The sequence below is a fragment of the Callorhinus ursinus genome, unplaced genomic scaffold, assembly GCF_003265705.2.
Source record: "Callorhinus ursinus isolate GAN/ISIS: 27379988/994484 unplaced genomic scaffold, GSC_fseal_2.0 scaffold7, whole genome shotgun sequence".
Classification (NCBI taxonomy): Eukaryota; Metazoa; Chordata; class Mammalia; order Carnivora; family Otariidae; genus Callorhinus; species Callorhinus ursinus.
In genome coordinates, this window is record NW_027397069.1 from 56705758 (window position 1) to 56777416 (window position 71659).

The 71659-nt window shown below is 48.9% G+C and overlaps 2 protein-coding genes across 2 annotated transcripts in view; both read right to left on the reverse strand.

The window, feature by feature from the left end:
• Positions 1–3022: 3022 nt before the first annotated feature.
• DHRS12 (dehydrogenase/reductase 12) lies at positions 3023–38072 on the reverse strand. Its single transcript, XM_025874510.2, is given in 12 exon segments — positions 3023–3109; positions 4621–4725; positions 5917–5978; positions 18990–18998; positions 21987–22059; positions 23456–23532; positions 23535–23547; positions 28200–28282; positions 29947–29971; positions 29974–30082; positions 34445–34538; positions 38012–38072. Coding segments are annotated over 12 exon segments (798 nt in total).
• A 9241-nt stretch (positions 38073–47313) lies between these two features.
• TMEM272 (transmembrane protein 272) overlaps positions 47314–71659 on the reverse strand; it is a 26612-nt gene continuing 2266 nt past the window's right edge. Inside the window, exons 2-4 of the mRNA XM_025874525.2 lie at positions 66590–66670; positions 54030–54112; positions 47314–47652 (exon numbers count right to left, since the gene is read on the reverse strand). Coding sequence (XP_025730310.2) covers positions 47314–47652; positions 54030–54112; positions 66590–66647 — 480 coding nt within the window. The 5' untranslated portion in view covers positions 66648–66670. The remainder of the gene's footprint in view (positions 47653–54029; positions 54113–66589; positions 66671–71659) is intronic.

Genomic DNA, 71659 nt, shown 5'->3' on the forward strand with positions numbered 1-71659 from the left:
ACCCTGAGTTTCATGGAGGGAAGGGTCCACCTTGAGAGGCTCCCAGCCTGAGTTAGAAAAAGAGGGTTCACAGACAGACAGGAAGTCCCCTTGAAAGAATCTGTACGGAGGTGTGCAGGGTGGCAGGAGTGAGGCCAGGCACAGCACACTGTCCCTCTCCCCAACCCCACTGCGTCCCAGAGCACACCCTGTCCTTGAACCTGGTGTGGAACCCCCTACTGACAGCCTCACAGCCGTGAGAAGGAAGAACAGAGACATGGACAGAATTCTCAAGTGAAGAGATTGTGTGCTTGGCTTTTTTCTAATACCAATACCACTAATAAATAATACAAAGGAATGTGATCATACACTCCTCTCTCTTTCTCCTTCAAAACAGCATCCAGGGCGCCTGGGTGGCTCAGTCGGTTGGGCGACTGCCTTCGGCTCAGGTCATGATCCCGGAGTCCCGGGATCGAGTCCCGCATCGGGCTCCCTGCTCGGCGGGGAGTCTGCTTCTCCCTCTGACCCTCTTCCCTTTCGTGCTCTCTCTCTCTCATTCTCTCTCTCAAAAAAAAAAAAAAAATCTTAAAAAAAAAAAAAAAAAAGCAAAACATCTAGCCAAGCTGCTCGGGTTCCAGAGATTCTTCTAACAAAGCCCCTGAGGTGTCGCCCCTCGGCCTGGGTGGAAAGTCCTGCTCCCCCGAGCCTGGGACTGTGTTGGGTCCTGTGTCCTCCAGGCTCTGGGACATGGACACCCGTGCCAGCCCATCCCCCGAGAGCAAGATCCTCTGCGGAGTCCCTCGCCCCTCTGCATGCCAAGACACAGGGTCTCCTTCCAAAACTGGGAGGACCACACTGGAGGCCAAAGGGGATTAAACACTCAGATTCCTGCCTCCTGAGTTAGCTCTCTCACTCAAATGAATCTGGCCTCTCTGAGGATCCTGGCTGATGATTTCTTGGATTGCTGAAGTGTTTTCTTCTTTTCAGGGAGGAATATAGTAAGAAGGGGAAGAGCTTTACTTCCCTCTGCCAAGTCACTCTGCCTCATCCTCCCACCCCATCCTGGCCCCAGGCTACACAGAGGTTCCTCACCTAGTGTCACCCCGCCCCCGCCAGGCCCCAGGGCTGGCTGCAGGCTACACCCCCCTTTGCCCACAGACCTCGGGGAACACAGTGTCCCCGCAGTGAGCACACTGGGAAACAAAATCTCGTTCTCTTGTGAAGCCAACAAAAGAAAAAAAAAAAAAAAACAGAGTAAACATTTGAGAACTGTAATGAGATCAGAGGATTTTAGAGATAGAAAGGATCATACAATCTGGGGGCCTTATTTTTTAAATTAAAACTAAACTTCTTTTTACAGAAGCAAAACTTACTTGTTTATTATGGAAGACTGAGGAAATACTGATGAGCAAAAAGAAGGCATTTGAAGCCTTCTGTTGTCCCACTCGTGGAGGACAAGATCCGTGTGCTCAGGCCCCTGCCCAACCCCCGTCAGGCCTCCCAAGTCCACAGATGGACGGGCTGCCCACACCCGAGGGGCTCTGTTGGTGCTCTGTGACCTGTGGGCGACAGATGGCAAACTGCAGCTCCAGGTGGTGGGCTTGCGAGCACAGATTTTATAAGCACACAGGTTGACGTTGGAGTTGTCAGGATGACATACCTGGGAGGAATAATGGGGCTGAGGGCTCTCCATGGCCTGATGGCGCTCACGGGCAGGCAGAGCCACGCATGTCTCCCTTAGGAAAGCTTCTCTCTTAGAACTGAGAAGCCAGTCTCCCAGCACGCCTGGCCTGAGTCTCTCCTGGTATGTGTGCTTCCCTGAGAACATCCCCTTTGCATTTAGAACAGGATATGCAAAGCTTCCTCAGATCTGTGCATCAGAGGGCGAATCTGTGCCAAGTCTCCAAGCCAGGTCTCCGTGGGATGCTCCACAGCACCAACACACGCCTTTTTCTAGGGGGGCGTGGGTGTAGCAAAAATCAGATCATAAGGCGCGCACAGTTTTGGAACCGGATCTCTTCATTTAATGATATAGTGCAGACAATTTTCCTCTCCCACAGACATTTATCTACGGCAGAGTTTTCAGGTTTGAACAGATTTCTTGTACAGGTGTTCCATAATTTATTACCTCCCTCTCCTCTCACTAGTGCTGCGATGAGCAGCCTCGTTTTCCAGATCTTTAATTATTTCTTAGGATGAACTCCAAGGATATCTATCCAAATGTTAGGCTTCTAACAAACTGGCTTTCAGAAAGGGGATGGCGATGTTGGCGACTGTGCTCCCGGAATCCTGTGGCGGCCCGCAGGGATGGCAGCCTCTGTGCTTGGTTCCCCGCCTGTAAACAGGGCGACTGCAGGGCCCCCCTCATGGGGGTGGTGAGGACACATGCAGTGTATCCAGGGGGCACCTCCGGTGTCCGGGGGGCGGGGGGGGGGGGTGTCTGCTGTGACCGCAGCTGGGTTTAGTTGCCTTGTTTGGGGAGGAGGTCTCTCCCCTTCGAAAGCTCCTTGTAGAGTTGGGGAGGGCAGATCCCCAAGAGAGCCGTGCTCCCCTTCCCTGCCCTTCCAACAGGCTCCCGGATAATTCTGGTTGTCTCCTTAGGGATGATTATTTACCTTTGCACGCTCATTATTTTGAGAAACCTGGGTGGGGGTGAGGTGGCCTGAGCCTGTCCCCAGGTCCCCAGCGGTCTCCTGTTGACTTCCCTGGGCCCCTGTTCATGCCTCTTGGGCCCGGAATGCCCGTATTTACCAGCCCCCTCGGCCACCAGGCCGCTGTAGTCGGGAGGGATCCCGGAGGAGGGGGCACCCTAGCGGCACCCCCACCCCAGCACCGCCCCCCTCCGCCACGCACAAGGCAAGCTGGAGACAAAAGCTCTGCTTCTGAAGCTGAGGCTTCTCCCTTTCTCGTCCCAACGTGCCCCTCTTAAATGGAAATGAAGCGATTCCCCAGTCCTCATTACACTGGTTTTAGGTCATTCCTGGGGAGATTCAATCCTGTGGCTGCTCAGATATTTTTAGATGAACCGAAAGCCGCATGGAAATTAAAGACTGCGACCTCCCTGGCGTGATGAGCCCGGGATGGCTGGGTGCCCTCGGGCCCACTGCTCCGGCAGCGGCCCCTGCTGCCTCTGCACAAGGGCGCGGGATGAGCAACTGGAGAGGGGAAGACCCCCCTAGGTGCGAGGCAAGGGAGCTGGCTGGAGGCACACAGAGCAAGGCCCCACCCGGGCCCATGTGGGACGGCAGTGTGCACAGATTTCGTCCTTGACCTCCCCGTCCTCCTGATCCGGTCTTTATGGGCGTCTCAGTGGAACCCAGTGCTACACCCTGGCCCCTCCTCAGGAGGTGGAAGGAGCACAAGGGAACACTGGTGACAATGCACGAGAGCACGCTGCACACTGCCTGGGGACTTCCCGAGCCCCTACCTGTGAAATTAGCGCCCAGACCTGCCCCTTTCCCAAGCGGGTCGGGCCCGTCTGTCCTTTGCTGTACGCACTCTGGGTGAGGGCAGGGTCTGTCCCGCTGGCTGTCGTAGCTCAGGCCCCCAGCGCAGGCTAGCACTGAGCACGTGTCCAGTAATACCTGAACTAACTCCTGCCTTGGCGTGTGGGACCCATAATGGAGATGCTTGGAACACCCTCCCCCCCTGCACCCCACGTGAGCCTCCACTGCATCACGGCTGTTGCCCAACCCCGGGTCTGCTTGCTCATGCTTTGCAAAGAACTCCATCCGGGCCTCTTTGATGAGTGAGTGGTTTATTCCCATGCCCCCTGGGAAAACTGTAAAGAAGTGTGGCTCTTTGGAACGTCAGGATTTTGAGTCATGGGAAATAATCTGCCAGGATTGGTCTGCAGAGTCAGTGAGCAAAAGTGGGGCACACTCAGGGCGCACAGAGGGCAGAGGGGGAGGTGGGAGTGCCGGGTAAGGCGGCCCTCTGAGACAGTCGACACCAACAACAGGGAAGCTGATGGGTGCTGGCAGCCTCGCACACAATGAGGGAGCCCCACCCGGTGAGTTTAAGGGCAAGAACGTCAATGCGGAAGTTCTAGATCGGGCTTTTAGAAATAAGTGTCACACCTGACATACAGCAGTATGACCATACTTAAGATCAGGTAAGAGATCTGGACCCTTGCCTTTCATTCCTCCAGGATGGACTGTGCACGCCCTTCACAGTGAGCCCAGGGAACCCGGCGTGGCTCCTGTGGCATCTGTCGCTGGTGAGTCCAGGGCTGCCCCCAGGGGAGAGGAGTGACCTCCCGCCATCCTTATTCCCTCTGGGCCGTTCAGGGCAAGGGCACCTCTGCTGGGCTCCCTCCTGTTCAGGGGTGGGGAGGGGCGCACCAGCCCTCACCAATTTCTTTGTGGGCAAGCCTGGGAAACACCAAGAAGAGAGGTGGCAGCTTTCGTGGCTTCTCCCAAGAGCATAAGGAAGACCCCCTCCCGTTCTCCGCCCCGGTCTGAGCACAGCCATGACTGGCTCCTCCAGAGGGGGGCTCCCTCTGGGCCAGGGAACTTTCCAGGTGCTGCTGGCAACTGCTAAGATCCAAATTAATGTGTATCCCAGAATCAGCCTTGTTTTGGAAAAGAGCCCATGTGGTACATTAATAAAATGCAGTCTTGACAAAACCACGTCACTCACCTTGTTTTATGCATAGGCCCTCGTTCCATTAAGTGCTGTCCTTTCTGATTGTAGATCACGGGTGTTCGATTTCTGAACCAACATTCCTCCCGAGGAGACTGGTATCTGAAATAAATATAATAGACATTCACAAACAAAAACTTACAAAACCCTCCCAACCCTCTTCTCTGTCAAGCAGTGTATTAATTTTCTTGTTGGTGATGGAAGAAATGACCACAAACTTAGTGGCTTAAAGCAACGCAGATGTGTTTCCTAGATTCTGGAAGTCAGAGGTCTGAAATCAAGGTGTCAGCAGAGTTGTGTTCCTTCTGGAAGTTTGAGGGGAGAATCTGCGCCTTGCCTTCTCGAGCTTCCAGAGGCCACCTGCTCTCCTTGACTTGTGGCCGCACCACCCGGACAACTTCTTCCAGCCGCGCGTCTCCTCCTTTTCGTCTGGCTCTCCAGCCTTCCTCTTATAATGGCCCTTGTGATGATACTGGACCCAACCTGGATAGTCCAGGATACTCTCCCTGTCTCAGTATCACTTCTGCAAGGTCCCTTTCTGCCAAGGAAAGGTGACATAGTCATTGGTTCCAGGAACGAGGACATGGACATCAGGGGTGGGGGGTAGTGGTCATTCTGCCCACTAAGGCAGAGAAAAGGCAGCATCCGCAAACTGCCTTCCTCCTGGTTTCTCTGATTTGGGTCATTTTAACCCATTAGGAGAGAACCGGCTCCATTAGCCCGGCCCCTCCCATCTGAGCAGCATGTTCTCCGGGAAATGCACCTGTCCACCCCTGACCTGAATGCCTTCCGCAGCTGCCCTGCTCTCCAGAAGCCTCCCTTTCCTGATGCTCTGCCGACTCTCAGATGACATCAGGGCAAAGCCTTCGGTGAGGGCTGGGGTCTCTAACACGGCTCGTGGATGCTTCTTCCTCCCTTTCCACAGGGAATTTGTAGGCCATGTGTGGGCACCCACCCAGATGAGGATTCGGGGATCCCAATCCACATGTCAGGAACTCCTGCTGAAGTATGTGTGTCCTGAGGAAGAAGCACCAGGCTGATCCCCATCGTGACCTCCCAGCCATCATCAGCTCCTCTCTAGACCCACCCAGATGCTGTCCAGTCTGGCCCCTGACTGCCTGATTTCAGGTGACCAGAGAGAAGGCCCATGGGTCCACCGGACAGAATTTGGCTTTTCCCATGGACGTGGACAACATGCCCTCCTTAGGACAGCTGGGGCAGCAAATGTGGGACCACCGACTTGCCATCAGGAACAAAATCAAACCTACAAAACCTCCCAAGAGGTCAACTCGCTGCTCTGGGGTCTAGTTCTTCCTGCAACGCAGGGATCAAGGCAGTCGTAAGAATATACACACCTCAGGAGGCAGCATGCTCCGGGAGGGCGGCAGGCAGCGAACTGTGCTGTGGGGCCCTGCCGCCCAGTGGCCCCGAGGAGGGGTGGGCAAGTGGCCCCCTACGCTGCCGTCCCCCACCCACCACCCACCACCCCAGAGGGTTTTCAAATCCAAACACTGTAACTAGCCCTGTGATGCTTCCTTCTCTGGTCCCATGACACTTTCCTCTCCCAGGACTGGAGCCTCCTGTCCCGAGATGAAGAAGAAGGGGAGATGCCAGCTGCAGCACAGTCTAGGAGCCCACAGTGTGGGGAAGTTGGTACATGCGTGTATGTTTGTTATGTCTGGTCTAAGCATAGAAAAGGACGAGCAGGAAATAAGAAATTTAGCAAAACTGCTTACGTCCCAAGGGTGGGATGAAGTGAAACATTGGCTTCCTTTGCTATCCATTTCTGCACTCTTTGAATTAGAATATTTTACAATAAGCCTATAATTCTAGGATTATTTCTGTTATCATAAAACATACATTTTTAACAAAATGAGAAAAAAATACTATTGAAGTGTATGTGACCTGGAGAGATAGTCACAATATACAGAATAAGAAGTTGCAACACGGCAGGCACAACAGAATTTCATTTTTTGCGAGGAAAGGTGTCGAAACAGGAAATATCTCCAAGGATGATATTTTGGTGTGCTAAAATGTTTAAAATGCTTATCTGTGAATGGTGGAACTCTTATTTGTATGTCCTCATGCCTTTCTGTATTTTTTTATATTTTTTTGTTTTTTATTATTTTTTGAAGATGTATTTAGTTATTTTGAGAGAGCGCGCATGCATGCGCATGTGTGGGGTGAGGGGCAGAGGGAGAGACTCTTTCAATCTTCCAGGCTGAGCGAGGAGCCTGAAATGGGGCTCAATCCCAGACCCATGAGATCATGACCTGAGTGAAAACCAAGAGTCGGACACTTAATCAACCGAGCCACCCAGGCACCCCATCTATCTGTATATTTTTTTAATGTGAGGTGGGAAATACGCAAGGGTTCCAAGTGCCAGCACCCTGGGCTCTTTTCTGGGCTGCTGCTGGAAGTTTCTGCTTGGCCAGCTCCACCCACCGCTGCCAGTGCCTGGCTCAGCACCCGACCCCACCGGAGAAGCCCGGCACCACGGACAGGGCCCTGGAGGGTGCTCGGAGCCTGGATCTGGGCACCTACCAGCGGTGTGACGGAGGGCGAGTCACCGTAGCAACTTCAGCCTTGGTTTCTTTACTTGTAAAAGGGAGATCAGAGCTGGCCAGCCCCCCTCCCAGGATCAGAGGGGTTTGTGGCACGAGAAAAACGCGTGCGTGGACCGGGAAGCTCTCGGTGCATGTCTGTTGTAGTTATTTCATTTCTGTATTGTTATTTGTAATTCCGAGTTTTGACTTTCATCCCAGACTGCATTCTTAGGTGTCCACGTCCCAACTTATTTTTGGAGGGGCCTGCCTTGTTAGTATATGTGGATTTTGAAGTCTCATGAACACTTGGTCTCCAACAGCTGTTCCCCTCCATCCAGTGGCCTTGAACACTTTCTTTGTATTCACTGCCCGTGGCGCTCTCTGTGATTTAATTTGCGAGAAGAAAGGACTTCTGCCAAAAGCTATCGGTCCCGTCAGCCTGCCACGACGGATTGTCATAAATGACTCCTGAGTAAAGGAAATGAAGGCTAGAAGGAGGGTCCACACAGCAGGCCTGCAGCCCCCTCCTCCGGGAGGCCCAGCTGTCCATGCCCAGCGAGGCTGAGGACTGGGCTCACTCACGGGGCCTGTCTGGGCACACCTCCTCTCTCCTGGCCTTGGATGGAGGAGAGCCAGGGTGAGCCCCTCTGCACCTACCCACCCTACCCAGGAGATGGTTGTGTGTTTTGTTTCCTGTTTCATCCCCTAGGAGAACACACCTGATTTAAATGTTAACAGTCACCTGCAGGAGGATTGGCTGCACCATTCATCCCGCCAAATTCTCTCTTCTAGGGCACAGCCAAGTGGTAGGTGCTTTTTAAAGACTCCTGGAGAAAACAGCACAGTTTTTAGCAACAGGCCCTTCAAGCGCTTTTCTATCTTTTTAAAATCTCCTTCATCCCAAAGCCACAAAACAGGCCTTTCCGTGCCCTTCTCCCATGCCCACCCACCTCCCAAAGGAGCAGATCTGAGATATCATTTCCTTCTGTGTGCCTTCTGCCTACCAGATCACCAGCTTCATCATTATAAAGAACCTGTGTAGCTCTTCACACGCAGCACACATTTCTCCTCCCTGAGAAGGAGGAGAAGCATCTTTTTTTCTGACCACTAGTGATTTATAATCCTCGTGACTCCCAGCCGGGTTTCTGAGGCCCTGCTCACGTACCTTCAGAGTCTTTTCAGGCCAGCAAAGAGAAACAGAACAATAATCTGCTGGAAGAATAACATAAAAATATGTAAGCAATGTATGTATGTATGTGCGTGCGCACGTGTGTGTGTGTGTGTGTGTGTGTGTGTGTGTAAAATTTTTTATTAAAAGAATTGGAATCAAGAGAATCCCAAAGAGGTTTGGTGACTTATCCAAGTTCCCAGCAAGTGCATACAAAGTGGAAAACAAATGGCAAATCTCCCTTTTCTTGACTCATTAAACCACATTGAGTCCCAGGCGACACTGACGCCAAGAGAGTGGGAATGTATCCCGTTGTTTGCAAGTCATTATTCCCTGAGGATGAACTTGGCACCAGGAGCTCTTTGCCCCACTCATATAGAGCCTATTACAGGCCTGTTATTAACAAAAATCAATGCCATTCTCCTCCCCCAAAGCCCTTCAACATCCGGGGTTCCTGACTGAACTAAGCAAAAAACTCCTTGGCCTGATGTCGTAGACTTCTTTTGGAGAGGTACCCCGACCCCTCCCCTCAGGGGTGGGCCCCACATCCTGTCTAAAACAAAAAACACATAACGAAGTTGTTACCCTGAGCCAGGCACTGTGTTTGTCCCATGTGGCCTCAAGCTCCCCCCTCCCCCAAGAGTGTGGAAACGGAACCCTTGCACTGAGGGCAGGTTGACTCAAGGGCGCCATATTTGACCCATGCGTGGAAAAGCAGAGGAGGAGAGAGTGAACAGTTGTGATGCGCCTGTGGACCACCAGCCCAGAGGAGATGTTTACCCCGCCTCCTCACAGCAGTCCTGTCCTATCCCTGACCCGCCCAAAGCCCAGCTGTGCCTCTGCCACAGAGTTCTGTGAGGGCCGTGCCCTTGTAGCCCACTAACAAATTATTTTTGCCCATTTGGCTTGAGTGGGTTCCTGTTACTTATAACCTAACAGTCCCAAAGATACTCAGCTTAGCTAGAAAGTCGGCCAGTTATTCTGTGCTAATCAGCCACCAGTCAAAATAACAACATCCAGGGGGCACCTGGGTGGCTCAGTCGCTTAAGCCTCCGACTCTAGATTTTGGCTCAGGTCATGATCTCAGGGTGGTGAGATCCAGCCCCACGTTAGGCTCTGTGCTCAGCATGGAGTCTGCTCAGGATTCTTTCCCCTCTCTCTGCCCCCCGCTCTCTCACCGCAACCCCCTGGCTCACATGTTCTCTCTCTCTCTCTCAAATAAATAAATAAATCTTAAAAAAAAAAAATAACAACATCCAGGTGGTACTGGCAGGGCACTGTTGGAAATGGCTAACAGATGCTTTGGTCACTCATATTTGAGTGTGAACCAGTTTGGTAACTTCCTTTCCTCCAAGACTGACCAGATAGGATCAGGGACATTTGGGGGATTCAGAGTTTTGATGAAGATGAAGATGAAGATGAAGAAGAAGAAGAAGAAGAAATTTTAGAGAACGGGGTCCCAGAGGAGGGCAGTCCTAGGTATAGGGAAGGCACCTTCAGCTACTGGAAAATGTGCCCAAGGTTAGTCCTGCTCCCAGTAATAGGGAAAATAATTCATTATCATTATGACTCATTAGTATTTTTAATTTACACAATGTCTTCCTTCCAAGGAACTCATTATGTTGATGGAGGTTCATTATAAGAAAGAGATTTGGGAGTGGAATTTATGTTGGACACAGTCTTCTAAATATGGCAACAAGGACCTTTATTACATGGGTACATGCCTTGAAGCAAATCTCTCCTCTATAAGCTAATTAGGAAGGGAGGTAAAACTGTGTCATGTCCGGGTGACTGAAGGAGAGATGTGGCGCTCTCTTACAGCATTACGAAAACCACATTTCTAGCCAAATATTAAATTCATTACACTTGAAACTAACATAATGTTCTATGTCAATTATACCTCAACAAAAAAATCTGTGGTGCTCCGAAAATCATAAAATATCTTGAGTTTAGTGTATTTGAGTAGCATTAAAGTTAATTATTGCTTGATGAGAAAAAATATATTGTAAGTTTTACATTTTAGCGTAGGACAAATGAGGGGTATTTCTATTCAGATACCTTCAAAGCCAGCTTGAAAGAACTCTCACTCTGGCTCTGGGAAGTTACTGGTGTAGATCTTAAAGGAGCAGACACCTGCACTGGGGAATCCCATTTGGTACTTCTCCATGTGTGCAGTAACCGAACATCCCATAGGGATCATGGGAGACTCACACACTGACCTTACAAGGTATATAGGGACCGTTTCCAAGATCATATCACCTGGGGAGGCCAGCAACACAGCTTCCCACAGAAAATGATGCATTAGGAAGCAACTGAGTCATCAGCTTCTTATGGGGTATTCTTGGTTTGGGGTCAGACAGCAGTGAGGGGGAGTCAGATTTTTCCCTTTGCCCCAAACTCAACTCATCCTCCCTATCCAGTTCCATTCATTCAGCAAGTGTTTATCAAGGGCCTGCCAAATGCCAGCCCCAGTGCTAAGGATGAGGGGTACTGTGAGGCCCCCTGCCCCCATGCGTTCTCCCGGCATGGATAGGCATTAAGCAGGTTACATAATTAACCCACACTCACTGTTCAGGTAAGTACTGTGATGGAAAAGTGTGTGCACACTGTTATGAGCACATGGGGGTGGAATGGGGGCCCACATTAGCAATGAGGTGGCATCTAAGATTTAGAGGAGAGGCAGAGAAGAAGTGGAAAGGGTGGGGGGGGGTTGGGACAGGGAGGAGGGTGTTCCGGGTGTGGAGCACAACCTGGGCAAAGAGGCTTAACTGAGGGTGGCTGAAGCTGTGAGCAAGGCGGAGAGTGGGGCTGGGTGAGGCTGGAAGGCCAATGTCAATGACACCGAGATTTCATGACACCAAGGGCTGATTTCAAGCAGAAGGAAGCAAATTTGCATTTTTAAGGATCACTCTGTCGGCTTTATGGAGGAAGCCACGGGGGCAGGGCGGGGCAGGAGAGGGCACCGAGAGCCCTAGTTTACACATTGTGTGGCAGGGCCCGGGGTGCTTGGGCAGTGCTAGTGTGGACATAAAGAGAAGCAGACAGGCTGAAGGCATGTGACGGAGGCCGCTTCAGATCAACTACGTTCAGGAAGTGAGGAAAGGGAGGCGCCAAGGATGAGTGGGTGGGTGCACAGCCATGCCATCTACTGAGGTGGGCTCAACTAGAGGAGGAGCAGATCGGTGAGGAAGATCGAGAGCCGAATTTTGGACAGGCTAAGGAGGAGGCATTTGAGATACGAACTTGGAGCTCAGAAGAGAGACCTGGGCTACATGGAGACCTCTGGGAAGCCAGAGCCAATGATGGCAGGCATGTGGGGCTGCAGGCAGGGGTGAGATCCTCACGCAGAGCAGGGGGATAAAGGAGGAGGCCAGGACTGGGCTGGGTGGGACTGCAGTCTTTCCAGATCATGCCAGCTCTGGAGCTTGAGGAAGACGGAGCAGGGACAGGAGGAGCCATGACTCAGGAGTGGAAGCACAGGGCCTATGCAGACCATGCTCCCCGGGAGTCCGGACAGCCATGTCAAGAGCTGCTGGGGGTCAGGAGGGCTGAGAATGGAGGCAACACAAGGGTCGCAGGGGACCTCAGCAAGAATCGCCAATGGTTGGGGAGAAAAACAGGATGGAGTGGTTGCAGAGTGAGCAGGAAGTAAGGAAGGGAAGATAGAAACCGGCTGGGAAGGAGAGGAGGAAGACAGAGCAGGGTGTGGAGCAGAGACTCATCCCAGCTCGCCCAGGACTCCCCTAGTGTTGGCACTAAAAGTCCTCTATTCTGGAATCCACTTAGTCCTGGGGAAATCCAGACTGCTAGTCACCGTAAGGTGGAGTGTAGCAAAGTTATTGCTCTTGTTGTTTTTAGACAAGGAAATGGACATTTATGAATGCTAATGGGAAGGATCCACCTGATGGGGCAGGGGCGAGCCCTGGTCAGTTGCCCTGACTCGATGTCACTCACACAAGTGTTAAAATGCTGTTGCTTCCTCATCCTCCCCAGGCCATCCAAAGTCCAACCCTCATGGTGCACCAGCAAGACCAGTGTTTCTGGAGCAAGATGACTGAATTTGCTCCCTGCTGTCACATATGAGGGAGGCTCTTGCCTGCCACTCTTGGGACACAATGAGAGCACCTGCTTTACAGCAGGGAGAACCTAAGTGTGGGCACTGGGGCCTCCGCTCATTAAAAGCATGAAGGTGCTTAATTGGGATTTTGTTTTTAAAATTCCCCCAAATGAGGGCCAGGTAGAACTGCTATAAGTAACACTTCTTTAAAAACACCTGCTGAATCCCAGCCAGGTAATCAGATGAGGCCCTGGGCCCACAGGCCAGGAGGAGTTCCAGGCACAACACTGACTTTCCAGACTGGGGCAGGGAGACCAGAGGAGCGGTCCCAGCAGAGGCCAGAGAGAGCCCAGCCCTGCCCTCAGTGCCACAGCAGCCCAGACCCCACCCCTGGGGCAGGTGGGGAGGCCCAGGAACAACGTGGCCAGGAGCTCAACTCTGGGAGGGTTTTGTGCCTCATCCAAAGCAGCCTCACTGGCTGGCAGGAAACCAAAAGCCAATGGGCAAATGATCTCTAACTTTTGGATTCATTCATTCTTTCTCCTTAAAAGGGCCAGACTGAACTCCCCAGAGCCTCACCCATGGCTCCAGAATCCTTCTGAATGTGGGTGGTGGAGGTGGGGGTGATCCTATTTGTGATTTCAAGAGCTTCAGACCCCACTTGTCTCCCGTGTTGTGTAAAATCTGCCTCCTCACCCTAACCTACCAATCCTGTGGGGTAAAATGTCTTAAGGATGAGACAAGTAATGAGCTGGGGCTTGGCCTAGAAGATATTAAAATGTACTGTGAATAATTAGAATAGTGTGGTCTTGACATAATAATTAATAGTCAGATCAGTGGAACAGACTAGAGCTCATAAAGAGAAGCAACTTAATGAGAATTTGGTATACAATAAAGATAACATCACAACTCAAAAGAAAGGAAAGCATATGCAATAAATAAGCAGTGCTGTGTGACACTGTTTATTAAGAATACAAGGGAGAGGGGCACCTGGGTGGCTCAGTCAGTTAAGCATCTGACTCTTGATTTTGGCTCAGGTCATGATCTCAGAGTTCTGGGATCAAGACCCGTGTCAGGCTCCCTGCTCAGTGGGGAGTCTGCTTGAGATTCTCTTTCTCTCTCTCTCCCTCTGCCCCTCCCCCCATGCTCACACACACACACACACACACACACACACACACACACTTTCTCTTCCTCCCTCTCTCTCTCTCTCTCTCAAATAAATAAATCTTTAAAAAAAAGAATATAAGGAAGAGAGCATGAAAGAGAAAGAAATAAAAAGAAAGTCTCCTTACCTGCCCTATTCAAAAGTGACTTCCAGATGCATTCAAAAGCTAAGAAAATGTTATAAGAAAATGGGGGGGGAATGTAATTATTTCAAATAACAAGGGATTTTTTTTATCATAAAAGTGAATAAATCAGTCTTAATGATAAATATACAGCCTGACTACATAAAAAATGTAAACTTCTGTGTGGCAAACTGAAACATCAAAAACAAAGCTAAAAAGGAATTTGCCAAACTGGGGTGGGGTGAGGACTTGCAGTAAATGTGCCAAAGAAGGTTTATAAGGCAAGTTTAAGAGATAACGATCTCAATAGAAAAATGGGCAAGGGACATGAACAGGCAATTAGCAAAAGAAATACAAATGGCCAATAAACTACCACCAACACCACCAACTTCAATATCACTAGCAACCAAAGAAATGCAAAGGAAAATAGGATGTCATATCTCATCCATCAGTTTTGCAAAGATCATTCACTTGAGAACAATAGGAAGTAAAAAAAATAAGCACTTCCAGTGCTGGAGGGAATATAAATTGCTACAGTTTTTCTGGAGAGCAATTTGGTTAATATATATCACAGTCTTAAAAATGCTCACACACTAGGTCTCTGTAATTTCACAACTAGGGACCCATCCTAAGGCAATAACCAAAGATGTAAACAAAATATATGTACAAAAGCATTTATCACAGAGTGATTTTCAATAGTGAGAAGTTGGAAACAAGCTAAATATCCCACAACAGTGGGTTAATTAAATAAATTATGGAACATTCATCCAATAGAATCACTCTAAATAGAAGTAACATTTTAAAGGATATTACATGATGTGAGAAAACATTTAAAATATAATGTTAAGTGGGAAAACATAGGACTCAGAATGATACATACAGTGTGGTTCCAGATGGAAGTAGGGGACATGCATAGAAAAAGGCTTAAAGGAAATAGACCAAAAATCTATTAACAACAAAGATGTTATCAGTGGTTATTTCTTAATGATGGAATTACAGGAGTTTTTTTTATTACTCTCATATATTTTTATTTCCCCACTTTTTAAGTGAATACTCATCAGAAAAAAAAAGGTGATCTTGAATAAATGCCTCCTCCCATACCTCACCCCCACATACAAGTCCTAAGATGGCACCTGCTAAGATGAGAACAGACCCCTTGGTTTCCTTAGCTGTGAGCTGGGACCCAGAAAGTAGTGTTGGCCTAAGGGAATGAGAGAAAAGAGACAGATGTTTAGCGGGAAGGGAGAGAGGAGAAATAAGGGAGGGAACCGAGAATGGTCCAGAATGTGGAATGATGCTGAGACCATACTGGCCTTGCTGGGGCCAAGATAATACTCTAGCATCCATTCATTTGATTTTCTGAAGAGATCAGGAGAGTCTGGGCGCCTTGGAGTCCAGACTCCAAAATGGTAAAAGGAAACCTCAGGGAGACCTCTGATGTAGCTGGGTGGTGGCCCTCTCCTTCTCCATCCTCCTCTCTCCTTCCTTTTCAGTGGCTTCTTAGGGGAAAGGCAGTACAGAGAAAATTCTAGGATAATGATGAGCGCAGAGGAACAATAGGAACCCCAGTGGGCACTGGGGCTGGCTGGTCATCTTTTGGGACTACTGTCCCCCTCCCGATTTTGCCCAGAACCATATGGGCTCTCAGGAAACATAAAATTTGGGGTTAAGAGGCTCTCCTGGACTGAAAGGTTGCTGTTTAATCCTTCACCAGCCATTGTGCACCCCACGGTCCTTGGAGCAGGTGGGCCAGGAAGTGACCCCTCCACCTCTGCACAGCACAGCATGAAAGGTGCCTCTGCATTTATTCCTCACCAACTGATACTTCTGAACACCTGCTACTCTCAGGCATGTGCGGGGTTATCTGCACTGAAAGCTGAAGAAGATACAGTCCTCCCCTTCTAGGAGCTCACTGATTACTAAGAAAAGGCACCAAAAAACAACCGTAATAATCTGCTTCTCACTAAGAAATGGACTTACTACATGCCAGACATTGTGCTGAAAGTTACAATGCTTTTCTTTCATATATAAAAATACACACACACACACACACACACACACACACACACACAGTTGACCCTTGAACAACACAGGGTCAGGGGCACCAACCCCCCATGCAGTCAAAAATCTGTGTATAGGGACATCTGGGTGGCTCAGGCGGTTAAGTGTCTGACTCTTGATTGTGGCTCAGGTCATGACCTCGGGGTCGTGAGATCAAGCCCCTCATTGGGCTCTGTGCTCAGTACAGAGTTTGCTTGGGATTCTCTCTCTCTCTCCCTCTCCCTGCCTCTCTAAAATAAATAAGTAAATTCTTCAAAAAAAAAAATCTGTGTATAATTTTGACCCCCCCAAAACTTAACTACTAATAGCCTACTATTGTCTGGAAGACTTAACTAATAATATAAACAATCGAATAACACGTATTTAAATATATATTATCTACTATATTCTAATAATTAAGTAAGTTAGAAAAAAGAACACATTATTAAGAAGATCATAAGGAAGAGAAAGTGCATTTATAGTACTGTAGTTATTGAAAAACATCCACGTATAAGTAGACCAGTGCAGTTTGAACCTATGTTGTTCTAGGGTCAACTGTATGTTTATACTTTTTTACACACAGTAAAACTCTGCATCTCTCTGTGTGTGTACAGTTGAGTTTTTGTAAATGCACAGGGTTGGGTAAATGCATTAGACTATGGCATGATTCAGAACGGTTCCTTCATCCCAAATATTTCCTCACGGTCACCCATTCCCTTCATAGTCATCCCTCCTTCCACCCCAAGCACCCTGCAATCACTGACGTGTTTGTTCTCAGTCCCTATAAATTCGCCTTTCCCAGAATGTCATGTAAATGGAATCATACCAGTATGTATCCTTTCGGGTCTGGCTTGACTTTTGTCAGTTCATTCAAGATTCATCCACATTGTTGCCTACATCAATATTTTGTTCCTTTTTATTGCCGAATAGCATTCCATGGTATGGAAGGACCACAGTTTATCTCTTCACCAGCTGAAGGACATCTGGGTTGTTTCTAGTTTGGGGTGACTATGAATAAAAATAAAGCAGCTTAAGCATTCACGTGCCTGTTTTTGTGTGAATGTGAGTGATTTCCTTTGGGTAAATAACTTACAATCCTTTCTTTAATCCTCACCCCTAGCCTATAAAAGTATCATTATCCACATTTCACAGAATAGGAACGGGAGGTGTGGAGAGTCTTAAAGGGGTGGAGCACCTGGATTACTGTTCAGCCAACACAGATTGAGCGCCTCCTAGTGGCCAGGCAGCATGGGCCCTCGAGGATCCCTGCTCTGCAAGAAACCAACCTGTCAACCGGTAATTCCTAACGTGAGGCAACAAGCTCACGGAGGGTAGGGTACTCTGGGCGCTGAGAGGAGGGGCACCTGACTAAGCTCCGCGCTGGGGGTGTGCCCAGTTGAGTCATGGAGGAGAAGTGGAAGTTAACCAAGTGGAGGATATTCCAGGCAGAGGAGCAGCAGGGACAAAAGCATGGAGACGTCACTGTTAGTGGCACATTCCAAAAATAACGGGCTGACTGGTAAAGGATCCGCGTAGGAAAAAAAGTAGGAAATTTGGACAGGTAGGTGAGGTACGACAACAAAGGACTTCAATTCCAAGTTAAGCGGTTTGGATGTTAAAACAATACTAGCTGACATTTCTACAGTACTTAACTATTTCCCAAATTCTGTGCCTCTCTGGGAAGCTTGACGGCTTGTGAGCTGGAAGGAAGTCTTTGAAGCAAAATGGCGCATGGTAAAGCTCAGGGTAAAGATTATTGACAAGAATGCCTGGTACCAAACACACACAGTGTCTGAGGAAACATACCCTGGAAGTACTGTTCTTTGCTTTCCTCTGAGGCTTTGCACCCTAGATCCCTTCATGGATGAAAAGAGAATTTACTGAAATCGTTTATGTGTCTAATTCTCCCATTAGACCAGGAGTCCCTTCCATTTCTGAGTCTTCATCACTGACCACAGTGTCTGGCATATAGTAGGGGATCTCTGCACATTTACTGAACAAATGAAGTGTTTTGTTCATTAAATATTTCGGTTAATAAATTGTTACCACATCAAGCTCAGATCACCTATTTCCAAAGAATTAGAATGTAATAAAACAGAGCTTGTGGAAGATCATTGTCAACATTATTCACCCTCTCTTCCCCACCTCTGTGGGAGGAGTATGCTCCCTGACTTCTGGTTTGGGGCTCTATGAAGTGACTTGCATTGGCCAATTGGATGTTAGCAGATGTGAAGCCCGCAGGGGCTTGAAATGTACTTGCACACTTGGACCTCTGCCATCCCCATGGGAACATACCCTGGTCAGCCTAATGGTTCAAGGAAGATGTGAGACATTTGGAACATACTCTGGCTCCAACCTGCTGCTTTGAGACACCCTGCTAAACCCAGCCGAGATTAGCCCAGCAGACCCGCAGAAGAGTCAGCAAAAAACACATGCTTGTTATCGCATATCTCTGAGTATTAGAGTTGTTTGTTATGTAGCAATAACTGACAGATACGGCCCTGCACTAAAAAAAATGCACCAACTATAATTTAGTTGTCCTTCATTCAGTAAAGTGAGTCACAGACTCTGGTTTCCGAGCACTTCTGACTCTCAGTTTCCTTGTCTGGAAAATCTGTAAAGCTGTTATGAGGACTGAATGAGGGCCTCCCCCCAAAATACTTCGTGCAACCCCTAGTACATTGAAAGTACTCAGTGTGTGCTATTTATGATGATGATGATGATGATGATGTTTCTGACCCTTGAGTCCCTGCCTTAAATAGCACTTTTCCCTGGGTGTGGGGAGATGCCAGTGAGCAGAGAGCTCCAAATCTCCAAATCCCAGAACGTCAAGCAACAGGACACTTACTGTACACTGATGTGCGTCCTTCCAGAATGACCTACACTGAACTCCCCGACCCTCTGCCAAAGAGCTAAGGCACCACTGCCTGCTTATTACAGTCAACTAGTTGATGACGCAGCTGTCCTGGAGGAGGTAGACTCAGTGTCCTGGTCGTGTGTCCTGGGGTGGGAGTGAGGCTAAGACGTGGTGGGTTTAATCTGCTAATGCTCGGGCTGTGGCAGGCTGCCAACAGAGCATTTAGCGCGGCCTCCCCTCCCCTCCCATCTGTCTTCCCTCCGGACGGACGCTTAATGCCACTGCATGCTAACAGGCAAAGCGTCTATGGTTTGAGAACACCCAAAACACAGGGGTGAACACAGCAACCAAACAGAATCTGTCTCACGAGATCACTTCGCCTCCATAGGGCATCTACTCACAAATCTACCCAGAGCAGCTTATTTTGTTCCACTGAAGGGTAAACTAGGAAGATCTCTCCGTACCCCACCTAGCCCCACAACAGGTTAAGGGGAATTATTTCCGAACTTTGTCTAATTCATATACTATGATGTCTCCACAAGGGGCCACGTGCAGGTGCGGGCTCTGATCCTATCTTGCATTTAACCAATCCTCCGGCTTCCAAATCCTTAGGATCTGGTTATAGATTCTGCAAATCCTGGTGTTCTCCTGTCCTCAGAGTGTCGGGAACCCACCAGTGTTTGGCTGCAGATTGGAAATGTTTCTAGAGGCCCAACTGAATCTTGGAAAATAGAAAACAACCCATCCCACATTACATAATTGGGCCGGGAAAACATGTTTCATATTAAAAAGGCAGCCAGCAATTTCCTAGGACTCAGAGGTCTGGGTTGTTCCTTTGGCTCTGGACCTGCTTAAGAATGACAATATTTTAACCTCTCCACGTTCAGCTGCCCCCTCTGTCATGATCCTGCTGTTTTGTGTATTGTACTCTGTCTTCCACTCTGGAGAGGATGAATAAATATCAGAGCATGAGAATTATTATGCTTCTCAGAGATGTTGGGAAGATCAATACAATGTTTCTCACACAAATAGGAAATGAAATTGAAGAGATATCAAGGTCCTTAGAAGCAGACCGGAGCCATACAAAAGTACAACGGCACCAGCTGTGTAATCAAAAAGGCAGTCCCCTTAGAGTGTGACACCTGACACAGACTCCATAAGGCAGAGTCCCAGCCGGCCCTCCAAATGGTGCCCCAGCCCTGCCCCCAGCACTCCTTAGCACCCTGTATTTCACTATAACACGGCAGGGTGGGAAGGCCGCTGGTGGCAGAACTGTATCCTGGTAATGCACTCCAGAGGCGGACGGACTTGGGTTCAAATCCTGGCTCCTCCACTTGATCTTGGGCAAGTGATTCAATGTCTCTCAGCCCCAGTATCTTCATCTGTGATGGAGAGGTAAGAAAACCTCCACCCCAGGATGGTCACCAAGGTTAAATGACACATGACGTGTGCACAACACTCCTGATGCCCAGCACGCAGTCAGTGCCCAGCGGAGCTCTGTTGGATGGAGGGTGGGTGGAGGGTGGGTGAGCAATTACAACTATATTGTAATTCTTAAAATGATTTTTGAGTACGGGGCCCCATATGTTTGCTTAGCATTGGGCCCCACAAACCATGAAGCTGGTCCTGCTGAGAACCCACGTGGAAGCCAGCTGTGTGGCTCTAGGAGGCTTTGCCATCCTATAAAGTTATAAGGCAACTTGACCCCCTATTTGGGTTTGGCACTTGGGGCAAAGATACTACGTTTGGAACAAAATCAAAGATGAAAATATTTTGTACTAACCCTGCACTATTTCATAGCAAGCTTCTAGGTATTTGTTAAAAGAGAAAAAAAAAGAAAAGAAGAGCAACCTAACCACTGAGGAGAAAGGTCCTTCCCCACTCCCACTGTTTCCTTCCTCATGGAGAGAGTGTGATGAGTACGATTCTGCCCTCCCTCAGCCCCTTCTTCCCTCAGCCCAGGAGAGGTGGAGCCATTATCAATAATTAATTTAGTCTATTTGGGAGCTGGGGAGCCTGGGTGGCTCAGTCGGGTAAGCGTCTGCCTTCAGCTCAGGTCATGATCCCAGGGTCCTGGGATCGAGTCCCGCATCGGGCTCCCTGCTCAGTGTGGAGTCTGCTTCTCCCTCTCCTCCCTGCTCGTGTTCTCTCTCACTATCTCTGTCTCTCTCTCTCAAATAAATAAATGAAATCTTTCAAAAAAAAAAAAAAGCATATTTGGGAGCAATAAACTGGGCATGCTCAGCTCTGCTCCCCGCTCTTCTCTCCTGGGAGGAGGAGGTGGTGTCTGTCCTGGGCCGGCCAGCTATAACAAGGTGAGTGAGTCTGTCTAGCTCTTGGCTGCGATATTAGGAAACCCATTTGGCTCTCACACTGCACCACACCCTTCAACTAGCCTCATCGGTAACAACAGCGATACGCTGGTTTTCAGCTATTACTCCACTGTCTCACTCCTCAGTTTGTTCAGTTCTTGGGTGGGGAGAAGGTTGCTATTAATGGATGCCCTCAGTGACCCCCAACAACCACACAAACCTCACCCAGCCATCTTGTGATTTAGGACAAGATGTAATTAAAATGCCTCATTAAAAGCTTAACTTACAGTGAGGAAATGGTATAGATACTGGAGAGAAGCTCATATTCATGGCATCTCCAAGCTGAAAGGCACCAAGAGAATTTACTCCAGACTCCTTGGTTCAAGAAGGAGAAAATTCAAAGACGTTAAAAGCCTGGTACATTGGTTCTGTAAATGTTAATGGACGTCAGAATCATCTGGAGGGCTTGTTAAAACAGATTTCTTGGGCCCATCCCAGAGGTTTGGTTTCAGTAGATCTGGAGGTGGGACCCTACCAACCTCCCCAGTAATTCTGATGCTGCTAGTCCAGGAGCCCTACTTTGAGAACCACTGGGCTGGCATAAAATGAGTGAACCTGTTATTACAGAACGGGCACCAGAATCCAGGTGTCCTACGTTCTAACTGAACGCCCTTTTCAACCCATCTTCTTGTCTCATGGTCATACCTTCCTCAGCCCTGGCTGGAAGCTCCCTTAGCTGCTGGTTTTATATTTGCACACTCCACCTGGGATGAACCAGCGCTCCTCACCAAAATAACATCTATAATGAGCCTTGAGCTTCCTGGGAAAAAAATGCTTTAACAATGCTAAGTATTTCTGGCACTAACACATATTATAAAAAAAAAAAAATCATGAAAAGAGTGGGTTTTTTTTTTTTTTAAAGAGTGTCTTATGAAGAAAATTTAATGCAGTGAAGGATGCAAATACAATCATGCTAAGGACCAAGAACCCAAAAAGTTGACTGATGTGTTTCTGATGCTTCTATGGTATCATCTAGGTCTCTCTTTATTTTGCTAAATACAAGCAAGAAAACTGCTCTTACTCTCCCAGGGTACAGGTAGCAAAGTGTTTTTCAAGTCCATCTCCAGTGAGCTCTGTCTTATTGACCACATACACTGCATTATCGATCTAGAGACCACAGTTCCATTTCAAAAGAAAGGCAACCAGGGCCAAAAGACCCATTTCCAAACTCCACACCTCCATGGCCACCACCAGTCCCATATCCAAGTGACGACAATAATTGTGCTCAACTGTCCCTTCACGTCAGACCCCTTCCAGGAAAATGCCACTTGTGCAGAAAGCTCTGCACAGAACTGTGCAGAGATCTCTGATGACAAGGGGTTGTCTGGGCAACCAAATCCTCAGTAATGTGCTCTGGGATTGCACCTAGACCAGAGCTGTCCAATAGAAATATGTAATTTTTCTCAAAAGTAGCTGCATTAAAAAGATAAAAAGAAGCAGGTAATCCCTCTCCCCCTGCTTGTGTTCTCGCTCGCTCGCTCGCTCTCTCTGGCTTGCTCACTCTCTCTCAAATAAGTAAAATCTTTAAAAAGGGGAGGGGGGGCGCCTGGGTGGCTCAGTCATTAAGTGTCTAGCTTAGGCTCAGGGCATGGTCCCGGGGTCCTGGGATGGAGCCCCACATCGGACTCCCTGCTCCGCAGGAAGCCTGCTTCTCCCTCTCCCGCTCCCCCTGCTTCTGCTCCCTCTCTCGCTATGTCTCTCTCTGTCAAATAAATAAATAAAATCTTAAGAAAAAAAGAAGCAGGTAAATGTTAATAATATATTTTATTGAACTCAGTATATTCAAAATAGTATCATTTCAACATGCAATCATTATAAAAATCTTAATGAGATGGTTTGCTTTTTTTTTTTTTTCAGACCAAGTCTTTGAAATTGACTCATTTTTACCCTTACAGCACACTTCAGTTAGGACTAGCTACACTTCCAATGCTCCATAGTCATACTGGACAGTGCAAGACCAGACCTCGGCCCAAATGGGCATTCTGGAGCACATCAGAAACTGTTCAGATAGAAAAGTAGCTCAGCTCAATGCAGAGCATCTGGGAGGGGCAGACACGTACCATCCTACCTGAGTCCTCCCGGCTCTCTGTGGAGTTCCACACTGTGTTACTAAAAGGTTTGCTTGTCTGCAGCAGGCATTCTTTTGGACCAAACTTTTTATTTTTATTTTTCCCAGAACCCCTAACTTTAATACACACATGCCCGAATCTACAGACCTTAGGGATACAGATACACACATCATCATTTTATGAAAAATGGAATGTCCTCATCTTCTTCCCATAGTATCTACCCAGTGGGTGGTCCCCTCCCGTTCCCCACAACGTGCTGGGTCTCCCCTTGAGGCCAGTGAGTAAACCTGATTGCATGAGCAGGCCTCACCAGAGAAGACTCTCACTAAGATGTCGTCATAAAGACCCACAGATCTACATATCAGTCCATATCTACATAGATGAAAAATGTACACACATGAGATTTATCCTCTACTTAGGTTTATAAAACTTACCAGAACATTGAGTTGATTTTCTTGTTTGAAATTTTCAATAAATTTCCAGATTTTCTTGGGATCAGACAAATCCACATGTGCAGAAAGATGTTCTAAACCAGAAAAAAAAAGTTGTAAAGCTTTTTTAAAAGATATAAACTAGCATTTTTTAATTTAAAAAATACATGTGTGTGTTTTTAAAATAAAATAGTTTGGAGGATGATACAAAATGGAAAGTAGCAGTCTCACTCCTCAGCAGTAAACCACTGCTAACAGTTTCTTGTTAATCATCCGGAAATATTTTAAGCACATACAATAGTTATATACATATATTTAAAGCATAATATATATTATGTATATTAAGCATGATATACATATTATAAATATGTGCCCCCTTTCCATACAAATAGGATCAGACTATACATTGCTCTGCATCCTTGTTTCTCACTTAATATATTTTAGAGGTTTTTTAAAACTATCTATAAGCCTGCCTTCTTTCTTTTATAGTTACCTAACATACTTCAGCATGGCTGTGTAGAGCTTCCTCCTGCCGATCATTTAGGGTTTTTGTCAATATTTTGCTCTTAAGACTAGATCTAGGGTACATCGTAATTACTAGATGACAACTTCCTTTGTGACTCAGTCCTTGCTTATGATGTTTACCAATTTCCACCTTGTGTTATAGTCACTGCTGGATGCAGCTCCCTCCCGTAGTATATTGAGGATTTCTTGATGGAGGAGTCATGTTGAATGCCCCCCTCTTGCCTCTGGGTGGTACACACAGCCATACATGGAGAAAATTAATGTATATTGGCTGTTCAGCCCCTTCTCTGTCCCTGGCACTGGAATCAGGCTTATAGTCTAAGTATGCCGTGGGGCAAGGACATGCCCTCTGGGCCACAGCGGGCATCTATGACCTACCCCTAACCCAAGGCAGAGACTCCTGCTGCCGCAGAGACCTGAGAACTGATCCTACAGGTCAGGTTCTGAGCAACAGCCACAATTCCTTTGATGAACCACAATTCCTTTCCTCAGCTTCCCCATTAGCAGAGTTACAGAACCCAAGATTGTAGTCAGAATTTCTTTCTACTGATTTAAAACATATTGTTTTCTCACTCTGAAACAAAGGCTCAGAAAATGAGAAAACCGAAACAATCCTACATTTTCCTGCCTCAGAAGGTTTATCATCATCTTAAATACCATATTCAGCTCCAGTCTGGTGCAGCTGAATATTCCTCTACTTTCAAAGGATAGGAAAAGCATGATGTGTACAGGACTACGCTCTTTAAGAAAAGGCTGTGAAGGCCTTGGCTCAGCCAGAGCAGACATGGGCTGCCTGCTGACTCCTTCCCGGGTGGGGGGGTGAGCACCCCCACCCCGATGACTGCAAACTGAGCCTGTAGACACCCAGTCCTTTCTTCTGGGTTCTTCCCCATAACCACCCTAAAATTCTCTCCTACCCAATAGTGCCCAGTAACACTCACACAAAATCCAGGTTCAAAAAAACAACAAAATTCAAGTGAACGAAAATCAATTCCACTTTGAACTTGAGTCTCCTGGAGGCACCTGGGGTGTCTCAGCATCGGACGGAGGTAGCAGCATGGAAGAGAGAATCACTGTACTAGATAAATCAACCACGGAGCCCGCTGAAATGAAGTATTGTGAAAAGATGAAGGAAATCATCTGTCCCCCTCTGGGAGAAAACAGGAGGCCAGGAAGCACCCAGAAGGAAAGGCCAGGAGTCTGTTGTAACCAGGGGAAGGAGCTAGGAACAGACACATGTGCATCAGAACCCCCAATCCACTGACATAACACATGTCAAGGCTGACCCTCGGAGCCAACGAGCACCGCCATACTAACTCTTTGAAATTGAACAAAACTCAGCTGGATCCTTTCTGCAGATGAGCCACCATCTAGCTGCTCTGTGGCCCAGGAGTCATGAGGGGACATCACAGGAACCCCTCTACCTGTGTCAGAGCATGAGTCTGATGAGCAAATGGAAAACAGTGCATGAATGCATCCTTAGTAGAAATCGCTACATAGGAATGAGGTGCTAGTTAATATTAATTTTGAGTAGTCAGTGATTCGCACAGGACCTTGCACCTTCCCTGGTGCCCACACTCACCTGACTCGGCCGGCCTGCTGCACACCCACCCAGGCCCTCCTGCCCAAGGGACCGCTGTACCCAACCATGCAGCGAGGACCTGTCCCTCCAAGTGCCCTCGGCATTGATTCAAGAGAACTGGGGAACTTGAAGCAGAGAATGTAAGGTTGGGAGTGGTGATAGTATTAGTATAAAAAATATTAAGAACACTAATAATCACTTCTCCTACTGACTGAGAGCTATACGTATACCCTGAACTTCCCCATGTCATAGCACATATCATGTTATGCCAGTCAAGTTTCTAATCGAAACCTCTTTCAATGAAGGGAGCTGAATGCAGGGATCGGTCCCCAAAGGATGAAGATGGTAAGAAGCCAACTGTGACTGGCCCCTAACCAGAAGATCGGGAGGAGCAGGAAGCCACCAGCCTGGGCTGGAGGAACGAGTGGAGGAGGTGGTGGGACCTGAGCCACAGAGACAGGCTCGCCACAGAAAGGAAGAACCTCAGCGGAGGTCCAGCCGTTGCCAGGGAAGTCAAATATCCAGTTTCTCCCTTCTTACCACCTACCACTCTTCCTCAGTGGTCAAACCCGGCCGGAAGCTGGCTGATATGAAGGCCAGAGAAACACATACTTGGGGGTCTGCACAGCTACTCCCCATTTGCCCCCACTGTGCTACAGAGCTGAGCAGGCAGGTGCTTGTTAACCACTTGGTCCCTCCCAAGACTGTGAGGGGCTGTATCTATCACCTCTTTCTCTGGCTCCTAGCACACCGCCTGACATATGGCTCACACTCAAACACGTGTTCAAATATGGAGTAATATTACCCCTACTTTTCAGATGAGGAAACTGGGGTTCGGGGAAGCTGAGAACACCGCCCAGGCTCACAAGGCTAGTGAGCACACAACCAGGACACAAAGCTGAGCCCAGCTCCTTCCTACACCGTTTGTGCGGGGGCTGCATGTGCTAGACCACATGAAGCTGCGAGTGGTGCCTCATCCTAAAGGGGGCGGCGAGGGAGCAGCCGATCCCCCTGGCAGAGCCTTGAGGGTACACCGAGTCAGGGAAACCACGCCACCGGGATGAGCAGACAGCACTGTCAGCCCTGGGCCCTTGGAGCTCTCAGCGCTGGAGGCCACCCATAAACAAACACACAAGAAAAAGGAATCTCCCGTGTGTGCGCTCCAACCCCACCTTGTGTAAGGCAGGAGGTCGAGGGCTGCCTCTCTCCCCACTCCAGGAAATAACGTGTGCTCCGTCTTTTCAGCTCTACCCTCCCAACGACGGCTCAACATTATAAACAAAACCATACTGTCATCTTTCTTCATATAAATCCACTTTGCAAAAAATGCAGCCCAAACCACAGCAGGCTGGAATTCGGGCAAACCCTCATCTGCCTGTGGCCTGAGATTAGTATTCTTGTTGCGTCCTGAGGCAGGCACAGCTGAAAGTTATCAGCAGGCAGACAGCCAGCTTTCAATCTCAAGAACTGCAGCCGCAGATCGCGGCGGCACGCACACCGTAGAGGAAGATTTAGAGACCCTCACGCTTGCTGCTGGCGCGGAGCCTCTGTGCGGCATCTGATGGCGGGAGACCACAGACGTGCCGTGAGAACAGAAAGGACACTTGCTTTGAAAGCGTTATGAAAAATAAGAAGAACCACCTTCAGGAGCAGATGCAAAATATTCCATTCTAGACTGGAGCATCCTCCCCGGCCACGCGCCGAGGCTGAGGGGGCGGGGCGCTGCCTGCCCCGCCCCCGCCCCCGGGCGGCTTGGGAAGCAGGCTCGCGCCGGAGGAGGCGATGCGGGTGGGACTGGAAGGCAGGCTCGGGGGACGTTCTGCAGCGAAAGTGAGGGAGCCATGGTAACTGAGGGCCATTCCCAGAGGTCTCTTCCGTCTTATCATCTCTGCCTGCAGCTCCTAGCACGCGGCCTGACATATGGTTCACTCTCAAACATATGTTCAAAAATAGAATAATATCACCCCCATTTTTCAGATGAGGAAACGGAGGTTCGGGGAAGCTAAGAACACTGCCCGAGCTCACTTTTCAGTGGGTTTTCCATTCGGGGACAAGTTCATGGGGGCCAACCTGTGCAGGTACACAGGGCCACATTCAGAAGGGCCCCACACTCGTTTCAGTGCTCTGCCTTTACTGTCTTGAAATGTTTAATACTTTTTGCACCAGGGTCCTACATTCTCATTTTGCGCTCTGTCCCGCAAATTAAGCGGACAGTCCTGGCTCCGACTCTCTCAGAAAAGCCAGAGCACAAAATGTGGGCCGGCTCTGAAAGCTCTTGTGAAGAGGTGGCTCTCATCAAGACCTAAATGTCTCTCGTTGTCTCTCTTTATTGGAGAGCCTTTGGGTCAGTACACAGCTTGGCGTGCCGGGCTGCAGTCCCCTTCGATGTGTCTCACGGGCCGGAGCTTCTTCCCGGGTGGAAACCCCAGCAGAGTCATCGTCCAGTATAAGGTCTCTGCTGCCGACCGGGATGAGCGGTCAAACCCAGCCACTAGAAAGCTCGGGTGGCTGGGCTGCTTCCAGAGCAGAAGCACCCCAAGCCGGCCACTACCAAGCCAGGGGGTGCGGGCAGCAGCTCAGCCCTCTCGCAGCTGATGGAAGTCAAGTTGAAAGAAACCACCAGCAGGAGAGGCAGCTCACCTGCTTAGCGCTCTCCCTGATGCTCTCACCTTTGGAACTTGGAGCTGGGTCTTGATCTCGACAAACCAGGTGAACTGTGCCACCTGGTGGAATTCAAGGAAATCATCTGTGAGTTCTAGAGATCCCCGTGGCTCTGGAGACCAGCTTTTCCAGATGAATTAAGATGTACAGGCTCACAGGAAGAATACCTGAAACTGAGACTCCTCTGGAAAATCTAAGTGGATGGTTGCCACAATTAGAGCAGCAGGCATAATAGTGAGGATGATTGCTCGCCTGCCTCTATGGGCTGACTGATGCGGCATCCGGGATAAGGTCCTGATTTTTTGTAGGGGTTTGAACACATCAAGGATAAGAAGGGTCGGTCTTGGTCACATCTGCATCCCCAGCATCTCACATGGCATCTGACACAGAGGTCTCAACCGGGCTGCACTTTAGAATCGCCTGGGGTGTTTTTAAAAGCTCCAGGTGATGGGTCCAGGTCTGGGTATGTTTTAAAAGCTTCCCAGGTGAGTCTAACGCTCAGCCCAAATTCAGAAACCCTGGCCTAACATGTAGCAGGGACTTGATTAATATTTATTGAATGGCTGAATCCATAACTGGCACTCAGACTATTCCAGCAAAGACCATACTATCATCAATCAAAGTTTATTTAAAGGGGAATGCCTTGGCTGTGGCAGTTAAAAAGTAATCATTACAGAGCCTGATTTCTTCACTTAAAATAGCTTGCTTTATTAAATGGGGTCTGTTTCATGGAAGGCTCTCAGCTAACCATGTACCCGGCCCCTCTGTCCTCCCCGCCACAACACTTCAGAGGACCTCCCAGTTGCTAAGATGCACTTATTCCTCACCCTGACTTGACAGATAATGAACTGCAACTCCAAATGGTATAATATTCCCCCAGAAAAATGCCTAACTTGATTTCAGAGAGAGAGAAAAAAAAAAATCTTTGAGCGTCTGGAAAAGTGATACATTCCCAGCCTATTTCTCCAATTTCTACTGCAACGTCCGTTTTTCTGGAGAAGAGTCTCTGGAAAGACACAGTGGACTTGTCTAGCCACCACAGTGCCATTTGGTGACCCAGAGCCATTGAATTCATGCAGGAAATTCTGGCATTTACTCAGAGGAAGACTTCAGCTGATTCAATAATTTACGGGGCACCTAGAGAGCCTTTCACAAAATCAAGATTAGGGAAGTGAAATAGGAGGCCATCCCCAGCTGCTCTAAGCCTGGAGGCTGGACGCGAGAACACCAGGAAGGAGGAAGCAAGTTCAATGCACTCCCCTCTCAGGTTATTCTGGGGTCACTGGTTCTGAAGTAGGGTCCACAGCCAAACTGCAATGGACTCCCACCCTCCTCCCCATGCCACCCCAGATGCTCACTGACAAGACATGAGGTGGGGATCGGGTATCCACACCCTTTTAAAGTTCCACTGGTGATTCAGAGGCCCAGGGTTGGCTGAAACCCCTCACTGCTCTTAACGATGTGTGGCCAGGACCCGAGCTCTCCCGTGAATTAATTAAGAGTTGAGGAAAGGCTCCTCCGGTCACTTGCTCTATCCACCTCTAGCTGGAAGCTCAATGCACAGCTGAGAATCAGCAGCTGTGCTTGTCCTCATGGGATCACGGTCAACTCCTGGCCATGCTGGCTGGGCCCTCCCTGACCTGCCTGTGACATTGGGCACTCTCCCCAGTGTGGAGCGGCCAAAGGTTGGCCTTGAGGCCCTGTGGACACACAGCAGGCTGCTCACCTCGCTTGGCTCTGTCAATAGCAGTTTGCTTTTCCCAATGCCACTGTTCCCTCAGCTGACCAAGAAAGCTCTTCCAGGAACTTGGACCTCTAAGGCATCAGGCACAAAGTCCTGAGATGCAGATGCATAGGCACTCCTGGAAGCAGCAAGCCGATAGACAGAATGGCTGTCAGGAGCCAGGAACAGAAAGCCCTGTAGGGAGAAAGCCTAATTCTGGGGTGGGCATTACTGCTCCCCCCAGCACATCATACAGCTCCTTCCCTCCTTCCTCACCTCCCTGCTTCCCTCCCTGGGCTCAGGAACAATCCCATCATCTCAGGCTTTACATTTCCTCTCTCATTAGCTTCCTGAACTTTCAAAACTATTAGACTCTTAACAATTTGGCATCCATGCCAGCTTTCTCTGACTGCCTCTGATACCGGAAGTGCCCCTCCCCCCCAAAAAAATCCTCTGATAGAAGGATCATTTTCCCTTTATCCAGTTTTGGGGGGAAAAGAAGAGGAGCTTAGGAGACCATTGGCATCATGCCCACTGCAGGGCAGGAGCGTTATCCCTACCTAGCTGTAGAAGGACTGGGTGCAGTGGAGGGACTTTGCAAGGACAGAGAGAAGCAGGAGGAAGGTAGGTTGTTGAGTTCTGTACGGCCTCAGGGAAAGCAAAGACTGCTTCGGGGCTAGGGGGTGTGTGCCACACAACTCTAGGGGGCGCCGTTCGGATCGCAGTGATGGGGCATTTGTATCTGCATCGAGCAACTGCTTGCAGATGGCAGCAAAGCATGTGAAGGAGGTGCCTTTTCTAATTTGCACAAAGGGATCACACTGGATAAAAGTAACCCTGAGTTCTTTAACCGTTTCTCGGCCCTTTGAGTTCCCTCTTCCACCTTTGCTTTCCTGGTATTGGCTGGCTATGGAACCGGCTGAGGGCGGTGGAGGCAGAATGGAGGCAGATTAGCTGGAGGAGGCCCTGAGGGCAGGAGTGTCCCCACACACGGGCAGGCTGGGTCTCAGAGCTTGGATCCCAGGCCCAAAGAGCCCAGTGGTTTCTCCCCTGCAGTGGAGAACGGTTCCCTTTCTCCTGAAGGTTCTCCGAGAAGCCCAGCACCCTCCCCCATGCCGTGTTTCCACACAGACTGCCAAAGGCTGGGCTCCCTGGGCCTGCACGACTGCCAAGTACAAGCCCGGACACTGCTGAGGAGGCCAAAGAATGTTTATGAGCCCAGGTTAGGTTTGGAAGTCACTGCCACCGACCGGGGACAGTCATGGCCCCTGTCTCACAGTCGAGAGACCAGGAAGAATGTTCCCGTGCCCGCCGCCCCTCGGTAACTCGCGGAATGCTGGGGCAGCTCAGAGAACACCCTTCCCGCTGCTTCTGCTGCTGGTGGCGCAGTGCGGCCGGCAAGACGGCGGACTATTCCAAAGCTTCCTGGGAGGCTGACTTGAAGCTAAAAAGAGTATCAATAATAAGGGCTTTGGGTCAAACAGCCTGGGTTTAAATCACAGCTCTGCTTCTTAATAGCTCCGCCATCTCCTGTGTTGACTTAACCTTTCTGGGCCCCTGCAGCCCAGAAGAGGAGACTTCTCTGCAGAGAAGGGAAGATAAAAGCTGACTCTTGGGCAGCCCAGAAGAGATGTACGCAAGGCATTTATTACCAGACTTGGAATGAATTAAGAGCTCAATACATAGTAGTTACTATTAATATTACTATTATTAATAATGACATCAATACTCCCCGTGTTCAAAACTGAGCTCCTCATTTGCCCCCCACCTCCATCCCGGCCCTCCAAATCACCAGGGACTTTGAGAGCATCTTAAACTATAACCAAAGATGAAGCTGTGTTTCCCCAGACAAATGTTGGGGGGCGGGGAGGCAGGATCACTGTGAAAGAATTTTCTTGCAGAAGCAAGCAGCTCCTCAGAAAGGGCTAAGCCCCTGGAGTCAATAAACAGGGTCCTAGCCAAGGGCAGGTACTGGTGGGGAACGTGTGAGACCTTCCCAAACCACAACAGAGCCGGAAGAGGAGGCCACAGAGAACCTGCAAGTAACTGCCCTGAAGATCCCCTCCTCAAGGGCAGGAAGCCCAGAGGCTTTTCTCTCCGACACCTAGCTAGAGGAGACCTGAGCCTCTGGACGACCACGTTGATCCTATTAAACACTAAGGTTTGCCGAGGGCAGCTCCTGTGGATTAAACCTCTTCCTCAAGCTCTCGGCTGTGAGCCATGCCAGAGGGCGGTGCCAGGCTGGCCTGCAGGGCATGTCATACCCTTCTGTCCTTTGCCCTGGCTATGTGTCTTCACTGCAGGATCCTGTCCTGGGTCAGTCTGTTGTTAACAATAAGGTTTGGGGGGCCCTGGGTGGCTTAGTTGGTTAAGCGTCTGCCTTTGGCTCAGGTCATGATCCCAGGGTCTTGGGATCGAGTCCCCCATCCGGCTCCCTGCTCAGCGGGGAGTCTGCTTCCCTCTCTCCCTCTGCTGCTCCCCTCCCCCCGCTTGTGCTCTCTTGCTTGCGCGCTTGCATGTTCTCTCTCAAATAAATAAATAAAATCTTTAAAAAAATAAGATTTGGCTTTTTTGTATCCCCCATCCACTTTCTGGGGAAGTATTTTATCTTCACAAACTCTTGATATCAGTCCCTGTTTTTCAGTGCAGAGAGGAAATGAATGACTTGCCTAAGGTCACAAAATGGTAGGTCATAAAGACAAAGGAGGGTTTCCATTCTTTTAACACCCAGCCTGGGGCACCTTCTACTACACCAGTGATGCTTAAAGGATGAGCCAGACAAGCAGCTTTAGCGTCACCTGGGAACCTGCTAGAAACGTGGTCTTGGTCTACCGAGCTCAAAGTTCAGCCCAGCAATCTGTGGTCACACGCCCCCCAGATGATTTTGACCCAAACTGAGCAACCACTGTACTTAGTGCTTCCTGAACCTCTGAAGATAGGAATCACCAAGGGGCGAGCTCCTAGGCATGTTTCCCCCAATTTACCCAATATGGAATTTGCTTAGGCCCCATCTACTTCTGTGAGGGACTTAGGAATCAGGTTTTGTTTTCTTTTTAATTGTTCCAGGTAATTCTTAGGTTCAGGCAAGTTTAGGGAACAATGACTTGGTGCTGTTGCATAGATCAACATAGGGGAGCTTTATAAAAGTCATGGTGTGCCAAGAAAAAACAGCATAAACCCAAACTACAGTGACTCTCGCACTGGAATCAAAATAAGGAATTATCTTTCCCTCCAATTCACTAAATGTACAACAACAGGGAAACCCATCTGGATTGCACCCCTCCCCCTCCATGAATGAGTCTGGGGAGAGACTTTTAGAAGCCTGCTTTCCCAGGGCAGGAAGCTGACTCAAGCTCTTGGGGCTGCTCTCGGTGTAACATGGAAGGACCCAGCAAATAGTGGCCACCGCCAGAGTGCACCCCTTTGAAAGAAAAGAGGCTGCCACCGTATTTGCCTAAATCCGGGGGCGGGTGGCAGGGTTGACGGTTACACTTCCCACTATTACCTGCAGTCCTGCCTCCTGAGAAAAACAAGCACTTTTTCCAAAAGGATGTGGGGTGAAGAGAAGGGAGCAGTCGCCGCTTGCCTCCCCTTGGAATGATGGAAATGTGCGGGGCTGCCTTAGGAACTGATAAAAACGCTCGTGCAGGGAGGAGTCGTCTCTCAGATGACTAGGCCGCAAGAGAATCACCTGGAGGATTTCTACAAAACGTCAGTGTAGGCCCCAGTGCGGACCAACTGAATCAGAATCTCTAGGGGCAGGGCCGGAAACTGGTATTTTAAATTCTTGCCCCGTTATTCAGACAGGATTGAGAACCACTGCATAAGCCTAATTAATTCTAAGATAAAAACCATCTCTCCATCCCCGGGAACTGGCCGCCCCTTAAAATCACAGTGAAGTGGAGAACCGGCTAGGGTACAGCGAGGGTGACCACCAGGCCAGTGAAATCATCAAGCACCGCTCAACAAGCTCACACGGTGCCCGGCGGACACCCGCCCCGAAACCCGCGTTCGGAATGTTCCAGCTGGCGCCAGAGGTCACAGTCCACAAGCCGCGTTTTATTGGTGAGAAAAAAGCACACCCAGGAAAGTTCTAAGCCAGAGTCCTCGGCAGCAGTTTAGAGTTCGCCCTGCCTGACGCCGACGGCAGCCCTGCGCAGTCACCCGAGCACGCCCTGCAGGGCGCCAAGGTAACGCCCAGGGGCTCCGAGGCCCGCGGGCCGCCTGACGTCAGTGGGTCCCGGCCCAGGCGCGGCAAAGCCCCGCCCCTCGGGCGCCAGGCGGGTCCCCGAGCGTCCGGGGGCTGCACCCTGCCCGCCCCGTACGTGTGCCCGCGGGCTGCAAGCCTGCGGCTGCCACTGTCGCTTCGTCGGCCCAGCGAGATCGCGAAGTCCCGGGCACGTCCCCGCCAAGCCGGCTCGCCCGCGCCGAGGCGGGCCACGTGACGGCCAGCGGCCCCGCCCACCCGGCGCTGCACCTTCGGCAGCCCGCGCCGTCTTACTTGGTGTATTCGCGCAGCCCCTTGGCGAGCCTCGCGGCGCTGCAGTGCAGGAACGCGGAGGGGCCCGCCCTCCCGCTGCCCCCGCCCTCGGGAGCTGCCCGCGGTTACGTCATTCCAGTTATGTAAGAGCCGCGGCCTTCGGGGCTCTTCTCCACGCGGAATGCGGCGGGGTCTCCCGTACGGCTTGGCCCAGCGCCGACTCCAGCCCCAGGCTCAGAGGGCAGGGAGCGGGAGGGCGGGCCCTGCTGCGGGCTGCACTCAGGGCCACCTAGTCACCTCGGGGTTGAAAGCGGGCGTCAGTACGTGTTAGGGGATACCTGTCTGCTGGGTATGACTGGGATGCAAAGATGGCACCGCAGCTCACCTCATAGAAAGTGCTCACCCAGAAAATCGTGTGGAATTAAAAAGATGAAGCTCAATGATATTAAAAAGATTTCTCCATCTGATGAGCTTTATCATAGGGGGTGTTGTGATAACTAGCATTTCCCAGGTTCCTAATTAGCTTATTGCATGTAATGTCCCCAGTAACTCAGCAGCGATACAGCTCCCCTCTCCAGCAGGTGCAATGAGTCAGATTGGTAATGTGAACACAGCGACATCTGGCAAGACGCAGGGCTGGGTCGCCCACCGGAGAGGCAAGTCTGTCTTCTAAGTCCGAACTTCTGCCCCTAGTTCGGCGACTTCATGCAGTGCTGGGAGGGCCCCTTTATCTCCTCCAAATCTCCATCGGCCCCCCCCAACCCCACCCCCAAACTCCAGAAAACATACAGTGTAAGCAAAGCATGGTTGCTGTGCAGACCTAGATCCCAGTGAAGTCATCTAGCCCTGTTGTGTACGCGCATCAGGCATCCCTGTCCACATCTCACCTCCATCCCTAATTGAGGGACGGGGCACTCAGTTAAATTCTGTACTGCTGTACCCAGCTCACCCAGAGACGGAGCGACTCTTACCTAGGAGGTACAGAGACCTGCTGGTTTCATGGCCTCATTGCCTAGGATGTGAGATGGAGGCTCACTACCCCCCACCCCCACCAAGTGGATGGGTTTTTACTTCAGAATCTCTTTGGAAATAAGTTTCCCCAGAACAGTGTGTTCCTCTGAACAGGACTGTGAGGTTCTACCGCATTGCTCTTATTCCTGACAGAGTGATGAAAGGAGGTTTAAACACATGGCCTTCTGTAAAACCACCCAGCCCGGTGTGACTTTCAATACCAGTCTGGTTTGGCTGGGGGAATATTTTAGATTCCCAGAGTTACACAACTGTGCTTTGTATACTCTTCTTTGTGTCAGTGATGGAAAAGGTGTCAGTCCACTCTGCATCCCACTCACCACCTCAGGAAATAAGCTTTTGGCTCGCAGAGGGGTGAGAAATTGTTTTGGACCAGAGTCTATTGAGGGCATCAGCCGCACCTTGAAGTGAAAGGTTGGGTGGAAGGCCAGCTCTCAACCTGGCATGTGAACCTCCCTGGGCACGCTGCATAGCCACTCTGTCTCAGTGTTCTTATTCACAGAATGGGAATGAACATGCTCACCTCATCACCTCGTGAGGTTATGGGGATGATTAAACACTTCTGTGTTTATCAAATGCCTGGTTTCGTCCGAAGTGATCAAAAAGTGTTCACTTCCCTCCTTAAATTTGTCCTTCCGTTCTTTCTCCCCTTACAGTATAGGCATGCCATGTGCATTCGGTCGATCGTCCATGAGGGCACAAAGCATGTGATGTGTGTCCTCAAATCAACAAGCATCCACAGGGTACCTAGTGTATGCATTATACACGCCTCCTGGGAGGTTTTAAGAAAAGACAACCCCCAGCTCAGAAGGGCCTTCCACTCTCCCCTGGCTGACAAGGAACATATACACAAAAAGAAACAGAGGACAAGGCGGGATTAATGGGAAAAGGCTCCAGTTTAAGTAGGAGTTAGCTCAGCTGGATTTTTGTCCTATTTCTGATTCCCAGTGTGACCTGGGGTAATAATGATGGAATTTATTGAGAGCTTGATACGTGCCAAGCATTGGGATTATCTCACTTAAGCCTTACAGTGACCTAGTAAAGTGGATCTTGATATTATCCCCATTTTACAGATGAGCAAATTGAGACTTAAAGGAGTATGTCACTTAGCTGAAGTCATCGTAGACCATGCCGGAGTCATACTGTATGCAGCAAGTCACTTAGCCTCTCTGGGCCTTAGTTTTCTTATCCAAATGAAAGGGGGAAACAGATGACGTATGGGGTCCCTTCTACCTCTGACTTTCTATATTTAATAAGAGAATTACATACAAATTTTAAATAAGTTAAGCCCAAGGTGCTTTTAAGAGTGACACTGAGTGGGGGTAGCTGCTTCATTTCACATGGGTAGAAAGACTAAAATATTTCTTATGTGTCCCAGCTTTCAATTTGCTACCCAATAAACCAAACAAAGAAATCCTCCTCCAAAGCTTCCTTCCAGTTGATTTAGAGTCTTCAAGCTAATTTAAACCAAACTGGAAGGAGAAGCAGAAGGTGTGGCCTAAGAAATCCATGGCTTCTCCCACAACAGATATACATGATAGGAAGACTGTGCGCGCGCGCGTGCGCGCATGCACACACACACACACACACACACACACACACACACACACCAGTGTTCGCATCGTCTTCCACCGAAGCTCAGTACCAATTTCTCCAGCCCAGTTGTCATGGCAACACCAGCTGCCAATGAGATCATGGAAGACAAGGTTATAATGGCAGTGGTGCCTTAATATTTTACCTGGCAAAACCACTTAGATAATAAGATGAATAACCATAAATCATAAATCCATAGGAAGCCCAGGCACTGCTCTTTGTATGTGTTTAATGTGCCCTTGGGGGTGGGGAAGAGAAATGAGGGCGAAGGGAAAGGAACAGAAGGGAAGGGAGGATGAGGCTGGGGGTGGGGAAGATCTCTGATGCTGATCCCTGTGACTCCTCAGCGTGGATCATGCACAGGTCCTGACCCTGTTGGTGCATGGATTCAAGAACTGCTCTCTTCTGTAATGACAATAAGGGGGTTAGGGGCTCCCAGCCTTAATTACAAAAGTCTGATTATAAGAAACCCAAGGCGACACTAAAGGAGGAGAGAAGCAGCCCAGGGGAGATGTACGTGGCAGACAATGATGCAGTGGCTCACACAACCACTCAGCAGGAAGCCGGACCCGATTCAGAAGTACCTTTCTGAGTGCCCCCCGAGTCCCTTGATGCCCACCAGCTTTTCCAGACTGGTTCACTCCAGGGCTGTCTGCTGTCCATCTGAACCAATTTCCTAAAGAACAAATCCATTTGATGTAAGGGTTTCCTTCCTTTCACAGTGGGGATCTCTAGGAAGAGCTTTGGCACTGGGGAGCCAGGGTGGGAGAGAGACTCGGTTTACACTGAATACCCTTTTGAGCCTTTGAGTTTTGTACTATGTGCATGAATTAGCTATTCAAATAAAAGGCATGCAGAGGTCCACTTTGTCTCCCTTGCCCTCCTTCCCAGAACTAGAGATGGTAGTGGTGAGATGGGCCAAGGACAGGGCAGTCGTGAAGCCTGGGTCGGTCAGTCTCCAAGTACCCAAGCTGATGAAGGAGGTGATTTCCCGCAAATGGGGCTCATGTTGGTCTGAAACTCTCATGGTGTCTGTTTCTAGAGCTCTAGTTTCATGGCAAGCCGGTTCCGTTCCCAATGCAAAGGCAGTGGGGGCTCAGGGGTGGGGGGTCGAATGAGAGCCTGGAGGTTGTCATAGCTGGCCCTCACCTACTTCCCTGTACCACCTAGGTCCCCCTGCCACTCAGGAGAAGGGCCTCTCCCCGGCGAGGCAGGGAGAGACGGGCAGACACAGAGCGGCAGGGACTGGGATCGGGAGTCAGAAGACCCACATTCAGCTCTGACACCTCTTCAGAGGAGACACGTGACCTCCCTGAGCCTCAGTTTCCCCTCTACACAGCAGTGTTAACTGTCCAGTCCTCACAGCATAGTAGTGAGGCTGAAATAAAAACCTTTCCTCTTATTTAACAAATACTCATACTCTACTTGCTATTTGCCCAGCACTGTTCTAAGCTCACTTCAAACAAGTCTGCGGCATAGAGAATTTCAGTAGCGTGTCCAAGATCACGTGAGAATCTAGAAAGCAGCACAACCAGGATTCCAGCCCGACAGCCTTCACGCCTTTTTTTTGTACGGATGGAACACCTCTCGTAGTGGCTTCTCCTCAGGTTCTTCTTCTAGTTACTTCCATCCAGCTGGAAACTCCTCCCCCTTTTTGGTGGGTTGACTGGTTCCTGTGTTCAAATGGGTGATTCATAGTCCCCTCGCTTCCCTCTACCAGCATCCCTCCCCTGCCCTCCATTTCACAACCCTCCAAGGAGGCACTCAGAGACTCAAGGGGGAGTATGCGGGGGGTGGGCACTAAGACCCACAGTAACTGAGAGTGAGATTGGGTTTTGAGCCTGTGAGCGTGCATCCCTTATCTACACATGCAACGACCCTGCCCTTGTCCGCTGTTTGGTCCTGGGCCATTCGATCATCCTGGAGGGACTGAGGAATACAGTTTCATTTATGTCTTATTTTTTTATTATGGCAAAATATACATACTATAAAATTCATCATCTTAACCATTTTTAAATGCACAGTTCAGTGGTTTTAAGTACATTCACATTATACCATCACCACCATCCATCTCCAGGACCTTGTCATCTTATAAAGCTGCAACTCGGTACCCCATTAAACACTAACTCTCCTCCCCGCCCCCCAGCCCCTGGCAACCATCCCTCCACTTTCTGTCCCTGTGACTTTGACTATCCTGGGTACCTCATATTGGTAGAATCATACAGTATTTGTCCTTTTATGACTGATTACGTGCGCTTAGCGTAATGTCTTCAAGCTTTATCCATGTTGTACTGTGTGTCAGAATTTTCTTCCTTTTTTTTTTTTTAAGATTTATTTATTTGAGAGAGAGAGTGAGTAAGAGAGCAGGAACAGGGGTGGGGAGGGGAGGCAGAAGCAGACTCCCCACTGAGCAGGGAGCCTGATGTGGGGCTTGACCCAGGGACTCCAAGATCATGACCTGAGCCGAAGGCAGACGCTTAACTGAATGAGCCACCCAGTCGCCCCAGAATTTTCTTCCTTCTTAAGGTTGAATAATATTCCATAGTAAATACAGCACATTTTGCTTATCCACTTATCTGTTGATGGACATTTGCCTTGCTTCCATCTCTTAGCTATTATGAATAATGCTGGTGGACACTGGTGTACAAATATCTTTTCAAGATCCTGCTTTCAGTTCTTTTGGGTGTATAACCAGAAGTGGAGTTGCTGGATCCCATGGCAATTCTATTTTTAATTTTTTGAGGAAACTTCATAAGGTTTTCCGTAAGAGCAGCACCATTTTACATTCCCATCAACGTTGCACAAGGGTTCCAATTTCTTCCCATCCTTACTGACACTTGTTTATTTTCTGGTTTCTCTTGTTGTTACGGTTGTAGAATGGCCATTCAAATGGGTGTGAGATGGCATCTCATTGTGTTGCATTATTATTTTTTGTTCTGTATCTTAAAATGCTTCTAATAATTTCTGTGCTATCTGCTGTGCTCCCATCTTCTTTGCTTAATATACCTTAATTATCCACATACCCCCACATATGCAATATTGAAATTACAGTTTGCTCCTTAGGTATGAGGTTTGTGGATGTGCATAATTTAGAACCGACTCCACTTCTTTTCTCTCACTGGCTTTAATCCATTGTTGAGGACCACTGAGTTTCCCTCAGGTGAGTCACATGGCCTTAATCCAAAAGGCTCGGCAACTAATTTCATCAAGTGTTTTGGTTGAGTTGGGCTCATTTCACCAGACACACAAGGTGGGAAATGACAACTGTTTTCCCCAACTGTTTTCTCAGTTGTTCATTTGGCAAAATAAAATGTCAGATTACTGGTCTTTCCATTTTGATTGATGGAGAAAACATGCCAGTAACAGAGAATGTGCCTATTTAAATGAATATGAATTAATTAATTAATTAAGTAGCGTGTCCAAGATCATGTGAGAATCTAGAATTAATTAATTAAATGAAAATGAATTAAATTAATCCTACGAATATGGGGCATTTTTGAAGGCAGATCTCTGCATCCATAATGGAAAGTTCATGATATAGCAAGTGGAAAAAAGCAGGTTGCAGAATAATATGGCTAATTTGATATAACTTATGGTTAAATATACAGCCATGTTCCGAAAGGATACTAAAAAATGAGCGCTGGTCACCTTTCGGGGAACTGGGACTGGGAGTTGTGGTAGGGTGTGAAATCTTTTACATTTTACTTTATATCCTCTGCCTCTACCTGAATGCTTATCCATAAGCATGTATCACTTTTATAGTAATTACAAAAAGTTGTAAAACAGTCATTTTGGGAAAATAAAAGGGCTTTATACTATTGATTTCTCTCCTGTCTCCAGCTGTGGAGGAATAGCCCTGTTCTAGGTCAGGTTCCCTGGAGACTAGAGCCCCAGGTGGAGCTTTGTGGAAAGTGACGGACTGATGGAGTGGTCTTGGGAGAGACTAGAATGCGAGTGAGGGAAGAAGAACCGGGAAAAGGAAGAAGTTGGGGAAGGACGTGGCTTCTCATGAAGTCTGGCCTGATCCCGCAGAAAGCTCCGGACTCTCAGTGACACCACAGAGCTTAACCTGCCCTGAAGCAAGAGGGTTGAGCTTCTACTCCCTCTTCCCCAACTCATCCTAAGCTATGAGTAACTGTGGATGTTGGGGGGTGGGGAGGGGGTCACTCTGGTGCATGTCCTGGCAAGCTGGCTCCACTAACCAAGGACGGGTCTCCAGGAAAGGCTGCAGGTGTGAGCCATCAGCCACAAAACCAGAGTAGGCTGGGGTGGGCCCACCCGGCTGGCACAGGCCGTCCCAGCGGGGTCTGGGCTATACCCACGTTCCCAGTTTACTGGGGGCTGAATGGACACTGGCTTCTTTATAAACAAACTTATAAACCGTAAATTGCAAAATGCCTTTTTTTTTCCCCTGGCTATTGAAAAGCACAGGCTACAGACATTTTAAAGCAGAAATATTCAAATGAAGAAATAGAGTAAAAAAATTGGTTTGGACAAATCCCATCAGACTGCAAGATTTTTGCAATGGCAGGGAAAATCATCAGAAGGCTGGAGGAGCTCGGAGCTACCGACCAGGAGCAGAGTTGTTTGGGAAGTGAGTGTTCTAACCTAGGTACTGATGGTGTGGAGGGGCTTTTTTTTTTTTTTTTTTTTAACTTCAGGGACAATGTGTATCTCATCGTTGACTGTATCTCCCTTCTGGCTGAGAAACTTCAAATCCAGGTTTGAATCCAGGACTAAGTAACCCAGGGAATATAGGCAAATAAAGGTAGAGCTTGATCTTGGAAGGTGTATTGGAAGGCGCCAGATTTCATGAGCTGCCTTGACATCTTTGAGCCTCATCGAGGCTCAGAGGACTAACAACGAGTTCCCTGCTCTGACCAGAGATGCCCCCCACCCAACAGGAAAGTCTCCCACCTGCTAGTTCCCCTATGCAACTGGCCGCACCCCAGACATGGTTCAAACAAGCCCATCACATCCGCCCACCAGAACCAGATGTTCCCCGGGCCTCTCATTACTACAGAGCACGGCCCCTGCATGCCCTGGTTGGTCGCTCTGTTCCTGTGTGCAACCTCCATGGGGCCCGAGCCCATGTGGCTAATAAACTCCCATTATTCACATCTGCCCACGGTCAACTGTGGGGCGTTCAGCCATCTCCTACTATTTAGGGCGAGGGACCCCTCTCTCACCAATGCGGTGAACAGAAGGCAGAACAGAGAGACATTTTGAGTCACGAGACTTTGGGGGCCTTACTAGACCCTGCCATGTGTGCAAAGCCTGAATGTGCCACGCCCGCTCTGCAGAAAGTACAAGCTACCCTCTCCTTGCCTTTGGAATTGTGCTTCCACACAATGCAGTAAGGAAGTTTTACACTTTAAAAGCTAACAGATCTAGCAAAGAAAGCGTTCTAGAGAAAACAAGAGAAGACGCATTTGAGAAACACCCACCTCCTATTTCAGTTCTGCGAGGAATAGCAAAAGGCTGTCTCTGACGATAGCCAATGTAGGTCGGCTGCTGTCATACCAGCGGACCTGCAAGGGGGACTGTTGCAATCCCATCTCTATAAAAGAGAGATTCACTTTCTTCTTAGCTCCACACCCAACAAAAGAGAAATTGCCACTAGAATCAGTAAGGATTTTTTATTAATTCCTTTTTTTAGAATCCACTATGAACTCATTTGCCCACCTAAAGATGAGGAGTTTTATGGAGCATAATTTGCCTCGAACAGGTCCCTGATGGGTGTCGGCTTCTGTGTACAATCTGTACCCATGGACATCTCACTGGAAGGAAGAACAAGAGAAGCGTCCCCAGGCCGTGAGGATTATCTCCCCCAGGGTGTTCGGGGAAAGCACTGAGGAACAATTGTTCCAAGTTTATTTCATCAACAATGAAAGATGCCCACAACGAAATGAAGCACAAAATTCATTTATACAAAAATGAAAGTTATTGACCGCTTTGCCTGTTCTCATGCTAAAACAGATGGAAATAACATGAAATACTAGAAGTGGCACCATACTGCCCTCATGGTGACGCCCAAGATGGAACAGTTCTGGGTCAGCCTATGACTCCTGCGTGGCCCGAGGGCACATGTGTGGCTCTCTGACCCACAGAATCAGAATCTCTGGGGACCATGGTTCTGCATTTTAAACAAATCCTTGGGTAGTTCTGATGGTTCACTGAGGTTTGTGAACCATGGGTGTGGTTGACCCCAGTGAAATGGTTCCATTTTTACCGCTTTCAACTACCATTTCCATGGATTCAGGCAAAGAATAGGGACAATGTGGTTTTTACCATGATGCCCAAGGTAGCAAAGAAAATTAAATGACTTCAATGTATAGTTCATATTTGCTGCAGTCTTTTCTCAGAATAATCAATTATCCCTTCTAGTCGTATAGATCTGGTCTTTGACTTTTCAAAACATCTGGAAAGTTCAGATGTTATCATGTTAATTTCTCCAGAATACCATTCCTGCAAAGGAGGAATGGCTGACTTTTTTGGGTCACTCTTGGCGGGGTGCTTTCATTCTGCAGGTATATGCAGTCCACTTAACATCAGTGTTAAGTCATAATCAGGGCTCTGGATTATGACTCTGAATGTCCCATGCTCATGTTCTATCAAAAAGCCTAGATGAAGGAAATGATCCTAACAGGGAATACATAAAGGACATGCAACTGATCACTTCCTAGACAATCTGAAGGTCCTCTCTGGGTTAAGCCAGACCCTCAGAGAACCATAGTCATGGACCATTTGCCTTGGCCCAGAACTTCTTTTCTGAAATGTGCCTTGTCATAACCACCTCACCATCATTGAAGGAAGCTCTAATAAATTATAATTCATAGACTGCAGGGGCATTTGTATAGCATGCTGAAGATGTCACCCACTGAATTCCTCCATGTTCCCTCTATGAATGGATGCACAGCAATATGGGCTTGCAGACTTAACCCATGTTTCTCCAGAGGGGGCATATTTTTTTCCTCCATGGAAAATGTACAGTTCATAGATGAAAATTTAGTCCAGGTTTTAGTAATTATTGAGGACCTATGAGCACTCTTCTCCTTTGCAAAGAGGGGTGGGGTACATATGAGAATGATCACCCTACTTCATTACTCCCTCTGGGATGAGAATCGAGTGTGTCAGTGTAGGGGGAAAAAGAGGTTGAGAACTCCTGCTTTCTAACCATCTTAGTTTTTCCTATAGTTCTATTTTTTTACTCTATATTTTTCTTTAATTTTATTGTCTCCAATACAGCATTAAAAAAACCCTCCAAATTTGTTGTGAAACAAGATATAAATAGAGAAAGGAATGAAGGCAGGAAATAAATCCTTCTGGCAAAGGGGATATTTTGCCACTTTCACAAGCATATTTGGTAAGTCATCATGTATACCAAGACAGAGATTTCGGCAACACTCCAGGGACAGTCATGCCTATCAGAGACCGGGCATCTCCAACATCTGAGACCTGGCTACTGGTGTACCCAAACACCAGCCAATATCTTGTGGGCTGCTAACAGCCAGTTTTATGATTTTTTAAGGGATTTCTTTTTTCATAAGCTCTTTCCACCTTTACCCAGGCCCCAGCAACACAGTCTTAGAAGCATGTGTGGGAGGAATGTGGGGGGCATGGGCTCAGGTCCTCAGTGTCGACAGATGAAGAGGATTCAGTGATATGTTCCCTTGGGCATCCTCCCCTTGTCACAGTCTCTCTGTGGCCAGACTCCTCCTGTAAGTCACTCACTAGGGCACCATAAAGTGTTTTAGCACCACTGTGGGGTAAGGACAGTGCTGAGACGTGAGCAGGAGAACCTCCATTTGCTCGGTCCCCAGAATGCCAGGGTGATCCCCAATAGGATTGTGGAGTTGCCATTCGTGGCATGGCTGGTGCCTCTCCCCTCCCATGCCCCAGATGGGCATGGTTCCTCAGTCCCAACACGCTTTCTTGCTCAGTCTCGGTAGAGCCTCAGGGTCATTCCCAACACAATGTACATCCGTGATGGGGGCTAGCAGGAGAGAACAAAGCTGTCTGCCATCCTCGGTGGTGTGGTCCCTGTGCACCGAGGGAACATGCTTCTGCAGAGGGCTGCCAGGCCATTCTCCTCCATAAATAACAGGGCCTGGCTTTGCCCTAACTGTATAGGCTTGGCTTATTTTTTAGATGGGAGCCTGGACACTCTTTTCAAGTCCTGCTCAGGAGTTAGTGTCAGAGATGTTAAGTGACGTGCTGGTTGATATGTGGCCTGGACTGAGCTTACACACGGGTTTTGTTGGCTTTCAGCTGTGTTCATCTGTGTCCAAACAGTAGCTAAGTGACTGGGAGTGACTGATGAGTCATCACCTAGGGAAAGCAGGGTGGAAGGGGCTGCCCATGGAACACCTTGCCTGCTCCAGTCTCTGAGCTCCCAGCATGGAGAGAGTGACAGGGGGCACAATGAGAATGACTTCGGGCATCACAGAGGAGGGCAGGAACTTCAAGTAGTACTCCCTCTGATCTTCCATGGCTCAGGTGAAAATGAAAACCTGAGCAGTCCCTGAGGGGCAGGGGCAAAATAAGGGCTTTCCACCCTTTGCCCAGCAGAGGGCGCATCCAGCACCTTCTTCCCTACCTAGGAGGAAGGGGGACCAAAAGTGACAGCAGATGACAGATGCCCAACTTCAGTGTGAACTCTCCACAGGACTCACAGGTCCTTTTCTCTGAAAGCATGGAGAGGACTGAGCCTTTCGATGAGCCATTTGAAAGGAGTGAGCCAATGTTGATGGCCACTGAGGAGTTGAGTATAAAGCATTCCCCCTCAAAAGCAAGCAAGTAGTTTAGCACCACGTAAACAGAGGCTGTGCATAGAGTTGAGACAGAAGCACAATTGTGAAAGTGCCCCTCTCCCCTGCCCCCCGGGGCGGGCACTGGCTCTAGAAACACACATGACAGAGTCTTCATCTAAAACTCTAAAGCAGGGCGCCTGGGTGGCTCAGTTGGTTAAGCGTCTGCCTTGAGCTCAGGTCATGATCCCAGGGTCCTGGGATCGAGTCCTGCATTGGGGGTCCCTGCCCAGCGGGGAGTCTGCTTCTCCCTCTACCCCTCTCCCCACTCATGCTCTCTCATAAATCAATCAATCAATCAATCTTAAAAAAAAAAAATAAAACTCTAAAGCCTCAATGCTCCGCTCCACACACCAACATGGCACCACAGCTCCCAGGAACTTCACTCATAACAACAGCAGCAAGAGGGGATGTCAGTGTTTGCTCTTTGGTGTCATCCTGAACTGCCAGACAAATAGATTTGCCAAAGGCTTCCCAACCCTAACCTGACGCTAAGTAGATTTGCTTCTGTAGAGTATTTAAACTCAGAGACCAAACAAACACCTACATTAACCATACCACATGCAGCCTGGCCAAAGCCTACACAAAGCTGATTTATGCGATCAACTCACAGAGATGTGCACAGACAACGAGGGAGAGAAGCGGATGCAGGCCAAGCCAAGAATTCGCGGTAGCGCCATCCAAGGCACGCGGTGAGGACGTGCTGCTTTCTGTGATGCCTGGCCCACCCGCCAGACCGGAGCCCTGAGGGGGACTGACTCCCTTGACCTTGGCAGCCTTGATAGCTGTCCTTGGGATGCCCTTACCTGTCAGATCAAACCCATCTGATTAGGGGTTGGGAAAGAGAGCTCCTTACCTTTCCCAAAAGACACCTGGGGTCATTAAACAAAAGCACCTTTCTCCTTTTCATAACAAAGCCACCAAAGTGAAGCTAGGATGGTCTTGTTTGAAAGACATACCTTTCTATAACCTCAGGTTGCTGGTGGCTGAATGACAACACAGCAGTAGCAACAGTAACAGCAACAAACCTTGAACTTGTGACAGTCCCTGGAACCGCGTGGGATTCAAAAGTGTCCCATTCTTGGCCTCACCTTACTTTCATCCCCTCAAATAAAAAAATCCCTCCGCGAACTTATGAGTACAAAAGTCCCACTCTGAAAAGAGCCACGGTGTTTTCCCCAGGCCCAGGGAGGCAAGAGTTTCTTTAGTCTTCTAGAATATGCAGCGCATCTTGGTGGTTTGTTAAATGCCTGTAGGGAAAGATTTATTACCTTTCCAGCATGCCCTTCCCTTGCAACTGTGCATGCATGTGTGAGTGTGTCTGTGTGTGTATTTGTATATACACCCATGTGCATGCATGGGCATGTGTGTGTGTGAGTGTGTGAATGTGTGTGTGTGTGTATGTGTGCATGTGTGTGCCAGAGTGGGTGGTTCTCAGTCTTCATCGACAACAAATCTTCACCTGGACCACACGTAGACACAACCGCTGCATAGGACCAGTAGGCCCAGCACGGTGTGGCTGAGCACGAGGACCCCTACTGCAAAGAGGTACAGGGTTTTGTCCCAGTAATCCTGAGGCTGCTGGAAAGGGGGAATAAAATCAGGCAGGTAAACGGAAAAGACCCAGTGGTTTCCCAGAATGAAACAGAGGCAGAGGAAGAGGCTGAGGCTGAGGTGTCTATAATACTTGTGTGCATTCTGCCTCCAGGGATATTCATCATCGTTGTCATTGTCGATCACCATGGCCTTGGACAGAAGCTGCCTCATCCTCGTGGAGTCGTACAGCAGGAGAGACCCCTGGGTTGTGGTAGGAAGTGAAGGGGTCAGAGGGCAGAGCAGCAAAGTAGGGGGGCGGGGGAGAAGGTAGGGGAGAAACAGAGAGATTTATTTATTATGAAAAGTGTGCACACTGGAGTTCGAAATGCCGCCAAGGAGTGAAATTTACTTTTGAAGAATGAGAACTGGCAAGAATGAAGGCATCAATCCTGAGTCAGCATCCCTGGTAGCATTTGCCTTTGAGATGTGTGAGCTGCTTTGGAGAAGGGATTCGTCGACTGAAATTCATCTCTGCACCCAGAGTTTTGCTGTTGCTCTGGTTTGCTTCATCAGGCTTGAGGTCATCCTTGGCCTTCCTGGCTCCAGTGACCTGCTTCTCCCCCTCCTCCCATGGCCACAAACCTGCCTGGGGTCATCAGCTGGAAGCGCCCTCCTCCCCACCTGTTGTTTAAGCCACTGGGTCTGTGGCATCTTGTCCCGGCAGCCTGAGCTCAGTAATGCAGACGCTAAGTGCTTTTAGGCATGTTGTCTTATTTAAAACAACCCTATGGAACGCACATTACTGTTCTCACTTTAGAAACAAAGAAGTTAAAGACCAGGAAGTTTAAGGATCTTGGCCAAGGTCACGTGCATGAAAAGTGGAAGAGCTAGAGTAGATCACCAGCTCTGTCTTCAACCAATGCTGGGCTGGCATCCTTCCCCCAAGCCACTCTGCGTCTCTGCGTCTTCCAGTAGCTTCCCTCTTTGGTGACCCTCAAATGTGTCCCAGGCCCCGACTTCACCTGCATATAGGCTGATGGAACCCAAGTCTGCAGCTCCCTTCCAGAACTTTCGCCCAGACTTCAGACGCATGTGAAGCTCCACTGAGTATCCTCAGGCCCTCAGCTCAGTATGTTAACAACAGAATTTGTTACTTGCCATATTCCCCTCATTTGGTGACACTGCCCAAGCTAGAAACCCAGGAGGCTCCTTGCTCCTCACCTGGCCAAGGAAAGCTGCCATGCTGGGTGTACCTCCAGTAATTCCTTCCACACTGGAACGAAGGGCAGGGTCCAGCCCTGTTGGTGTACCTTCCCTCTTGCTCACAACTTTCCTCAGTCACAACCCATGGCTCGTGCCTCAGGGCTGCCCTTTGCTCTGCTCTGGGGTCCCACAGTCTTCTCACCCCCAGTTCATTGTGTCTGTCCATCACTGTCCTCACCCTCAATTCATTGTGTCTGTGGACAGACTTTCCCTTCTCCCATCCTAGTGTTACAGAACCTGGACTAGATCGCCCGACAGAAGAACCAAGCAGCACCTGGAGATCTTGGAGGATAGGAGGTTTATTTAACGCCGGTGGGCTCAGAGGAGAGCGATCTCCAAAGATCTGAGCCCTGAGCACAAACAAAGGGGGCAATTTATACACTTCTACTTCCGCACACTTCGCACTTTTGGCGCGTGTGTGAAGCGGGGCAGGGAGAAGAACCCGGAAGAGCCCTGGGGCAAGGACTGGGACTCTCTCGTTGGCTCAGTCGCCCATCTTAGGACACAGATTTTCCTTATCATTAGCACACTTCCACCACACATGACTTTGTAACATGGATGCCTGGTCCTGATGCTGGACCCTCTGCCCTATAAGGAGCCCCCAGCAGACTTGCCTGCTACCTCCAGGCCACTTGGCAGGCCTGGTCAGTTCCAGATGCCATGGGACCACGCCTCCATGCCTCCAAAGGTCAATTTTAGTCCTTATTTTCCTGGAGCCCCAGTTCTTCAGCAAGAGGCTCATAAACAGATAATTACTTGTGTTGGGGACTTCCACCACTCACCATCTCCAGGGATCTGCAATTCCAGGCAGGGCCATGGAGCATGAGTGTGTCCCTCCTGTCCTTACGAATCCATCCAGTCAAGAGCACACACCCTTGTCCTTTGAGCATTAGCCTTGCTAATTCCTCGTAGAGGGACAAAGACTATCTCGCCCCTAGTGGGTAGTTCCTGGCTCCCCTTTGAAATGCTGCTCGCATTTTATTTCACAAAGGACCACCATCCCACCCAGCTCTGACGGCACTCACGTGTTTCGGTTCCAGATGCTTCCTCTAAAGATGCACCCACAGAAGACCACAAGTCATCTTTGCTAAGGAAGCCTGGTTCCCTATCTTCCCTGTGTCTAGCAACCTGATCTATGATGTCTTCTGTAGACCTGTGCCGCTCATCCATTCTTTTCCAGAGTCCCAGGCTCCCCGCCTCTTCTAAGGCCAACCTCATGGCACCCCTAACCCATGGAGAACTGGGCTTCAGAAAAAATCCTCCAATAACCGACAGTGTGGCAGATTGGCGAGGGGGCAGCACGAAGCCAAGAGATGGAGCAAACAAGGTTCCATGCCAGGGCAGTGGAGTGGGTGATCATATCAAGAGAGACAGAGGACAGAGGAGCCCAAAGCTGTGCCTTTAGGTGGATAATGATTTCAGATTTGGACGGGTCACATTTAAAATTCCAGATGCAAATGTAAGTGGTGGGGACCTGCAGGATGGTGGGATCAGAGCCTGGGGGTGAAGAGTGACAGGTGAGACAGACTTACCTGGGGGCTCTGTGTGCAATGGTGACAGTGTCTCTGGCAATGGGCCTTGTACAGAGGGAGGTCCCCGTGCCGGAGTGAGTGCCCAACGTGCACCTTCTCGATTAACGCTCCCAGAGAACTGAGGTGAACTGCATTAAATAAATGGGTACCTGGGGGCACCACAGCTGGAGCCATTGGGCCAAAATATCGGCAGTGATTTTCTCTGGGTGGTGGAATTTACAGGTGATTTTGATTTTCTTCTTTGTGCTTCTCCTATTCTCTTATTTTCTACCATGAAGAGTTATTACTTATGAAAAGACAGCACAGCCTAAGTAAAGTTGTTGGTCTGCTGCTTGGCCTGTATGATCTCAGTTAATGCTCACACCAACCATGGAGCTGCTTATTATCGTCTCTGCTCCATGGATGAGGGCACCAAGGAGCAGAGAAGGTAAGTCATTTCTTCCCTTCAAGCCAGGTCCACAGTGGGTAAAAAGGATGAGATGGGTGTCGGTCCACACTTGTGGCTATTGTCTACACCACATTCCCCAGATGTCTAAATCAGAGAATGTTCAGTAGGAGGGGCTCTTTGCTGGGAAAGTGCTCCCGTTTGGTCCAACCCTGCCCAGGTTTTCTAGAAGTATGACTTAGAGCCTGGTTGGGAGGCAGATTATTTCCATAAGAAAAGGAGAGTGAAGGCTCAGAGAGGTGCAGAGAGCCACCTGCACAGAGCCGGCTCACCCAAGGAGGACTTCCTGGAAGAAGGAAGTCTGCTCTGGATCCCTGTGAGCAGGGAAATGTGGGAGGGACCTCCTTGGAGCAGAAGTGGTGTGGTGAGGGTGAAGGGTGATGGGTTTGGGGAACAGGAGAGAAACAGTTTGATGGAGAAGGGCTGCTGAGGGGAACTGTGAGTTCGGGCAGGAGTGGATGGCACACCTGCTCTGCCATAAACTCAAGAGAAGCAACCTGTAAGCCTCAGTCTCGTCATCTGTAAGCTGGAGCTGATGGTACAGTCCGGCTTTCAGTTACTCAGCGCCCATTTTCCTTCCTAGCAGGGCCCGATCCCGTGGGTGTCCCTCACCCATCACAGGTGTACAGGAGAGAAAATCCCAGCATCTGCGCTCCCTAGAGGCACCTCCCCCACACTCTCAGCATGCTAGGGGGAGGGAGCAGCAAGAGGCCCAAGGCCCATGGATCTGGCTACCCTCCCTGGACTGCTTTGTGGGCAGTTCTTATTCCTTGTATTCAAAAATCCTTCTGATACAAGTACCTGCCTCCAAAGGGTCTTGTAAGGACCAGGGGCAGAGCCCTTAACACTGCACGTGGTACATGGTAAGTGCTCACCGGGTGCTAGAAATTCTTACTGAGCAGTGGACTATTGGAAGATGAAGTGGAGGGTTAGGTAGGGAAATGGCCACTAAATCAGTGTTTCTGAACCTTTCTTTTTATCGTGACCCTCAGTAACAAATACATTTTACATCACAACCTAGTAGTTGGGGGACTGTATGTCCTTTGCTGGCTCAGAGAAGTCGTGGTTTGTGCTGTTTTCCTGACTGTTATTAGAGCTTAGGACTGTTATTAGAGCTTGTACTGGAAAAAGCGTCCCAGGTTGGATGATAAACTATGTGGCCAACGAACCCAAACACACATGTGTACATGTGTGCCACACAGTACTTACTGGGTGCTCTGAGAGTTTCTATTCTGTTTTTTTTTTTTTTTTTTAACGGTTACAACCTACTAAATTCACTTTCTGATCTTTCCAGGGGGTTGTGACTCTCAGTTCTTTTTGGTGACTCTGGGAAAAGTCCACTCAGCTTTCTCTTCAATAAAATGTAACACTGTGGTGGATCTGATGCATTTCAGAGAGGTCACTGGGCATCGCGATGCAGTGTCCCGAGAGGGTTAAATACAAAGCACTGGCCTCACCCTCAAACTTCTCTGTCTGGGGATTCTATAAATCTGCCTGCTGTTGGGCTAACGGTTATGGACTCACTGTGTAGTACCTCGCCATGATGCGCACAAAAATTTAATTTGACTTCAAGCAGATTTAGATTGCCAGGGGGGAAAAATCAATGCTGTTTATTAGGGCCCTAGTTTGTTCATTAAAATAAATTACCTTTGGGTTCTGGGCTGGATTTCATAAAGGAAAAGTTTGCCGTTGTTAAGAGAGGAACAGGCCCCGTGGACGGTAACATCTCCACAGGAAAGTTCCAGTTCACAGCCTGATGATGAGCTAGTCAAGTGAGAGAGGGCTGAGCGGAGGTAATTGCTGAAAACTTTGCCCTTGTTTGGTACATCTCTATGGTGCTCAATCCATCAGAGCTTTGCCCTAACACCACGGGGCCACAGGGGATAGGCAGCCCCACTGAGCAGAGAGCCTCTGGGTTTCCCTGGAGCTAAACAGAGTCCCAGGCAGATCCCGTAGGGATGTTGTTACGCGGGGGGGGGGGGGGGGGACGGACCACATGTTACTGCACATTCCAGAACATTGACCCCCCCAGACTGCTTTCGGGACCTGCGGGCATTTACTAGTGAAGTAACTCGGGCACAAAAGGCTCCGAGCACTTGCCCCAAATCAGACACGTTTCCCATGATTTGAGCCAGTGACTTCTGGCTGCAAATGAGAGCAGCAATCTTGAAGACATTCCTTTGATGTCCTATCAGTACCCTGACCAATGCCACCAGCCAGCATCTCCTGAAGGCCCCAAGCTCCAGAAGGAAGCCGGCAAAGAAATCCGACAGTGGGTCCCAATGAAATTTTATACATGGTATTCTTGATTGTTTTCTCTTGTGCTTCATTTTTTAAAAAGATTTTATTCATTTATTTGAGAGAGAAAGAATGAGACAGAGCGAGAGAGCATGAGAGGGGGAGGGTCAGAGGGAGAAGCAGGCTCCCCGCTGAGTAGGGGGCCTGATGCGGGACTCGATCCCGGGGCTCCAGGATCATGACCTGAGCTGAAGGCACTCGCTTAACCAACGGAGCCATCAGGTGCCCCGTCTTGCGCTTCATTTTTATGAAACCATGTTGGAAAAATGGATGCTTGTGTGTTCTAGCTTTGGATACAGGAAGCTCTGAGCCGGGCGTGGACCGTTGGGAAGGGTCGCTGATAAATGCAGGCAGACCTAACATACCTTAGGCCTGAGGTGCTTTGGGCAGGTGGGACATTTCTGTGGGCCAGGGGTTTGGAAACTAACTGCAGACTACGCAGGCCCCTCCATATCTTTTCTTCTGTCACTTTTCCTGTGAAAACAGATGTCAATACAACCCATGAGCAAATCGGCTCCCTACACTGACATAAGCTGAGAATCACAGAGAAGCACTCCTACCCTGAACATCCAAGTTTAATGTTTGATTGATGACTGCAGCTAACGGATTCGGTGCTAATCAACTAAGAATGAGGAGAAAAACAGAAATAAGAGCTGCTCAGATTAAATACATTTGAACTAGCTGCAAACTCCACTGCCCTTCACAGGAAACTTTTTAAAAAGAAGCACAGAGAAAGGCCAAGATTAGACTGGCTGGATTCAAGGTAAAAATAATTGGCAGTCAGTGACTCCTCTTTGTCAACTGCTGTCCGACCAAAGCCGCTCAGCACACTGAACTCAGGGCAGCAGGAGGAAAGCTATTGCTAAGATGCCCAGCTCTGGGTGAACGCTCCTCATCTGGAAAAATCCATGTCTCTGCAAACAGACTCCAGGACCCACCTTGCTCTCTTGTTTCCACAACCCTGGGCTTTGGGGGCAGGTTGCGGCGGGGGGGGGTGTTCTGGCTCCTCTGTGAGCAGCAAACAATTAAAGGATGCATACCACGGTGCCCGTAAGTTACATTTCTGTAAGAACTACAAACAACGGATAAATATACTTCACCTTTAAGGCTCCAATGATCCCACCCACTAGCAAACAGAGATGAATGAGGAGGTGTATGGGGCAGTCCTCCAAAAACTTCATTCCTACAAAGGGGAGAGGACAAACGAGGATTAAGAGAAATGCATTCAAGAGCACAATGCCAATTGGGAAGATTCATGAGATTTCTGCAGAAGCCCAGATGCTCCTCACATAAACTGTAACCTGATCGATTCCCTGCTTGTGGAGTGCGCCCGGTCTCACTGGCCACCTGATCGTTAGGATGCTCAGGGGAATGAATGGCTGTCCACCAGACATCAGGCAGAGCAGGGATCAGACATCACTTCGTCTGGCTATTAACTGGCTGTACCCTTTCTTAATGGTAATTTTAATCCCACTAGTAATGCTTTCTCTACTTTTCTCAGGCCTCTGTCTTCTAGGCCTATTATCAACCAATGGTGGTACAAGATATTATTTAAAATATATGAAAAAAAAACTGCCTGTTGCCCTCCGTGACCAATCTGGCTCAAATGACCGGGCTTTGGATGGGTTCCAGCACACATCTCGGCTGTGAGGAGACATTGACGGCTCCGCGAGCGTCCCTGACATTTCCCAGCCCCCTTGTGGGTAGCCCAGTGCTGTGTGACTACTTCTGACCAATGCCCCATGGGATACTTTGGGGCCAAAGCCTTTAAAAACTGACATGTGACCCTTGGTTTTCTTCCCCTGCTTTGACCTCCTGGAATCCGTGGGTTGGAATGGTCAGTGCTCAAGACTAAAGTAATTTGGAGTGGGAAGTCATCACATTACCCTGCGGAGTCCTCTGGAACCCTGGAGAGGCTCCTGACCCACAGTGGAATTTTCATGAGCGGGAAATAAACCTTTATAGCGCTGAGCCACTGAGATTCTGGGGCTAATTTATTACCGCAGCACGGTCAAGTTACCCTGACCGATACATCTGTCAACAGAGCCCCAGAAAGGGGATGCTCACTGTAAAATCGAAGGGTTCTGTTAAAATGACATTTAAAGCTTTAGCTCTGATTTGATTTTTATTTCCCATGAATGCCTTGGCACTTAGAGGAAATAAGCCATTTCCCCACGGCAACACCATATTCCACTGAAATTAATAAAAATTCCTGGGTAGGCAGAGACCCACAAATTAAGGGCCCCAGAGTAAAACCAAATACGTATGTTGCTCCAATCATCAACCTGGGGAGGCTTGCCTTCCTAGATATCTCTGATGTTCCACTGAAGCCATTACTAGATGGAAATACTTTCCAAGTCTCGATGCAACCTTTTCACACAAAGACCTTTAAACACTGGATGCCAACGTTGTTGGATATGAACTGCCTTTCAATTCAAAACCCAGCTGCGAGATGAACATTGAGTAATGACTTCTATATCTGCTCATTCCTAATGAATAAAAGCAGATGCTCCTCACAGGAGGGTCAAACAGCGCACAGATGGCTTCAGAGGATCCTAATAAATTTAATAAATCGTCTTTCCCCTTGTGTTCTTCACATATTGCTTAGTACCTACCTTACCTCTAGGTTTGCTTTCTATCTGATTGGCAGGATCACAATGACCTTCTTTAGGCTTTTCGGGCAGGCTCATATTATGGGGTTTTTAAAATTATGTTTTTACATGTTTTATTGTGATATAATAAATACAACAATATTTTGCCATTGTAACCATTTTTACATGTATGATCCAGGGGCACTAATTATATTCCCAATCTTGTGCACTGGTCAGCACTATCTAGTTCTAGAACTTTTTCAACGCCCCAAACAGAAACTCATAACCACGGAGCAGTGATTCCTCAATACTCTCTTCCTGCAGTGAGTGTAGGGATTTTAGTGTAATGTCTATGGGAACGGGCCTTGTAGGTTCTTGCTTCATTTAAGCAGCCTTATTAGTGAATGAACTATTCCAGTTAAAGTCATTTTCCAGATAACTAGATGACAGGCTCCAAAAGCTTCTCCCCCCCCCAATAAAAATCTATCTTTCACTTGATAGATTTTGCACAGGACTTTTTTTAAAAGGATACTCCTGACTTCCTAAGCAGGGTCGAGCAGAGCCGTATAATACATGGTTTTTTTTGAACTCCCTATAATAATGACAGCTTCAGGACCTACTGAAGTGGTTGAATTATCTGCCCTTCCACTAAACGGCCCTAGACTTCTTAGCTACTTTAGTTCTGGGCAAACTTTAGAGTTTTATTTTGTTCTTTTATTTCCCATCAAGCTGTCAGCTTTTACTTATTACAAATCTAAAAGTCCTATTTTGTATTAGTTTTTTGTTTTTTAGTATTTAGCTGCCTTTTTTTTTCCTGAGTGAAAGTCACATAAAATAAAGTTAACCATTTTAAAGTGAAGTATTCAGGGGCACTGAGTGTATTCACAAAGTTGTATAACTGCCACCTCTATGTAGTTCCAAAATATTTTCAACACCTCAAAGGGAAACCCCAAACCCATTAAGCAATTAGGGTACTGGGGTCTTATTCAACAACTCCCATGCCCTTTGAATTTCTACTCCAGTGGGCTGTGAACTTGGAGACTAGAACACCAGGCTTGCTAGGTCTCTACTGAAATGGGTTTAGCTAAGTTCTGTGTACAGAACCCAGGGGCCCCCATTCGCGACTTTCCAGGGCCTGACTTTAATTTCACTGACTGACACATGACAACGATTTTTAGCTACTCAGGGAGCTTCCTACTCCCTTGACACTTCATACTTTCAGATTACTGAGGTTATTTAATATATGTGACTTATGGAAGTATTTATTCATGCATTCAGCAAAAGAAATGTACAGAGCACCAACACATTACCGTAGCACTTCTCACACGGCTCACGACAGGCTTCCACATGGGAACCCAGGAGCTGGGAGGGGGCCTTGGGAAACCTCCAGCCCACTGGCCCCCAACCTGGCCCACATCATCTAGCCACAGATTTTTAAAAGCAGCTATGTGTCCCCACCCCGGACATATTGCATCAATATGTCCCAGGGCAAGACCCAGGACTCAGTCTTTTTAAAACGTTCAACCAAGTCATTCTGTTATGATTAATATGCGTTTGGAAATCCTCCTCAGTCCAGCCAGCTCTTCCTAGCACACGTTTTATGCTTTAGGATGCAGCGCCGTGGTCCCGAGGCCGGCTGCGGCTGACCTGTGGGGTCCAGCAGCTCAGCAGCCGGCTCACCTGGGAAGGCCACGGAGAGTGGCGGTGCCTGGAGGGCCGAGGGCACGAAAATGAAGCAGGCAGCCAGGAGAAGGAGCAAACACCGGCTTAGAAACACGCAGGCCCTTTCGCTTCCTTCGCAGTGCCGTCTCCTGATGCCTCCATGAGGCCCGACCTTCTGGCAAGTCGGCAGATGGCAGGAGGTTCCTGCCCGACTGCACGGTAGGGAGGGCCGGGTGCAAGCCCAGACTTGCCTCTCTGGGAGGGCTGAATGTCGCCGAGGAGCGTGCTGCCAGGTCGAAGACCCACATTTCCTGCACCACCTCTCCCAAATCTGACAGCTTCTAGAAAAGGAGTTTATGAACTGCAGCTCTGCCCGCCAGGATGCCGGAAGCCACCAGCATTCGCCCAGCCAGGCAGGATCCACCCTGCCCTTCCTGGGAGGCTCTCCCTACTGCAGATGGTTCTCCCCCTCCCCTGCCCAAGATTCACTGACAACTTGATTTATCACTTACAGAATTTGCTTCACGAAGTCTTTTTCCCTTTCTGTTTCTTTGGCTCCATCTCCCACAGAATATGCTCGGAGATGGTCTCCTACAACTTCTTACTGACACACAGTGGAAGAGCGCTCTTTGCTGCTTGCTTGGGGTTTTTCTTCCTGCTCCTGCCCCCGTTTCACCCCTCTGGCATTGGGAGAGGAGAGTGGCACGGGAGTTGCACAGCCCTGGGACTGTCACTCATTAGCTGTGTGGCTCTGGGCAAATTAGATGACCTCCTGGGGTGTCACGTTCTTCTTCTGTACAATGCATTAGCAGATGCACACCCCAGCTCAGTGTACGGCACTACTATGATTAGGCAATTATTTCCCCTTGTTGTTTCTTGGTCTCCCCATCTGTTAAATGGCCTGCACATGCAGGTTTGGCTTGGCCAGCATTTTTTTCTTAATTATGAATTTGAATGCCTTTTGGGTAGCTTGTCCCCCCCCCCCCCCGTTCTTGATGTTAAAGTTTTGATAACATCACACATTTATGTATCCTGGTAGGTTCTGACGCCAGCGCTGAGAACAGAGACAGGATCTTGGAGCGCATATCATGGTAGCTTCCTCAGCTTTCACTCCTTCCTCTCTGGGTAATCACCCCAATTTTTGCTCTCGTCTCCCCACCTGCCCACCTTCCCAGTCTCCTATGCAGTTAATGTGCTCTGGCACAAGCTGACTCCACCCTGGGCTTTGGAGAAGGGCATGAGGTTTAGCTCTAAATTAATCAGCCGAGTAGTATTCATTGGATATGTTATCATTTGGTGAATAAGCTTATGACTCATCTTGGGCCAAGCATACTTAAGTAGAGAAAAGAGGAAATAAGCTTTCTCACTGTTGGGGTAAAACTTGCAAGAACAAGGCTTCTCTCCCTCCCTGGCCACTGGTGTGCAAGCACCATGTTCTAGGGACTGTTGGCTGCCATCTCGCCACCACGAAGGCGAGTCAGCCTGAGAATGACACATGGAAGGCAAAAAGGAGAGGCAAGAAGAAACTAGGTCCTCAGTGGCATTTGTAACCCACTGAATCACACACCCATGAAGCTAAACTATTTCCGTTGATATGAACCAATAAATCCTCTTTATTAATTAAGCCAGCTTGAGTTGGGTTTTCCATTACTTACACTGAATCCTCTGTAATTAGTTTCATCTACAAGGCCCATTCCAGTTTTGGATCATCAAAGATCTCAGATTTATTTGTGAATCCCAGTAGTCTCTGGAGGAGAAAAGATCTGAGGCTGCGCGTGTCTGCGGCCGAGAGCCTCACATTCACGACACCAAACCACAAGCTCTGCTCCTACTTGTCAGAGCAGAGCAGGATGGACACGGCAGGGTACTGCCCCTCCCCTTCAGCAGGCCCCCTTAAGTTGCCCTTCATGCCAACCTTGACCTTCACCTCCAGGAGATGTCGAGGAGGACACGCACACAGAGTGATCGGCCCCAGTGTTCACTCCTCCCTTCAAATCACGCTTCTCTGAATTAGCTATAACGCTGATCATCATTCTAGGCATTATTCTAGAACTTTCCTAACAGATCTGTTAAAATGATCGAGTGTCATAACCCACGTAAGGCAAGAAACACAAGGTCTGCTGCATGATAAACAGGGCTCGTGTTAGCCACTGTCATTATCACCACTATTATTATTCAAGATGTGGGACTTCCCTTTGATTCCAGACCCCACCTAGAGACCAAATGGGGAACTGGAAGAACAGCAGTGAGGGAGGCCCTGTGGTTCGCAGGGACTTTGAATGAGTTGAGCAGGGACAGTCCCAAACCCGAGCTCCTTTTGTGGAGCTGACATCAGACTGCGCCCCCAGCTCACAAGAGGCCCCCTCTCTGCAGTACCCGTCTGGGCCTAAGGCTCAAACCTGCTCTCCCCACCTCCGAGACATCATTCTCGGGTTCCCTGGCCACGCTAGCTACAAAATCAGCATCTCTCCAAAACAGGATCCGGGAATCTGTGTCTGAAAGCCACTGCCCGGGGGATGGTGAAGTAGGCCGTCCGCATGCCATCTTTTTCATAAGCTGGGCCGGAGAGGTTTCAGCCAGGCCTTCCTTAGAGTCTGCTTGTTCCGGGCAGCGCGAGGTGCTGCGGCTGCAGGGTTTCACTGGGATGGAAGTCATCAGCGGTTAACAACACCGGGGCTTCTTGACCACTTGGTCCTAATAAGGACCAGCGCAGCCCCAGTCAGGGATCAGAAAGCTGAGCCTCCCCCCCTGGTCCACCTGCCCCCTGGGAGAGCTGGTTCCACACTGATGGGTCACCCGAGCTCTCTGCAACAGAGGCTGAGTTGCCTCAGGACCTTGCTCAGGCCAGGGCAGTGGTTTGACAGCAGTGACCACCGCTAATAAACACTGCTATGCTTTTGAGCTTATTGAGCATGGATTCTGAGGTGGCTCAGAGTGCTGCCCTCTGGTTTCTGACAAAATGAGTCTCTATTGGGTCAGTTTGAAAGAGCTCGGTGACAGAGCTAAATCAACTGAGAGTCTCAAAGGGGCAAATAATTCAGAGTTAGAGCAGTGTGGGAGGATATTAGAACCAGAGGGTTGGAGCCAAACCATTCTTTATGCCAAGAGCACAGATAAACTGAGTCCTGTCTTAGCGAGAGGGCGAGGAGGAAGACGGTGTCCGGATTAGTCAGCTCAGTATCCTTGCTCACACCTTCAAGTAGGTTTAACTCTGCCGCTCCCACCATGGCTGATCGGAGACATGGGAGCACCTCGCTGTGGGTCGAAGTGGGCAGCCAGAAGTATTCAAAGCTTTTTTAAAAGGGGTAATCTTGACAGGAAAGGTGGGCAACTCTTAGCTTAGTCTGTTCTCGAGGATCTCCAGAACCTGTTCCTATGAATAGCAAGTGTATCCCCTGCTCTTGCTTAAGGTGAAATAGTTTAATGTGGCAGCCAAGACTAAAACCCGGTCGTTTTTCTCTGCAACACCACCTTTCAAGGTTCCCCTGACTACCGAATGCCCAGCAGGCAGGTGGCAAAGGGTGCAGGAGGATAACCTCAAAGTAGACTCCCTTTCTTTCCCAACTGCCCTCCCCGCTCGCCTGTATCCTTAAAGGCACCAAACCCCATCACCTATGCCACTCCCGTCCCCTCCTGATACAGCCAGTGATTCCATCTCTGCCTTGTGTTTCCCACCTGTTTCTCTTGCCCTCCTGTATCAGCACCTGCAGCATCCTCTCACCTGGCTTGTTTCATAGCCACCCACTCGACCCCCGAGGTCAAGGCCAAAGCAGCTTGCAGGGGGTGGCACTTGCTCGGTGCCTACCCCGCTCCATCACAGACATTCACCCATGTATTCCTGTATTTGACAAAGGTTTGGGGAGATGTAAAATGGGCATGATGAGCCACACCAGCTCAGACCTCACAACCTCATAAGGGAGACAGACGGGAGGCACAGCCAAGGAGCAGTACATATCAGTGGGTGAAAGGGGCCAGCAGCGGTGCACGAAGCAGTAAGAAGCCCAGAGGAAGGGAGTCCCAGGGCAATCAAGGAACACTTCCAAGAGGAGGTGATATAGCCTTGGTGTTCATGGGTGGATAGGGTTTTGAAAGGCTGAGTTGTGGAGAGATGGCTTTTCAGTGGAAGGGAAATTCCTAGAGGAGACAAAAGATTCAAGTAAGAAAAGTTCACAGTGGTTTTGGGGAGTGTAGCTGAGCATAGGTCATTCGTAATAGACAAATGCAGATGAGATTGGGAAGAGATCTTGAGAATAGAGCGTTTTTGAATTTTATTAGGAAGATAAAGGGCATTGCGGGATTTGGAGATGGGGGTGACATAATCAAAGTCAAACTGCTGGAAGAAGGATGGGGCCATGGCATGGTGACAGGGCAGGGGGACCAACGAGAAGTCTGACCCATGATGGAGCCTGGTGAGCAGTCGAGGGTACAGGCAGGGCAGGGCCTTGAGTACCAGTTGGGTGTGGTGATGCAGAAGAGGAAGGAGCAGGGACATGACCCCAGTGCTATGCTTGGGTGACAAGGACGATGGTGGCGTTGACAGAGATGCGAGGGACGGAACGAGGAGGAACTTCTGGGAAAGGACACGTGTCTCGTTCAGAATTCACTGCCTGTAATGTGTCAGGCCATCTTGTAGGCATCTGTGAGTCCAGAGCCCCAGGACGTTCTGAAACCAGCCCCACTGCCCACATTCTTGACGGTCCAACGTTTCAAGGCTTCCAGCTGTTCAGGTAATGGGGTGAGTTAGTAAGACGTATTGGGTGGGCAGATGTTAGAATCTCCTTTGCTGATCCTGGCAAGGGTGGCACGTTGTGCTTTCTTCGAGTGTGAGAGCAGTTCTGTGGGACTGTCCCAAAGGAAAGGGATGGAGGAAAGAGCCCAGATGCGGGGGGAGCCATGGAGCTGGGAGAGAGCAGCCTCTTAAGCCCCTGAGGAATGGAGTTCTTTGATGGCACCTGTGGTTGGTGGCCCTTCGCCTGGCAGCATCCAGCGGGAATTACTACAAGAAGCATCTAGAAGGGGGCACCAGGCCTCCAGGCTTGTAAAGACCCAAACAGCCCAAGCCTGGCACCAGCACTGGCCACATGGCAAGGACAGCATACCGCTGGGCAGTTGGCGCAGGGAACAGGGGACCTGGGTGAGGCTCCCCCTGCCTGGAAGAAGGGGATGCCCTTTCTTCCAAGAAAAGCACCATCTGCTCCTAAGCTGTATGCCCTTAAAGCTACCCTTACTAGGAGGGCGCCTTTTAAAAGTTGCACGAAGGGTCTGAAGTAGACTCATCATAGCCTTCCCCGGAGAGTGGAAGCCTTCTCTGCCCCAAGCCCCCAAAGAGTGACACCCCCTCTCCCCAGCCTCAGCTCCTACAACCTGAACTCCTATGTGGCTGAAGTGCCCAAGATGGATTTTCTCGCTAGTCTGGCAAGTAGGAAGCTGAAGTCAGACTAATTTTATCTAGAAGGAGAGACGTTTTCAAGTTTTAAAAGTAAATTAAAAAATAACAACACAACACAACATGTACTACTGCTCACAGCAGAACTGTAGAATAAAATTGCCACTCTACGTTCAGTGTGCGGAGTATTGTGAGCCTCTCTCCACCTCGCTGGGGGGCTGCAAACACCCAGGGGCACAGTTCTTTGGGTCCAGTCGCAGGCTGGAAGGCCTCTCTCCTGGCGTCCCTCCTGAGTCTGTGCTTTGTTGCCCCCTTTCCAGCTGCTGTCTCCTTGTGGAGCTCAAGAGCACTTCCCAGGATGCCCTGATAGGTGTCAATGACCTGGGTTCACCACACTCGTCACATTTAATTGAGTTATCCCATGATGGCTGGAGGCCACACACACTGCACATGCATTCATCAAGATTTCATTGCTTCCCAGTTATTAAATTCATCCTCCAGGCCAGCGTCAGGGCACAAGGAAGCAAATGTACCGCAACAGAGTGAACTTGACAGAAAAGAATATATAAGATGGGAGGATGATGGTCAGGGCTGGGTAGTGGTCCAGGGCAGCTCTGGAAAGTTCTGCCAGATGGCTTGGTAGGGTCTGATGCATGACAGAGACTGCCCTGCTCTTTTGATGGACAGACAGATGGATGGGTCACTCCAGGGCGGCCCCAAGCCCCTCTCCTCTCCCCTTCCCCACCACCATTTGGCTAACTTTACATGTGGATAGGGACCAGCTGCAAATTAACCTAAGGGGATATCTGAAGACTGTTTTAAAAATACAACTTTTCTATCTAATTGCGTAAGTACATACTACTTAATAGGAAATGTGGAAAATGCATAAAGAAGAAGAAAATTTAAAAGTCATTTGAAAGGAAAACACTCTGGTGTATATGCATCTAAGGCAACATTTTAAGAAATTTGGGATAAGACCAGGGAGGCTTTTTTCCAGTCTAAATTCCAAGAGGAATGTTAATTGTGAAATTCTCCCTCTCTCTCTCTCTTTTTTTTTTTTGTTAAGTAGACCCTGCATCCAGCATGGAGCCCGACACAGGGCTTGAACTCACGACCCCGAGATCAAGACCTGAGCTGAGATCAAGAGTTGGTTGCTTAACTGACTGAGCCACCCAGGTGCCCCTAATTATGAGATTCTTAAACATTCACAAAAGTAGAGAATTATAGAACAAACATTCAGGTACCTATCACTTGGTTTTTTTGTCTGCATGCTTCTTGTTTTAACTTTTTGAACTTTTTAGTTGGAAATAATCCCATTGTATATTTCCTAAGGAGAGGGATAGTCTCCTATATAACCCCAGTACAGTTGGCAACTTCTCTTTTTTTTTTTTTTTTAAGAGAGTGCGGCGGGGGAGGGCAGAGGGGCAGAGGGGGAGAGAGAATCTTAAGCAGGCTCCACGCTAAGCACAGAAGGTGGCAACTTCTTAAATTCACATTGATACAACGCTTAAGCCTACCATCCATATTCCAATTTTATTGACCTAATAAAGTCCTTGGATCCAAAGGTCAGATGCTGCATTTTGTTATTTTATCTCCGTGGCCCCCTTGAATCTGGAACATGTCCAAAGCCGTTCTTTATTTACTGCGATGTTGACATTTTAGAAGAATATAGTTGTATGGACTGAATGTGTCCTCCCTAAATTCATGTTGATACTGTACCCCCAGGGTGAGGTGGGGCTTTGGGAGGTAATTCAGATCAGATGAGGCCATGAGGATGGAGCCCCCATGAAAGAGATTAGTGCTCTTACAAGAAACACAAGAGAGCTTGCTTCCTCTCTGCTCCCCACCATGTGAAGATACAATGAAAAGTCAGCAGCCTGACACTGAAAAAGAGCTCTCAGCAGAACTGGCCCATGCTGGCACCCCGACCTTGGACTTCCCACCTCCAGAACTTTGAGAAATAAATGTTTGTTGTTTATAAGCCGCCCGGTCTAGGGTAAGTTGCTATGGCAGCCCAAATAGCCTAAGACAACAGTGCTTTCCACTGTCTTTGAATAGAACATTCCTCACTTTGGATTTGTGATGCCCCTTTGTGTTTAGATTAAAGTTGTACGTTCTTGGCCAGGTTGCTGTGTAGGTGATGGGCACCTGTCCCTCATTGGTGATGTTAATTTTGAACCTCAAAGTTTTCCCCAATTTTCCCACTGCATAATTACTATTTTTTTCTCCCTTCCAACCAGTAAGGAGCCTATGGAAAGATTCTAAGACAATGCAAACATCATGCTGGTTGATCATCAACATTTCCTCTTAGATTTAGCATCCATGGAAGATTTTTGCCTAATCCAATCTTTACGAGGGCAAGTGGGAGGTAGGAGAGCTCAGAGTGGAGAAGTGCCCTTTTGGGAGGCCCAGGTGACAAAGGGAGCCTAGTGTTTTCAGAGAAGCTGAGATGTTTTTGTCTGGCTACATTTTCCAGGGTGAGAAGTCAAAAAGGAAGAGATGACACAAGAGGTGAGCAGGGCTCAGCTTACAAAGTGTCTTTCGAGTGATCTGATGTTCTGCAGGAATGGGGAGTCACCAGCAGGGAGAGACCTCCCTGGCCATGTGTGGAGGGTGTGCTGAGGGGACCAGGCAGGGGGGAGGGGGAGCACATAGGAGGCCCTCCATGGCCCAAGCTGAAGACAGACTTGTCCACAGAACAAATAACAAAAGCTCAGGGATCAAGGAGACCCCAGATAGGGGAGGGCCAGTCAAAGGTTTTCCATCACCTTTCAAGGGCACTTGAGCTGATGGCCTAGACCAGGGGACTTCTGGTATAACCCAGAAACATCCCTTTTTCTGGGAAACCCTGAGAGTAATATTTCCTCTCTGGCTAACTTGGTCTCACTGTCAGGGCTCTCATTCCAAGAATGGGTAGGGATGTGTGTGGAGAGGTGGGGTGGCAGTTAATTTCAGGAGAACATAGAACAACAATATGGCCAAAGGCGTTGCCTCTTCCAGAGGGCAGCGAACCTGCCTGTGTTTTTCATTCCTGCCAGAGCCTCAGAGCCTCTGGGCAGAGGCTCCAGTACCACTGCTCCCACTCTGGCTCCCACATAGTAGGTGTGCCCTGGCGGGTGGGGGGGGGGGGGAGTCCGTAGCCCCCAGAGCCATCCCAGGGAAGAAAATGTCAGGCTGTGCCTGAGGAGGATGAGATGGGGGCTGGACACATCAGCTAGAGGACACGGTGGTTCATTCATTCACCCATCTAGTATCCAGTGGACAGGTATTATGCTCCTATGATATGCCAGCAGTGAGCTGGACCCCCGGGGGGAGGGAGAAGGGGGAGCTGGAGACAGTACATGGCTGTCCACACGCCAATACTGTTGTAGCCAGGCACCTGTCATCGTCCGCTCTACCTTGGTCTGCGCTGCCTATGGACTGCTACTTCCTGACATTATTGCTCTAAGATTTTACAGATGAACCGTGAATAAAGGGATCCTTGTGGGAAGCCTTAGACAACATCTCTCACCATGAGGTGCATGCTTTCATCCCAAGGAAACTCAGGGCTTGGGATTTGCTTCAGGATATTCCAAATGTCAAGATGTAGCCTGGGCCTTCTGTAACATGACCCAGCCCCCTCGGGACACAAAGGACTCCAGCAGGTGATAGTGGAGGAAAAGTCCAATTTGGCAAGGAAAAGCCAGTGGCTTCCCATCTGCCTGCCTTGTCTCCCAGCCCCACTGCTGGGAGTTGTCCCAGTGACTCCATTCACTCAAACATTCTTCGAACACATATTATATTGAACACACATCCAATGTACTGGGGAAAGCTAAAGATTAATAAATAAGGCATGGAACTAGAAGGCACCAACAGAGGAAAGGACACTGTCCTCCCAGGCCTACCCCAGGGCCACCCTGAGCCAAGCACAGACCAGCCCATGGGTCACTTGTTCTCATGCTACAGCACATGGCTAACAAGTCATGGGACCCCAGACCCCAAATCCTTCAAAGCATGGGCATTTCTCAGGGCCATGACTCACCGTTGCTGGCGATTTTCAAAATGCACAAATGACACGCCTTCTCCAGACCTCCTGGCATGGTTCTTGCTCACTGACAAAGCTCTGGGGGTCAAACATAATTTTTTACAAACGTCATGGCAGGCTTTACTCAGCAACTATTAACTACCCTCTGTGCGGGTCGTCTGCACCAGCAGGGGGAGTCTCAGTCAGCCTGGGATTTGGGGTGTCAGCTTTGATGCAGGGCGGCTTGTAGGTGTGGCCTCGCTAGCCGTTATCTGGTGGGCGGAGCGAGCACCTCTTATTTCAGGAATAAGGAAATCAAGCTCAGAGAGGTTAAGACGCTTGCCCACTGATGCCCAGCTGGGGAGACACAGGGTCTGGGAGGTGAGATGATAATAGCTATGACTTACCGAGCCGCTGTTACGTGCCGGCTGCTGTGTTAGCTCTCTCTATACAAATTCTCATATTTAATCCCCACCATAATCCTGTCTGAGAAGTAGTATTAACTCTATTTTACAGATGGCGCCTCAGAGACTCAGAGAAGTTAGGACTGACGTCTAAAGTCAGAGCTAGCAACTGGCAGAGGCCACACAGGACCCAGGTACACTGACAGAGCTGGGGCCCTTCTCACTTCCACACACACGTAAGCGCTCTCCATTGTAACACCACTCTCCGAGGGCGCGAAGAGAAAGGGTAACTATGGACTTGACCATGGCGGCTTGGGACTGAGACCCAAGAAGCCTATATCCCGTCCTAGCTTCATGGTGGGCTTCCTATGGTCTGAGTAAGTTGGTTGCCCCTATGAGAAAGAGCTTCTCTTCCTTGGAAGAAATACCATTAATTTTATTTATTTTTTTAAAAACGTGTGTATATTTTTATATACATGCTTGTTGCATGCTTTATCGACTGAGCCAGCCAGGTACCCCAGTGTATCCATTAATTTTAAAATACACAACAAAATCCCAACCAATCAAGTAGGACAGTGAACTCCCCTGCCCAGAATGAGGTAGACCTGTAAAGGCATTAGGTGGAATGGTGGGGGTACCTCTGTTCCTTTGCCCCTAAAGCCTGGTTAGGGAGCAGTTGTACAGTTTTCTACTGGGAGAACTTTTTGTTACTTGGGAGAGTTTGGTCTCTGGGAGGGCTGGCTGACCCAGGCAGGATGCAAAAGACAGGACTGAGCAAGTCTGCCCCGAACGGGCACAGTTCTGTTTGCAAGCATGCTTTGGGATAGACAAAGTGGGGGTGGGGGGGGGCGGGAGGTGCCGGCTTCCCCTTACGTCACCGGGATGGAAGGCACAGCAGAGTGAGTACACTCAGCGCGACTGGAACAGCCTCGGGCGGTGTCAGAGGGCAGCTACACCTGTGCTGAGTACGGACTTGTGGAACCACTGTGTTGTCCCCCTGAAATGAAGGTAACATTGTGTGTCAGCTGTGCTCACAGAGAAAGAAAATGAATGTTGATTTAAAAAAAAAAAGGAAATAAATAAATAAAATAAAATAAAATCTCAACCTGCCCATAGTGCCGGGGTTTGCAGACGGGGGAAGCAGGGCAGGTGGCCACACTACAGGCAGCCGTCCTGGCTGGGAAGACTTCCGGGCAGGGCAACCCAGCAGTGACAGGTGGGTAACGAACGGCAGTGCAGGGACAGAGGTGGAATGATGGCTGGGAGTACAGAGCGCACGGCCTGAAGCTGTTGTTCACCGTCATTGACTCCATTGCCACGGCTCAGCAGGGGCCTGCTGGCAGGGGCCTGCTGGCAGGGGGCCACCCAGGCCGGAAGCTCTTTCTCTGGCAGTTTCTCTCTCCCGCTGGTCCTCCGCTAGCAGGCAGGCTGATTTAGCCAGCGCTTTGTGCTCCAGGGATTACAGCGAGATATGGGGCTCTCGTTCCCATCACTCTGCTTCCGGGACATGTCACACTCACAACCTGGCCGGGTGTCTGCAGGACTCCCTCTATGGCAAGTCAGAGTCAGGGTGAGGGGAGGCGGGGACGGTGGGGGGTCAGTCTCAAACCCGAGGCACAGCACCTGCGCCCTGCCAAGGTCTTTCACGTGCGACTTCATTTTGTTCCCCAGCCCCCACGGGGCAGCCACGCCCCATTTTACAGAAAAAACCGAGATTCAGCCAGTTTGTACATTCAAAATCGCTCAGCAAGTGAGGGGGAGAGCTGGGATCTGAAATGAGACCTCCGTGCCTCTGTGTGAAATCTGGTCTCTGTGACTTCCAAGCCCACGGTCTTTCCTCCTCGCCACAGAGCAGGAGGAAAGAAAGGCTTCCCAGTGCCAGTCGAGGGCTGCACGGAGGTTGGCCTGTCTTCTCCATCAGTCCCGTGGAGGCACAGTGTTCTCTTCCCAGGTAAGGAGTACTGTCCCCATTTTGCAGACAAAGAAGCCCAAGTCACGGAGCTAGACTGGAATTCAGGTATCTGACGATCTGCCAAACTCAAGATGCCTGCTCTCACTCGGGCAGAACCCTCTTTGGTAATCCTCATCAGGGCGCAAAGCAGCAGAGCCGAGCATAAGGGCTCCTTGCCGCCCGATCCTACAGGATGCAGAGCTAGGTGGTTCCCACACAGCCTTCTGCTGATCCTGACTCTTCAGGCTGCCTTTTCAGAAGCACCTGTGGAAGCTGTGTGTGAGTCCTTGTCTTCCTGGTACAAAGTAGGCCTTCAATATGTATTTGATGATGCCATGAACTACTAGTCACGTGACTCTTCACCAGGCTCCATTTTTTTCCACAGTATCCTTGCAAAAACCACCACCTTGGTGTCCCTACAAACAGCAAATTGGGAAAACTGCAGCCGTGAATAAGCAACAGCTTCTTCCCACATCATTTGCTCGGCTTTCCACGGATGGACACCAAATTAGACCGCCTCTCTGGCCTGATGGGGTTCCCCAGGTACATGCCCTTTTGTTAAATAGAAAGTGGGCCTCCAGTCATAAGCAACTGGCGACTGAATGAATTACAGATTTATTGTTGGTGCCCATGCTTATTGAGTTCGATTACCACAGGGGCACCATATAAGCTAAACCACCTAAAACCCTATCTAGAAAATCAACTGTCCTGCACCTGAGGACATGCCCACTTATCTAAAAGGGCAGGAGAGGGTCCCAGCCCAGCGGAGCTCCTAACCAGCGGGGACAGTTCTTTTCCTCATCCTTCTGAGGTAGAGAATAGGTGTGTCTGGTGTAGACACAAAGCCCTTGCTCTGGGCAAGTCTCATCATCCGTGTCTGCTGGCAGGTCTGAGGGGAGAGAAACCCCACACCCTCTACCCCTGACAGAGTTAGAGACCATATCACCAGGCCCTATGCATCTCTCTTCCTGTCTCAGCTCCAGATGTCCTGCATCGCTGCCCTCCCAGACAGCCTTTGGAATTCTAGAACTTGTGAGCTTCACTAACACAGGCCCTAGGCACCATGAATGCTGTATGTAAATCACATTGAGAAGCTGGTGGAATTTTCTTCTCAGGGCTTGGTGCGGACTTCACATCTAGCCAGGGGCCATAACATTTTCCTCCTATCTCACGGAAGGGAAATAACAGAGGGAGGAGAAATAAGAGAAAAGTGTTCCTATCATACCTACAACCCAAGATATTCCGGTTTTTAAATCTACAACAGCTTTGTGGAAACCACCTGTACTTGTCTGTGTCACATCATAACGATACAAACATTTGACCCTTGGGCCGTTGAATGGGGTAGGAGGTGCACACATTAGTTTCCCAGGAAACTTGAACAGTGTCCACTATAGGACATAGCAGAGGGGTGCAAAGAGACCTTTTTAAGCGCAAACACCTCAAACTGACTGATCTTTTTAGTCACTAACTGCAAATAGTGGTAGAAGCATCAATTTAGAAACCACAGTATCAGACCCAATGAAGTAGTTTCCAACAGAACAAACCAACACACGGTATGGGTATTTAGATCATCTTATAAATGGGGCAATTCTTATTCCCTCCAGCCCTTTATTTTCATAAGCTGGGAAGATGGATGAGAACTAAAAAAGAATGATGTGTGCTACCAATTCTGTCATGCTTCGAGAATGTTCCTGGAGAGACAGGTGGCTGTGACCTTGCAGCTGAGCTCTGGCAGCCAGCCAGAAAGAGAAGACGGAATTCCCATGCAGAGTCCCAAATGCTGGGCAGCAGACTTCGTGAAGGGTGTTCAACTTCACTGATAAGGAATGACACGTTAATTAAAACAGCTGTGAGCTATCATCTCTCGCTTATCAGCTTGGCAAAGGTCAGAGAGTTTAGGATTTTAGTGAGGAGAAAGGGAAACAGAGCGAAGGATACATTGTTGGTATCACTTCTTTGGAGGGCAATGTGGCACAACCTGTCACAACCAGAGCGGGCAGGATGATGCATATAATAGGATTTCATTTGTGTAAACATGGCCCACATATATATGTAAATGCAGAGGAAAAGCTCGGAAGCAGACACATCACATGTTAATAACCGCTGCCTCCGGAGAGAGGGACCGGAACCAGGACCACGGGAGGAAGGTCGGAAGAAAGGGCTGGAGGCACCAGTGGGAAGGATTTTCATTCCTACTTGATACCCTAATCCTGCCTTACTTTGCTACCCATGAGCAGATTTTACTTTTAAAATTTAAAACATTTAAGAAGTATTTTTTGAAAGAAAAAGTAGCTTGAAGGGCATTGATAAGCAGAAACCAGTCGCCGGAGTAGAGAAACAAAAAGGGGAGACAGGATGTGATGGTGGTGAGGAAGTATTCTGTTTCTTTTTTGGAATATTTTCTTTAAAATTATGAAAGTAAACTAACAGAAAAAGAAAAATTAGATCATAGGGAAAAGAAAACCGTTTGTCATTATAAACAGATTCACTACTATGTTAGTCCCCATACAGCCTAGCCCATGTGAGACAAGCAATCCTCTGACTTGGCCACCAACTGTTAGTATTTTGGAGCTTTTCTTTCAAGTGTGAGTATATGTATTTGTATGTGTATGTGCACACACGTGCGTGCGCACACATATAACTAGATGGCTGTATTTAGCAGGCACATTAAATTCACACTTCACGTTTCGACATAAGAGTTCCTTCTGTTATTATGTGGACTTTATAACCATC